The 71,228-nt window shown below is 44.3% G+C and overlaps 3 protein-coding genes across 5 annotated transcripts; all 3 read right to left on the bottom strand.

Moving 5' to 3' along the window:
• Positions 1–15,598: 15,598 nt before the first annotated feature.
• Positions 15,599–22,654, bottom strand: IL1F10 (interleukin 1 family member 10). The gene is made up of 5 exons (XM_082743440.1): positions 22,575–22,654; positions 19,142–19,201; positions 17,004–17,089; positions 16,585–16,712; positions 15,599–16,296 (listed from the first exon to the last, which is right to left on the bottom strand). Exons 1-5 carry the CDS (start codon positions 22,619–22,621, stop codon positions 16,084–16,086), a joined length of 534 nt encoding a protein of 177 aa, XP_082599566.1. The 5' UTR covers positions 22,622–22,654; the 3' UTR covers positions 15,599–16,083.
• Positions 22,655–27,033: 4,379 nt separating this feature from the next.
• On the bottom strand, positions 27,034–38,592 carry IL36RN (interleukin 36 receptor antagonist). Of its 2 annotated transcripts, XM_082743442.1 has the most exons (6): positions 38,513–38,580; positions 31,040–31,100; positions 29,376–29,461; positions 28,206–28,333; positions 27,944–28,029; positions 27,034–27,270 (listed from the first exon to the last, which is right to left on the bottom strand). In XM_082743442.1, exons 2-6 carry the CDS (start codon positions 31,066–31,068, stop codon positions 27,180–27,182), a joined length of 420 nt encoding a protein of 139 aa, XP_082599568.1. In that variant the 5' UTR covers positions 31,069–31,100; positions 38,513–38,580; the 3' UTR covers positions 27,034–27,179. The 2 variants fall into 2 exon arrangements, with proteins under 2 accessions (XP_082599568.1, XP_082599567.1); XM_082743441.1 differs by lacking the exon at positions 27,034–27,270 and having other exon boundaries at positions 27,719–28,029; positions 38,513–38,592.
• A 15,450-nt stretch (positions 38,593–54,042) lies between these two features.
• LOC309870866 (interleukin-36 beta-like) lies at positions 54,043–62,182 on the bottom strand. 2 transcript variants are annotated; one of them, XM_082743438.1, is made up of 5 exons: positions 61,965–62,182; positions 58,829–58,914; positions 58,157–58,264; positions 55,464–55,603; positions 54,043–54,665 (listed from the first exon to the last, which is right to left on the bottom strand). In XM_082743438.1, the coding sequence occupies exons 2-5, from the start codon at positions 58,842–58,844 to the stop codon at positions 54,453–54,455; spliced, it is 477 nt and encodes a 158-aa protein (XP_082599564.1). In that variant the 5' UTR covers positions 58,845–58,914; positions 61,965–62,182; the 3' UTR covers positions 54,043–54,452. The 2 variants fall into 2 exon arrangements, with proteins under 2 accessions (XP_082599564.1, XP_082599565.1); XM_082743439.1 differs by lacking the exon at positions 61,965–62,182 and adding an exon at positions 59,734–59,949.
• Positions 62,183–71,228: the final 9,046 nt, after the last annotated feature.

Here is a 71,228-nt window from a genome sequence, read left to right as displayed (position 1 = left end):
TTTCTGATGGAGACATAATACTCCATAGTGTATATGGACTACATCTTCCTTATCCATTCGTCTGTTGAAGGGCATCTTGATTCTTTCCACAGTTTGGCGACCATGGCCATTGCTGCTATAAACATTGGGGTACATATTCTTGACCATGTGTAGTGGTCCTCTTGCCCAGACTCTGGCTGCCTAACTCCTAACTTCTGCTTCAACATTGGTTCAAACCTCACCTCTTTCTTGAAGCCTTCACTGCTTATTTCCAGTATAGTTTAGTTCCTGTTCTTCTCCATCTCTCCATCTCTCTCTCTCTCTCTCCAGTTTTCCCTTATTCCTTCCTTTCATTCCTTTTCTCATTTCTTTCACTTACTCATGTATCACACATTTACTAAATACTTCCTATAAGACACTCACTGAGATACAAAAGTGTGCAGGGCACAGCTTCTGTCCAGAGGTTGTTTATAGATTAACCAGAGGCTCACAATTATAATGTAGTTTGGTAAGTGCTGTGACGGGTTTGATCCAGAGTCCCCTAGAAGCATAGAAAAGGGATGCTCAATCTGGCCACCGGGCAACACATTGTTCCCTTAGGGACCTAGGTCCTTAGCTGAGCTCCACAGTATGAGTAAACTTAGCCAGGGAAGCAAAAGGGGAATGATTTTCTGAAGAGAAAGAGCAGCATGTGCAAGGACAGACCTTGTGTGAGAGAGAGAGCATCCTGGGGGACCGGGGCGGGGGGTTGCTTCAGAGGGTCCTCGTGGCTACAATGTGCAGCATGTGTGCAGAGCTGTGAGAGTAACTGAGAGATGAGCTGGGGATTGGCAGGGCCCTGCATATGAGGCATCTTGTCTGTGATAAAATCCTATGTGAAACTTGGAAGAAAAAGCATTGGAGCACCCAGATACAGCAGTGTGGGCAAGAGTTGAGGACAAGGCAAAAACTGCGGGAACATGGCTGATGGGGAGGTCACCTCAGCACCCACGGATGAGTGGACAGGGCCTGAACCATGATGACGGCCATCGGGGTGGACAGATAGATTTACTAGGACTTGGTGACTGCTGAATGTGGATGCATACGTGAATGTGGAGGGACAACAAGGAGCAAGGATATTCTTATTTAGGGACTTTGGGAACTGGGAAGACAGTAGAATCGTGCTAAGAATAGAGATACATGAAGAAGGGGGAGCAAATCTTTTCTGAGGTAGTAGGGGGAAACTATTATAGTAGCTTGGTTGCACTGTGTTTGAGATGTTGTTGGGCTACCCAAGGGAAGTCCAGCTTGCAGGTAGACTCACAGGCTTAGAAGCTAGAAGAGGAGACTGCTCTAAAGATAAAAAATCTATAAGCAATTGATGGAGGTTAAGACAGGCCTGCAAGAGAGAGGGCAGCGTGCAGGGTAAACCAATGCTTCAGCACAGAGCAGTTTGTAATGTCTTTTTTAAAGACAATTTGTTCCCTCGGCTGCATTATGAAAGATCACATTTTTAACTTTGGGTCTCTGTTTTCTTCTACAGTTATCTTGAATATAGTGAGAGCTCAAATGGTAGTAACATGTGAGTCAACAATACATCGATTTCCTTGTTTTTAAAGGGAAGGGTTTTAACTGTAGCTAGACAAATATATCTTCGTGATCTCAGGTGAAGAGAGCATGAGGACATACAAGACTATAGGATTCTCAGTGAAGTAAAATCAGGCAAGGTGAGAGTGATCTGGCCCCAAGTGGCATTCCCAATGCCCTGGCCAACCAGGGCACCAGAGAGGAAGGCAAGAGCTCAAGGCTGCTCATGGGGCTGCCTGGAATGAGCAGGCTTCCTCTAAATCCCCATTCTCATTACCCATCAGTTACAGCTCTCCTCTCTAGGTATTGTTCCTGTTCTTCCTCTATCTTTATTTAGAGATCTGTTAAGAAAGTAAATTCCCTATATTTATTAACTCCAGTAAAAGAAAACTTCCTTTTCTTTGTCCTAAGAAAGTGTCCTCTAAGCCTCAATGAATGACATGTCTGATGGGCTAGCCACTTCCCTTTGCCCAACATCAAGAACACCATGGCTTCCGGAGCTGCATGCAAACTGTCTTGCCCTGGAGGCTGCCTCCAATTCCCACACAGTAAGCATCTGCTCTAGTTTCCAGTAGCTCAGTGACCTGTGGGAACTGTGGGGCCTGTGGGCAGGAATCCCAAGGGTCTGTCCTTGGCCTTGAGGTCAAGAAGATAGGAAAGGTCACGCCATGGCCATAGATTTCCCAAGGAGCCACAATGGGAAAGAACTGCCGTAAAAACCTTGGCAGTTATTTTGCAAAACCACACATCTCACAGTGATGGTTTGCAAACCCTAATGTGCTTTCCTCTGACTGCTATTCAACCAAACTCTTTATTCTAACAAGCACTCATTCTGTAAAATCTATCTAGGCTTACTGTTGACACAACTCCCACTGCACTCTCCATCCCCTTTGGAGGACATAATTTGTGACCGATAAGTCCCCACTTCTTCCACATACCCTCTGCTTTCCATCTAATAGCTCTATTTTTCTCCTTCATATCCTGTATCATTATCCAAAATTGTATGGAGTATGCATTTGATCAGGTGTTTATTTCTCTGAATGTAAATTCCTTTTTTAAAAATATTTATTTATTTATTTGAGGTAGGGAAGGGGCAGAGGGAGAAGGGAACAGGGAGACTCCCCACTGAACAGGGAGCCTCCGATCACGAGCTGAACCAAAATTAAGAATTGGATGCTTACCTGACTGAGCCACCCAGGTGCCCCATGTAAGTTCTTTAATATGTCTTATTCATGGATGTATCCCAGTGCCCAAAACATACCCATAGCAGCTGCTGGATTGCTATTTTTAAAATGAATCTTTAAAGTCTATCTTTCCATTCTGTTTTCTAAATGGTCCCCCAATTCTTGTGTTGGTTGAGCCCCAACTGTTCTTGGGGGACCCTGCTTTCCCTGCCACTTTCTCAAGGAGAAAGAATTCAAGCCCCTACCCTCAGATATTTCATGGTCAGGAAGTTGGGGCCAACATTGGGTCACTTCTCCACTGACATCATATTGTAACATCTGTCACCTTTGTTAAATGAACAACCAAAGAAAACAAACAAATGCAAACCCCATCCTTTGAAGTTTATACCATCCTGTAACTCTCGGAGTTACTTTTAGCTACTGACCACCTTATCATTCCCCTCCATTTAGTAAATATCTGGTACCGGAACCAAGTCCTTTTCTTTGCCCTAAACCCCATTTGTACCTTGAAACCCATTTGGATGACCTACACCATGACCTCTCAGTCTCTTAACTTTTTCACTTCCAGTGACTTCCATCTCTACTCTCTTTTATTACCAACACTCATGGCTATACCCTATGACTTATCATTTCCCATAACCTCTTCACTTCTGAAAAGTTCAAACATCCTGCTCTCTGACCACAAAAGACAGACTTTATGGTTTGTTTCTCCTTTCCTCCTTTCTCTTTCTCTCTCCCTCTGCTCCTCCCTCACTGTCCATTTTCCCCTGCTGCTTATATATTTCAACCACCAGAGACCTCCAGCCCTTTGACCTACTCAAGTTCATTCTATCATCTCCTCCTATCTTCACTTCCTTCCAGTCCCTACACTTGAACCATTCTTTTGTCGATATCCCCCCCCCTCCGCCCCGTGAGGCTCCTCTGTTCACCCACTGCGCTTCTTGGCAAAGCTCTAGATCTGTCCAATGTTTTCCTCCTTGGGTTCTACACCAAAGTCACCAAGAAGCTCGGGAAAACATGACAGATCTGTACAATGGCACCTTGACAATAACCAACCAGCTGGCTTTCACAGTAGCTTAGCACCCTTTTCTTGTTTCTATAATTTGCTAGCTGTCCCATCTTCACAGAAAATATTTCAAATCTTCCTTACTTTCTTCAATCTCCTATCCAGCCTTCTCTTCCTTTAGTTATAGCAAAACAACAGAAGCTGGTAGACTTTCTCAACTCCCCATCAGCCCACATTAAAACCCATTGAACCTTCATCCTTTCCTTCTTCCCTCTCATCCAACAGAAGCAGTAGCTCTGCTCTTACCCACGGTTAGTCCCACCACTTTAGCCTTACTGGCACATTCAGCCTCATCAAGGTTCTGACATCACCTATGATTCTCAATCATCAAGTGAGCACTCTGTGTGCCTGGCCCCATGCCAAGAGCTTAGCATGCACTAACTTACTCAGTCCTCCCCCCAAATGCTATGAGGCCATGATATGGTGGTCACCATTAGTGTACACGCACTTTATTTGCTCAAGTTTACATCAAATGGAAGAAAAACTCTCTATGTTCATTATTCCACTGTCATTAAATAAAATCCTATTTAGTTCTTTTTCCATTCTGCTGTTAAAATTAAATCCAAGGGTCTACTGTTTGCTTATCGTACAAATAATACTGCCTACAGTACTAGTCTTCATAACTAACAAACAAACAAAAATCCCAGCAATATGTGAGGTATCCCCTCTTCCTTTCAGCTTCAGTGAGAAAGATATTGTTCTGCAGCCTAAACTAGTTCAAAGAATCCATTTTAAGCAACATTAAATTAAGAACAACCATAAGACTATCACTCTTGTTCTGTGCATTATGAAGACCTGTATGAATATTCATTACTATCATAAACTTTTCTAGTCTTAGTTAAAACAAATATACTCTTGCAAGTATTATTTGACCAAAAGGGTCTTATAAAACACTGAAGGCTTCAGAAGTCATGCCCTATAAAAGAAACCCTGAAAAAGAAACCTATAGCTTTAATTTGTCTTAATTGCAATGCATTGCTGTTGTGGTTTTAAAACGTGCCCACACATTCTTTGACACTTTTCTCATTAGGAGGTGGAATTGAATTTTCCTCTTTTTTGGTGCAGGCTGACATTAGTGATGCACTTCTAACGAACAGAACAAGGCAAAAGTGATGCCGAATGATTTTTGAAACTAGGTCATCAGAAATTATATAGCTTCTGCCTGGCTCTCTCTCTCAAGACACTCACTCTTGAAACCCAGTCACCATGTTGAGGAGAAGCCCACACTGTGTGGAGAGGTCATGTGAAGGTGATTTGATCAACAGCCCACTACGGTCCCACCAGAGAACCAGTATTACCTCAGACCTGTTAGTGAAGGAACCATCAGATGACCCCAGCTCTTACCCTTTGAGCGCCCCCCACAGCTGATGCTGGGTGGATCAGAGATAAGACTGAGCCATGTTCAACTGCAGATTCACATGCAACATAAAACTGTCTTCTTTTTTTGTTGTTGTTTAAGTTACTAAGTTTCTGGATACTTTATTTCACCATAATAGATAAATGGAACAGTTGCCTTGGGAATAATGATGAAAAAAGCATTTCCATATCCTTAAATGGCATAAAGACTTAAGAGATTTCTTGTTAAATCTGAAGAAAATCCTTGGCACTTTTTTTTTTTTTTTTCTCACAGATGCATCATGGAAAGAAAAAAGCATATGACTCTGCTGCCTAATCTTAAAAATAACTTGAGTATGCCTATTTCATTCAGTTTACTCACAGGAGAAAGAGAAGAACAGGAATTTAAAGTTGCCTAGACTTACTCCAGAGCCCACACACTTACCCACAAACCCACCTCCCTCTGCTTCTTTCAACCCATCCTTCTCCATTAGGGTCTTCCTCTCAGCTTTTACACTTGTTTAAATCTGTCACATCTTGAAAAATTCTTTCCTTAGCCACATGTCTCCCTCTAACTATACCCCCCTTTCTCTCCCCTTCACAGACAAATCTATTAAAAAAATATCTCTACTCACTGACCCTCTGTTCTCACCCTCCACTCACTCCAGAAGACCCTTTATTTCAACTTTTGCTTTAGGGTCACCCAGCTCCTAGATCCAATGGACACGTCTCAAACTTTACCAGCCTTGATGTACTGCTAGTGTTTGACACTGTTGATTCTCACTCTGAAACCATTTCTTTTCTAGAATTCCATACTCCATGCCTCCCTGTCTTCCTTTTGCCTCTTCAGGCCTCTCCTTCCAAGCCTCCACTGAAGGCTCTGTGTCCTCTACCTACCAAACATGTCTCTGTCCTAGACTATTTTCTCTTTTAATCTTTCTGCCCATTTTATTCACCCCACAAGTTCAATTATCTCCTAAATATCTCTCTAAATACAAAATTTAAACTTCCATTTCTGATTCCTCTCTTGAGTACCAGATCCACATAGATAGATGCCCACTGAGCACCTCTATCTGGAGTTCATATATACCTCAAAATTCAACATAGTCAAAAACAAAGCTTATCATCTTTCTCCCAAAGCTGCCACTTTTCCCCCATCAGTCCTTATGTCAGTGAATGAAACTACCATTCATCAATAGATTCACTAATGGGGGCACCTGGGTGGCTCAGATGGTTGGGTGATCAACTCTTGGTTTGGGTCCCACATCATGATCTTGGGATTATGGGATCTAGCCCCACACCAGGCTCTGCACTCAGTGAGGAATCTGCTTAAAGATCCTCTCCCTCTGCCCCTCCCCCACACCTCTCTCTCTCTCCCTCTCAAATAAATAAATAAATCTTTTAAAAACCCAGATTCACTACCCATCAGTAGAAATGTACATCAATGGACCAAAAAAAAAAAAGAAATTTGTTGATCAATCTCAACAATTATACCTCCATTCTGCACATAATAAATCACTAAAATCTATCAACTCTGCCTTCTTACTATGCCTTAAATCCATTCACTTCCTTCAAAACCCCTGTGACAATTGTTAGATACTCATCTCTCAACTGGATTGGAGGCAAGAAACACTAGAGTAGGGAAACCACTTGAGAGCCTATGCCAATATCCATTCTTCAGCCACACACCAGAAGCAACTATATAAGGAGGCAAATTCAACCACATCATTCCCCTGTTTGAAATTGTCCACAGGGACTCCATGCTGTCCTGTTAAAGACCAGGGGTTAGCATGTATAGCCTTAATAAATTTCATGATCTGGTCCCTGTTTTCCTGTGAGCCACATCTCTTGCCTAAACCCCTTTCCTTGTACTCTGCTCAAACCACTCATCCTTGGAATGGATTGGTATAAAGCTTTATTTTTTTTTATTCTTATCAGCTAGAAAGGCATTAGAAATACTGTTGTTTAGAAATACTGTTGTTGTTTTTTTAGTACAGTCACTTTATTGTCAATGACCATAACATTGTCATAATAAATATTCAAGTCAATGATATCAAAATGTGAGTGGTGTCCTCTAGAATCAGTGTAAAACCTACATGCCCATATGAGGTGATGTTAGAAACTTTGTGCTCATTTATGAATGTATAGAAATAAAAATACCAAGTCTCTGCCCTTTAAGAAGCTCACAGTCTGGTGCTTTTTAATAATAATGTTGATAAAGGGTCAAGCATTCACCTGCCACCAGCAGTGTATGTGGTAGGGGCTCTGTTATTCCAATATTCTCTTGTCAGGACCTCTACAGAACAGGAGCTCTCACCCCTACAGTTAGGTGATTGGTCAGGCCTAGGAAGTGCCACCTACAAAGTAAAACAAAAATGTACCCAAGGATAACACAATTAGAAGAGACACCCAACTTCCAGAATGAGAAAGGTAGTAACATCAACCTTGACCCCTCACCTAAAAACCATGCTCCTACCCCCCATACTAGCCAATCCTAGGCAAAGCATCTCCTACCCTAATAGAGTCTATGCTAGTGAATTCTCAGAAGCCATGCTTCCCTGAACTTCCACGCTGGGCACCCACTTTGCCTCTCTCACAGGGTGTCTGGGGGAAGTAACAACTAACAAGCAGCCCCTCGTAATGAGGATGATTTTCCATGATCTTGTATGACTAATGAGCCTGAGTAGAGAATGACATTTTAGGTCACAATCATGGCACATGTTTTTTTTTATAGAGAGTTATGTTCTGATTCTCAACTTCCTGTTTCAGTTATTCCCTTTTTTGTCATGGAAATATACACAGACAGAGTGCCACGTGCCCTGATGGGATTTATTTCTATGGGGCTTGTTGTGGAGGAAGTGAAGTTTCGTTTACACTGGGGATCCTCAGAGACTTGCCAAAAATCACTCACAGGCTCCCTTGAAACTCAGGTTTCTGGACTTAGCCCCACAACTCTGTACCAGTTGGTTTGAGGGGGACTTAGGAATCTTCATTTTTAACTAGATGATCTGGTATAAGTGGTCAAGAGATTTGGGGAACCCCTCAAGCTCTGAGAACAAAGTAAACATGCAAATCTGTGCTACCTACAAGGTGATCTGTATTCTAGGAGCTATATGATGTGAGGGGGAGATAGTCTTGGATGAGGGTCACCTTTCTTAGAATATCTGTGAAGATATTCTTTGACCTTCCTCTCAGTTTACCTCTGCAACTTATAATCATCCCAAGCCATTGACTAAGTCCTCACCATGTGCTCAACACTGAACTCTGGGTTTGGGAGAGCAGGAGAAAAGTATGAGCTTGAGAAGGCTAGGAAGTAAAAACTTAACAGATATCCTCCTAACAGAATCTAAAGTAGGATTCAGTAAATACAAATGGAAGAGAGGAAAGGAAGAAAAAAAAAAAGGAAGAAAACATGGAAGAACAGCATGCGTAGCTTTATCATAATATTGCCAGGGCACCAGAGGTCAGTGACTTCAAAGCACATGGTATTTTCCTATTTCAGAACCCATTCCTGGGGCCACAGGCCCTTTGCTTTTGGATTTTCCTCTTCTCCCTTAGGTCTGTTTGGAGATATGCCTTAAATCCTACCCTCACTTCTACCATCTGCTCCTATAGACAAGGGCTCCAACTGGATCTCACTTTCCTCTGGACATCATCCCAAGGGCTAACACCCTTCCTTGGGTTCCCAGTTAGCCTTAAAGTCACTAAGCAAAATGAAGAACATCTGAGAGGGCTTGATCAAGGTGGCTTTCCCATTTTCTTTAGACGTACCAAGTGCTAGACACCACTCATTTCTATATCCCCGCCATGCCAGCACTACATCGTGGGTGCTCAGTAGTGGTCAATGAATGAATGAGTGAATGGATGAATGAATGAAGAATTTACTGCCCTACACAGCCCATTGAATTTGTTGTGAAGGCAGGGTAATGGGAAGGTCAAGAATGCTCGTTCAGTCAGATCTAACCCCTTATTTTCCTCTAGTGACTTTGGGGACAAATTTTTGCAGGGCTTCCCATTAAAAATTGGAGTTATTTCTCCACCCCCATTCCCTTAAATCCGGGCTGGCCTTGTGAGCTGTTTTGACCAGTAGAATATGGCAAGAGTGACAATGCGAGTTCTAGAGCCAAGGCTTCATAAGGTTTTATAGCTTCTACCTTTCCCCTTTTGAACAGCTTCCCTGAGATTGCCACATAAGGAAATCACTCTAGCCTGCTGGAGGACACACAGAGGAGAGCCAAGGCCCCCAATCAACAGTCCATATCGACTGCCAGACATAGGAGTGGGACCATCTTGGACCTTTTAGCCTAGCTAACCTTTAGCTGAATGTGTGTGAACCCAGGAAAAACCAGCAGAAGACCCACCAACCAATACACAGAATCTTGAAAAATAATAAATTGTTGTTGTTTTAAGTTCCTAAGTCTTGGTTCAGTGCCTGGGGGGCTCAGTTGGTTAAGCGACTGCCTTCAGCTCAGGTCATGCTCCCAGGGTCCTGGGATTGAGCCCTTCATTGTGCTCCCTGCTGAGTGAGAAGCCTGATTCTCCCTCTCCCACTCCCCCTGCTTGTATCCACTCTCTCACTGTCTCCCTGTCAAATAGATAAATAAAATCTTTAAAAAACGAAAAAAATTTCTAAGTGTCGGTTGGTTGTTACACAGAAATAGGTAACTGAGGTACCATGAGAAACACTTCAGACCCTGACTGGAAGCCCTGAGACCCCACGCACCCATACCAGCCCTCCTGGAAACTAGACCCTTTCTCTGCTACTCCCACCTACTGTCAGTCCTTCCTAACAAATCCGGACAGGTGTCCTGGCACTATACTTCCTAGGTTCTGACATCCAAATTGGACCATTTGGGGGAAATTCTACTTGAGTTTCTGGGGACTGAGCTCTACAGTGACCTAAATAATGAATATTCCCCCAACTTATTGTATTCATGCAGCAAATGTTGCTAAGTACCTGACACACTATAAACACTTTTGAATGCTCATGATATATAAACAAACAAAACAGACCAAAACTTCTGCTCTGTGTGACCTGCATTCTAGTGGAACAAGAAGGAAAAAAGTAAAACAAAAACTAAATCATAGAGTATGCTAGAATATGATAGTATTATAGAGGATTTGGGAGTGCTGGGATTTGGAGACGGGTACATGTTGCTATTTTAAATGAAGTGATCAGAGTAGCCCTCACTGAGGAAGTGAGACGTAAAGACAGAAGTCTAGTGCAAAGGCTCTGGGATGGCATCAAACCTGGAGTGTTTGTCTTTGGAGAGCAGTGAGGAACCTGGTGGGGCCAAACAGAGAGTGAATAGAGAAAGGAATGCAGGAGAGTACAACAGAGATAACTGTATTATGCTCTTCAGAGAAACAGAACCAAATGGACAGATTAAATGATAGATAGATAGATAGATAGAGAAATACAGAGATATAAATAGCTATTTTTATTTATAGAGAGAGAAAAAGAAAGAGGGAAAGATTTATTACAGGATTAAAGATTCATTACTCAACTCATACAGTTATGGAAGCCAGGAAGTTCCATAGTCTGCCATCCACAAGTTGGAGAACCAGGAAAGCCAGTGGCAGAACCCAGTCTGGAGTCCAAAGGCCCTACAGTCTGGAGCTCCAGTGTCCAAGGGCATGAGAAGATGGACATCCCGGCCCAAGAGAAGAAAGAGAATATTTTCACCTTTCCTCTGCCTCCTTATTCTATTGGGGCTCTCAGTGGATTGATGAAGCCCACCACACTGGTGAAGGCCATCTTCTTTACTCATCCTACCAATTCAAATGCTAATCTCTTCCAGAAACACTCCCCACAGACACTCCCAGAAATAATGCTTTACCAGCTATCTGGGCTTTCCTTAGCTCAGTTGATTTGGCACATGAAATTATAATAACCCATTTTCCTTATAAACCCATGAGCATTTGTTGGAGTAGTGCTCCCTGGAAGAAGTCTAGAAAATACTTAGCTAGGAGACACGTGAGTCTCTAATCCTCTGAGTAGACAGGGTCACAGGACCATGACTTTTTTCTTTTCTTTTACTTTACTTTTTTTTTTTTTTTTTTTTTTTTAGCTCAGGTCCTCTGGCTATGGGCCCTCAGAAAGTGTCAGTGGGAGAAGCCTCTGCCAGAACTCCAGGCTTCCACCTTTCTTTGTCACTCTACTTCTATGATCAGAACTTAGGGGGAGTCCCAAGTGGGATGGAGTGGATGAGTATGAGAGAGGCATTGGTGTCCCCGGGAGAAGGGATCAGGCATACATGTTTTGTTCCTTCCCATATATACACAGGGAGTAGAAATGAGTATGCATTTACTATCTGCCTTCCCTCCTAGGCTCCAAGCTCCTAGAGCACTAAGAAGGTGCCAGGAAACTCGTCAGAAGGAAGGAGCATTCGGAGCTCTATAACGTCTTCACGTGATTTGGATCTGCACTCACACATCATTTGAGAAGGAAGCATCTATTGGAAGGGAGGCAGAGATCTGGTGCACAGGGGCTCACACACAGGGGATACCAAGCACTGGAGGAATTAAATTGCATGGTTCAAAGCTTCAACAAGGCAGTGAGGAAGGCTGATCTTTGTTGCCACCTGCAGCCCAAAGGCCTTACTGCAGGCGGCAGGCCTCAGAAGATGGACTCTGGGGACCGGATCTAGGATTGCTTGGAGTTTGTGCCTTTTAGGGACAGAGCTTGGAATTTGCTTTAAGGATACACAGACTTTGTTTTGGCAGAATCGCTAGTGAACCTTCTTAGTTACACAAATGTAGAATCCAACCGGGCAATGTTGTCAAATAACTCAAATGCCAGTGCTTCTGAGATGTTCACTTCTCTGTCTACGCTCACTTTTGTTCATTTCTGTGGTGCTCATTGAAGAAGCGGTGGTACATGTTAGCAGAATGGTATCTGGGAAACCTTGGCTCCCATTCGAGACTTCTTCCTCGCTTTTATCTCCCTCCCTAATCCAGGTTTAGACGTGCCTAGAACTGCCTGCCATATGTTGTGTAGCCTGGGGTTTGTGTCCAACGTTTTAAGCCATAGTTTGTAGGGGCCGTGATAAAACGCAGGAGTAGGATGAGATGAAAACTGGGGTCCAAAGGTAAGTGTGACTAGATGCTGAATCCTGGTTGGAATGGCACATGGGTTACAGGAAACCCTGAACACATTATTCTCTTGTCTAAAACTGCTCCAAGCCTTCTTGGAATAAAGACAGGTCCTTTATCAACGGCTGCCTAGCTGTCTGGCCCCTCTTGTACATACACAGAGCACACACACCCAGACATTCATGCATACATACAATGCACATAGGTATACATGGAGACACCAGCCCATGCAGGCACACAGGCACACCATACATACGTGTGCACACGTACGTGCTCGCAGGCACACACATACACGTGGACACTAACACACACACACACACGCGCAGCCACACTCAGGACTTCCTGCAGCCATGTGGCTGCCTCTTCTACCTGAAATGTCTTGACCTGCTCCCAGAGCTCCCCGTGTCCCTCACTTGGCTGGCCCCCATGCATGCCTCACTGCCTCTAAACCCCCTTGAGTTGGGACCTGACCCCCTTGGATGGGACCGCTTGCCCTCCCCACCAGCCCGGCTCCCTGATGCTGCCTGAATAAGAGGTTATGACACTGTCTTCCAATCACTTGTTTACTGATCTCTGGCTCCCAACTACCGGTTGTACATAGTGAATGAGACCTAAAGAGTGCCTCTCCCAGAAATTTACACAGTCACAGTTCTGATTGGCTGGTTTCGGAATGAAACCTTTGATGCGGTCGCCAGGGAGGAGGAGGAATTTAAAAAACAAGTCTTGGGAGGTGGAGGAAGAACATTCCTGGCAGCTCTGAGCTGTATATGTTAGAAGTTACTTTCATTTCCCACTCTTAAATCCCAGCATCAGAACTTCCCATCATTACTTGGAACAGAAGCCTGCAGAATTTCAGTCCAAGCCTCCCTGAGTGCTGTTTGAAGTGTCTTCCAGTCATTCTGCAGACAGCAGTCAATATGGGTCAGCTATTATTCCTGACGCCCAGTTTCCCCACACTACACTATCTGTACCTTTAAAGGGTAGGTACTGTGTCTCCTAAATCTCCCATGTCCTCTTCATCTCACAAGCACTAACATAGGACTGGCACATATTAGATGTTCAAAAAGAATTTTTTTTTCTCTTGTGAACCGTGCTCATGACCACCCAGACAGACCCAGTCTTCCTCCCAGCCACAGGCCCTGCACCAAGCTGGATCAAGTTGAGTTCCCATGAGTGATGGAGATGAGGAGGCAAGAGGAGGGAACAGGGCTAAGTAAACCTTGGAACCAAAACACCAAACAAAGGGCAGGTGGGATGAGAGGAGGAGTGAAGAGGAAAATGGGTGAGGTCCTTGCAGCAGCTGGGTTGGTCCAATGTTGACCTCAGAGGCCCAGGCTTAAAATCCAGGTCCTGCTTGAAATACTTGGATGATTCCTCTAGGTCTCCTGGATAAAGGTAACCTCCCTCGCAGGGCATTCCTAGTCAGGCCCCACCTAACTTCCCATCTCCATTTTCAACAACTCCTCAACCACAAGCCCTGAGTCCCAGCACGTGATGCCTCCTCACATCCCCAACGTGCTAGGAGCTCTTCTCCATCATGCCCTCCCAAGTCATTCCCTCTGCCTAGAAATGTCCAGGCCCACACTCTCTGCCTGGGAGACTACTCTTTCCTTGAGGCCCAGACTAAGTGCCCTTTCGCTTTTGAAGCTCTGTCCAGCCCTCTCTGCCAGCTCCGCCTCTGTCCCACAATGGGGACCATCCACCTTGCTACCATGGCTCTCCTTACACTGCGTAATCCTGAATGATCGGCCAATTAGTGATCATCCCCTAATCCATTTGAGACTATTAATGATCGGCCAATTAGTGATCATCCCCTAATCCATTTGAGACTCTACCTCTTCAGCACCTTTTGTGTTCCAGCAGCTACTCTGGGTACTGGTGACCTGAAACTGAACAGAACATGCCCTCCAAAAGCACAGAGTCGCTTCAACACATAAACACACAGGTATGACCTGAAAGCCAGGTGACAAAGGAATCGGGGCATATGCAGGCCATGGGGAGGCAGGATAAGAATCTACACTTACTAAAAGAGTCAGGCCAGCATGTGCCTCCTCTGCTAAAACCCTTCCCGTAGCTTCTCTTCACACACATAAAGATAAACTGAAGCCCTCACTTTGCCTTTAAGGCCCCCATGGCCCTGCCCCTGCTGGTCTTGCTCACCTCCTAACCCCCTCCCTTATTCTCCAGGCTCCAATACCCCTGCCTCCCACTGCTGTTTGGACACACCAAGCCCCTTCGGTGTCAGAGCCTGCAGGCTTGATATTCCTCTGCCTCGTCACTCCCGGCCCACTCACTCCTGTCCTTCAGCCTCAGCTCAGACGTCAGCTCCCCCAAAAGAGTCACCTCCCCTGACCACCTTCTCCCAAGTCATTCCATACCTACCCCGCCCACCCTCTCTCATGTAAACTGCTCTTGTTTGTTTTCTTCTTTGATTGGTTGCCTGTTTAGTGTTTCTCCCGCTCCACGATCACCTCCACGGAAGCTTGTTCTTATTTGCCAGCCTGTCCCGAACTCCCAGAATAAGAGTGGAATAAAAATGTGTGGAATGATATTGCGGTCAGATGGGCCAGGATGACCTTGAGTTCCATCATGTACAGCTCATGCAACCTTCCCCAAGTTATTTCACCCCTTCTAGTTCAGTGTCCTCATCTGTCAAATGGGTACAAATGCTTCCCTTGCAGGCTGGTTCTGAGGGTGAAGACAATCTGTCCTTGAACGGCCTGGTCCCTGGTGCATGGTGAATGAACGCAGAGTAGTCCCACAAAGGAGGAAGAGGGCTGGCAGCCCACTGCTCTGAGCACCGACCTCATGGGCTCTCTGCCCTAGCCTGCTCCTGACCCCAGATTATCTGTGAAATGGAGAGGGATCCAGGCTCCCAGGACGAATGTCAGTCCTATTCACAAACTCTCAGCCGAGTTCCAGCCCTGTATCACTGGCTGGGACAAGTCACCTGACCTGAGCCCATCAGTTTCACCACAGCCTTAAACTCAACACACCCAGGACAAACTCGCCATCTCTCCCTCACTGCTCCTTACACGTCCACTAGCAGACAACCAGTGGCATGGGTCAGTCGGCTGAATGACATATTCACTGTGAAATATCTGATTGGCAAATCACAAGATTTGAACTAAAACTACAATCGTGAGCAGCCCGAGATGTTGTCCATGCATGATGGGTGGGGGAAAGCTGGGTTCTTCCTGCAGCTTCTGGCTATTTCTAGAAGCTCTGGAGCAGATGGGCTACAAGAGAAGCAGTGGGCAGCCTTCCAAGGACACACCGAGTGAACCATGCACCTTTCATTAAACACTGTTCACAGGAGCCTACTAAGGCCTCCTACTAATTTCCTACTGCTGTCGTAACAAATTACCACAAATTTGGTGGCTTAAAGCAACACACATTTATTATTTTACAGTTCTGGAGGTCCGATGTCTGAAATGGGTTTCACTGGACTAAAATTCAATTGTTTCTCTTAGAAGCTCTAGGGAAGCATCTTTTCCCTTGCCTTTTCCAGCTTCTAGAAACCACCAGCATTCACTGACTGGTAGCCTCCATTCACTACATTTGAAATTAGCAGCATAGCATTTTCTAGTCTCTGGCTCTCATCCTCCTGTCTCACTCTCATGAGGTCCCTTGTGGTTACACTGGGCCCACTGGGATAATCTAGGATGGTCTCCCCATCTCAAGACCCTTACCTTAATCCCGTTTGCCAAGTCCTTTTGCCTTGTGAGGTAAAGCATTCACAGATTCTGAGGGTTAGGATGTGGACGTCTTTGGGGGTGTTATCCTACCTACCACACAGATCCTGAGCAGGAGGAGGTTGCTTTGGGGGATCAGCCTGGAACTCAGCCTCCTGCCTCCCTACCGACTCTGTTCAAAGTAGAACTCAGTGCGGGCCAATGGCTCACTCTCCTTGACAAGTTGTACTGGCTGCTGGGGCTCAGCTGGGCCACAGAGAAACCAGCCAGGCCAGGCAGCGGCCTCAAGCCTGAAGGCTGAACCCAAGCTTCTCTGGAAGAAGGTGAAGCGTGTGGCCTCTTCACCACCCTTGTACAGGTCCTCGATGTTCACATCCTGTGGGGGCAAGGGGGCTGCTGCAGGATGAAGCCACTGGCTGAGCTATCAGCCCTAGAAGCCCGCTGGGGGGGGGGGGTCAATGAGGGACTTTAAAGGGAGGATCTGTACCCAGGGCAGTGCCTCCAGTAGGTTCTGGAGGGCAGGGGTCTTGGCATTAGGTGCAGAGGGAAGGGGAGGCAGGTGTGGATCTGGCTAGGAGTCCACAAATGGGTGCCAAGAGGCCAGAACACCCTGGAAGCCCGGCCATGTCCACAGGGCCCCCCAGAACACAGCGTGGTTTCTCACCTCCAGCTGCAGGGTAGGCCCCTCTCCTGTCTCCACACAGGCTAGGCAGCGACGGCCTCCCTGGATCCCCAGGAAGATGGGGACTTTGGTGCGGTCCAGGCCTCTGTTGGGAAGTATGCAGATCTTCTCTGGGAGGGAAGAGAGAGAAGAGAGCCAGGAGATAAAGGACCAAGATGGCAAGCTCTCAGTGAGCTAAGCCCGGGCAGACAAGAGCTACACCAGGGATACCTGGCCTGGCCCCTGCATAGAGGCTGCTGGGCAGACTGGGACCCTTGCAGTGTTCATGACACCCTCAGAAGGAGAGGTCCTCAGCTGCTCCCTGCCTCTTCTTACTGTCCCCAGAGGCAGGAGGGAAGGGGAGAGCTGACAGCAGGTGGAGCATGGGTGTGTCTGAGGGGAGGGGGACCCCACATGCTCACCTGCACAGCAATTGTCTGCACTGGGATCTCCCACCAGGAGCTGGTCGCCTCTTAAGTATAAAGCCTTCTGATCCGCATCCTTAATTCTGTAACAAGACAGTGGCGCTGATGGCCTGCTCCCTTCAGGCACCGCCAAGCCCCAAAGTCTTCCCCACCTCCATGCTCTGGCATACCACACAGAGCACTCAGGTGTTCATCTCCTACAAGTAGGTGCATGACCCCACCCAAGAGCGAGTGAAACCAGGTCAGCCTTAAGGCAAGGGAAGGTCTTCTGGAACTTGTGATTCTCAGAGGCTCCATTTTCCAGCGCTGGCTTTGGTCAGGGCCCCCAGGGTAGTGAGGAAATCTAGTACCTTCTCACTGATGGGCAGACAGAGTTTTCCTGATTATGCTACTCCCTTTACGTGCCCTTCCTGAGAAATCTCCCAGTGAGGCCCAGACGTCTCTAGGATAGAGTGAGCCTTATCCCAGTTTTTCTGGGCCTCACCCAGTTTCACAAAATGTTTCATTTTCTTCAGCAAAGAGGATTACTTGAATGTATAATAAAGTGTGGTTTGTGGGGCACCTGGGCGCCTCCGTCGGCAAAGCGTCCAACGCATGATTTCGGCTCTGGTCTTGATCTCAGACTCATGAGATCAAGCCCCACATCAGGCTCTGTGCTTAGCACGGAGTCTGCCTGAGCTCCTCTCTCCCTCTCCTTTTGCCCCTTCCTTTTGCGCTTACTTGCTCTAAAATAAATAAATAAATAAGTAAAACATAAATAAATGAATAAAATCTTGAAAAAAATAAAGTGTGGTATGCTTTTCAAATATTTTAAAGGCTTTTCTATAGAACAAAATCCACAAATCAGGAAAAAAAGTATATCCTATGTGACAGCAGGGGTGCCAACGTGCCCCCGCCCCATTCCATGTGAGGTGTGTTCTGGGGCGGCCCTGCATTATCGGTGCCAAGTTTAGGAGGCTGGTGAAGAGCCGGAGCAGGGCGTGATTACAGTCATTTGGGATTGGCGGTGGTTCCATCGATCAGCCTGGGAGGGTAAATACGTGCTGGGAGCAGGGAGGAAACCATGGAGAGTGTGTGCAACATCAAAGTCACGCAGGTTATTAGCTCAGTGGCTTGGCTGGTTTCAAAATGTCTGTCAGCTGCTCTCAGGACCTGGGGAGCCCTCCTGATCTCCCAAGGGCAGAAACTTGGGGCCAATGCCATCGCCTCCAGGAGATTTTTCTCTCTCAATAACAGCTAATTATACTACCCTGAGCTAAGGACTGTATGTATGTGAACCCTAGGTTCACTGGTATAATAAAAAGAAAGATCTGGAAAGACCTTGGGCTTGCTAGCCAGCCTTCCCTCTCCAACCTGGACAACCAGGGCTTGGAGGAAATTCATCTGCGGGCAACATTCTCTTTGGAGACCAGAACCCAAGTGAGATACCCCAAAAGGCTGACGTCTGTCTTGTTATGTGGGTGCTCCGTGCACACATGTTTTGTCCTCTCAGGCACGTTGTAATTTCTAGAGGCCCCGACCGGCCCTCTGGTGTCTAGGACAGGGCAGGCCCATGGAGGAGCTGAGGAAATGCGGCCTAGAAGTCAGTCCTGTTTTATTCGCCTTATGTCTCATCTCGTTCCTCAAAGGGCTGGAGGCAGTTTATAGTGAAAAATCACAGGCAATAAAGTGTAACCTGTAAGGAAAGTCTCAAATGTCAAATGAGGTGAAAGGGAGTTGGGAGTGCAGATAGGGAGGAAAGGCCACAGAGGCCAACCCATAAAGATGCCATCACAGATTCAAAATTGTCTCTGAGCCCTTAGGGAAAGGACAGAGCAGCACAGAGCGTGAGTCCTGCCTCTGTGTGACATGCGGTAATTTATTTAACCCCTTTGAGCTTCAGTTTCCAAATATGAATGGACTCAGTTATGCCCTCCTTGTAGGTTACTCAGGAGGGAGGCAAGGTAGCAGAAAGGCTGGCATCCGTGGTCAGGGAAGAGAGCTATTGTTATGATGGTGATGATTAAGCTTAATTATGGGGCACTTGAGATTTCTCGATGAGAAGGAGCTGCCTCTCTCCCCTCAGCCTTCTTTCTGTCTTCCCACATCATCCCCAGACCCCTGGTTCAGCAAGTGAGAACTCCAGGAAGACTTACAGGTAGTATCTTGCCATGGGGAGGGAGCACATTCCTGTGGTTGTGGGCGGCTTGTCCTTGCTGAGGGGGAAGGAGAGAAGGGCTATCAGAGAAGGGTGGGGAGAGCTGGGGGGCAGACCTCCTGGGGAACCCCCAAACCACCAAATCACAGGGTAGAAAAATCTCTCTAGACTGCTTATGGATAACTGGCTTGCCAGAATCTTCCATGGTCTCCCCAGCCCAGCAAGCTCCAGGCAGCTCTGCTTCACTCTCCTTTGGGGCCATCATAGTGCTAGCTTGGGAAAACTAGAGAACAGGTTCTCCAAAGAGTTTAGACAGGAGTACTTCCAGGGGCTGAGACTGAGGTTGGCTGTGCGCCAGCCTCCCAGTATGAGGATGAGCTGAGCTCAAACCCTGTCCCACTGCTCAGCCAGGCCCTAGAGTCACATGAAGGTTCTGATTCACCAGGGCTTGAAGTGACTCCACGACCAGCTAGGTTGGGGAACTAGTACACCATCTCGGTTTTTCTCACTCTCCAGGAAACATATAAATCACGATACTTACATGTAGTATCTTGCCATGGGGTTTTTCTCACTCTCCAGGAAACATATAAATCACCTGCCAGTTCTGGTTCCCAAGGTCTGGGCTGGAACCTGAGACTGCATTTCAAACATGCAGCCAAGTGATATGAACACTGCTGATCCCTCGCCACACTTTGAGCAGCAAAGTACTAGATAGATGATCCTCAGCCCAGCCAGGTCACCAGCTGTGTGGCCTCAGTGCAAGCACACTTTGTCGTGCTCTCTCTCAGCCAAACTACTGGTGCTCCTTTGGTTATAGCTGCAAAAATAATGGGCAGGCTAGCAACTATGCCAAGTTCTGGCATGGACAGATACAGTGGAGGGCTCTTAGTGGGGAGGATGATTCTTACTCCTGGTCAGTGTGAACGTAGGGGTGGGCAGGAATTTAGGGCAGGTCCAGTCCAGCTAAATCTCCAGGGGCCCCAGAAGCCTCCTGTCCTGGCCCAACCTCAAATCCCAGTATTTCTCCCAAAGACTGTCATATCAGGCACCCCCTTCCTGGGTTCTGGCTAGACTGCGATGAAGTGAATTGGAGTGAGCAGCCAGCTTTTAGTCCATCAGAGAGCCTGAGGTCCCGGGGCTGAGAATCTGTCATGGTCCCTCCCAATGCACCACACCCTCCTTCCCCTAAGCTTTCCCTTCCCTAGTGCCCCCAAGTGAACTTTCCCTGGACTCTGGCCTATTGTCCTCCCTGGATACCATCTCTGGCTGTCTCAGACTTCATCAGTCCACCTGTCCTGAGTCAAAAACCACCACCCAAGCAGCACTGGGCTTTCTCCATCACACCCCCACCTTGTTCTTCTACACATTTTCTATGTGGACAGTGCTCTCTCCAAGGCCAATATTAAATTCTCTGGAACTAAATCTAAAGACTGTTTTGATTCTTCTGGTATTTGGCTTCTGCCTCCTCAGAGATCTTGACATTGACTGACTCCCTTCACACTTCCATTTTCCCCTTCTCGGGTCCCTGTAGATTCTCCCTTCCATTTGGCAGTGTCCCTAAGGCTGGAAGTCACAAGTGTAAGTTCTAAGCACTTCTCAGTCATACTCCCATGGAGTTGCCATTTATCCACTGCCACAGCTGCAGTGATCACCTTGGTCTAAAGCCTCCCAAGCCCCGACTGAACATGCTTCTTTACCTCCAACAGTCCATAGGACACCTCCCTTTGGACTTCTTGCCATCCCACCCAACCAAATAGATCAGAAGTCAAATCAATCTTCTACTCCTCCCAGCCTATTCATCCGCCCCTTCTCCTTACTCTATGTCTGATTAACCAGCAAGTTCGATAAATTAGTCTTTAAAATATAATTTTGTCTTCTTTTTTTAAGATTTATTTATTTTTGAGAGAGAGAGAGCGAGCACGAGCATGAGTGAGAGGGGCAGAGGAAGAGAAACAGAGAATCGCAAGCAGACTCATGCTGAGCATGGAGCCTGAGGCAGGGTTCAATCCCACCACCATGAAATCATGACCCGAGCTGAAATCAAGAATTGCATGCTTAACCAACTGCACCACTCACATGCCCCTGAAATGTAACTTTGTCTTCTTAATAGGCATTGTACCTGTGCCTGTATTCCTGTATTCTACCTTCAATCCAGCCTGACCTCTGGGAGGTACTGGACCTGTGTTCTAGGTATGCTTTCACAACATCCCCACCCAAGCTCCATAGTCTACAGTGACTGCCCATTTCATCATCATCTGGCCCTGACACACTTGTATGAGTATATCTCGTGGACACCAAACCACCCCTCCAGGCACATGCCTTCTTTCTTATCTTCCCAGTGGGCATGCTTAGAGTTGTCTTTGATTTCCCTCCCTCAAAAGCCATCCCCTGTCCTTGCCAACAATTCAGGTCTTTTGGCATTAGAGCCACTGGATATGGTATCATTTATCAACAGGTTGAGTCTCTAGCTCTGCCAAATTAATTATCAGGTCAGAGTAAGCTCAGACATACAAGGTCATGTCACCTCAACTTCAATTCTCAAAATCAGCATCTATAAGATCATGGAATTAAAATCTGTGGTTACTAAGATTCTTTCCAGATCAAACGATCTATGATTCCATAACTCAGAGTTTAATGTATCTTCCCTGTATCCTTGCAACTCCTACTCTGAACTCCTATTAAATTTCTCTGTATGGTGTATTGTTCTATATATAAGCATTTGTTTCCCTTATAAAAGTTAACAATATCTTGATCCATGAAGTGTGGCGTGGAGCTCCAACCAACCTGACACAAATATATGCCTACAAGTGGGCCATAGAAATGCACACAGAAGAATTCAAAGGCAAGATTGGGTTCTAGACCTAGCTCTGCTACCAACTGGCCCTGCTGCCTTTGAAAGTCCTCTTTAGTCCCTGGACCTCCAAATAGTCATCACTAGGATGAGATGCTGGGTAAGATCAGTATTTTTCAAAACTAAGTTTCACAATGAAAATTTACATAGAAACCTAATGAAAGGAAAATGGATAAAAGGGACTTGTTTTTGCTGAATCAAAGAATGAGGGTGACACCAGACCCATGCTAACACTGTCGTTGACCCTAAAGCTGGCACCAGGGTATACATAATGAATGCCAAGCCTCATCACACACTATTGAATACCATTGGCCTGGCTGATTTCTTTTGAAATTACTTTCTAAAATCTATGGCTCTAAATGTTCAAAAGTCCTGACTTGGCTTAATCTATGCCTTCTCTCGCATTCTTTCTATGTGCTCCCAGACTTATTTAGCATCCCACAGTGTGCTGTGGAGGTGATACCTTGTTATCTAGAAAGCTTGCCAGGAGGAGTTAAGAGAGGGGGTGAACCAGAGATATTGATAGAAAGGAGAAGGAAAATGAGAAGGAGAGATTGAATACTGCCTATCAACCACTGACCTGAAATCCTGGGTCCCTGGGACGTCCGAGTGATTTCTCCAGGGCATCTGCCCTGAGTTTATACTGTCTGGTCAGGGTGGGTCAGGCCTGCAGCAATCGTTATAATTAGCTTCAGGATGGGAAAGAAGAGCCTAGGGATTTCACAATGTCTTTAGCACAGTATGGATAATAAGGAGGTGGGAGCATTAATGAGTGTTTGTTGAAGGGGGAGAGAGTCACCCATAAAGCCCTGGCAAAAGCCAGTCACTGGGCCCCTGCTCATAGCTACTGTCATTGACACTGTTATTGGTGGCTTCAATAGCCAGATAAACAGGCTTGGGGTCAGATGGCTTCATATCACCTTCCCGTTGGTGCTCCCATGAGGCTACATCCTAGGCTTAGAGAGGTAGAAGTGGCAAGAGGGGGATGTGTATAAGGGGCCCAAGGACAGAGCAACTTCGGTGTTTTAAGCCAGGCTGTGGCCAGCGAGACAACAAAAGAGAGGGAACTGATGGCACTGGGAATATGGCCTTGTTTGGAAAAAGGGTAGAGAATTCTCTGCTTCTCAACAAGTCCTATTAGCTGTTACCAGGTGGATGAGATAGAACATTTAAGGAAACCCACCTACAGAAGACATTGACCTTAGATCCATCCTGGGACTGAGCAGCCATCGTCTGCCCTGGAGGAGTAGGACACATGATACAGTGTGAGCAGGGCAGGAGTAAAGAGAATACTCAAGCCCCTAATCAACATCTCTTACCTCAGTGCATCCATCCACTCACCTGTCTGTCCAAACATCTGTCCATCTGTCCATCTGTCCATCTGTCTACTCATAAGGGGTGGAGAAGCTTGACACTGTGCCCTCTAGAGACTCTCTGCCTTACTGTACTTTTTACTCTTAGTTCCACAAAGGGCCTGGTAAGAAAGTAGGAGAGGTTGATGACATTACAGAGGCTGCAAGAGTGAAAGGTAAGAAAAGATAGGCAGGGAAGGGGACCCAATTTGTTTCCTAAGGCCAACAATCATTCTTCATCCCCTCCCAATCTCTTATCTCTCTATGGAAAGGACCAACGCATGGGGTATTTTGTCAGACAGTCAATGAGCATTTACTGAGCATTTTCACTGCTGGGTGACAAAGATGTGCATTGCATGGTCCCTGTTGTTAGGAAGCTTTACAGTCCAGCTGGGGAGCTACGTCATAAATACTTAAGAAGATAATTAAGAAGACCAGACTCCCTAATCTGCAGGACAATGGCACATTGGAAACAATAAAGGCAGAGAATCTCCTTGGGTAGAAAAAATTTCTAGAATTGAAAGGGCCTTAGACATGGCATATAGGCTCCCTCCAAAGGGAGAAATCTGTGCTATGGCACCAGTTAATCAGGCTCTCCTTCAATACCTCCACAGTCTCTTGAAGAAATCCTAACAGTGCGTATGGTCCTTGAGATTAAAATTTTGGGGTCACACATAACTTCTACTCTTCAGTCCTGCTTGTGCCTCCTGGAATTACACAGAACAAGTATATTTTTCTACTAGGAAGAGCTTTAAGTGTTTGAATGGGGATTTCTGTGTATTGTTTCTCCAGGATAAAGACTTTCAGCTTCCTAGCATCTGTCCTAATGACTTGGTCATGGGACATTCTCTACTATTCAGGACACACTCTGAGTCCTCAATGCCTATTCTTGGCACAAATGCAGTGTGATGTGGACACTACACCTCTGTAAATACAGGTTAAGCTGGGGGCTTATATTGAAATTGAAGAAATCTAAAACCACCATATCTTTGTTATGTGGTTCCCACGGTCTCAAATTTCCAGAGGGACATGGATTCCAACCAGCATGGGACTCTTTGGAGGCTAAAACTCACACCTTGAAATCTCAGGGGGCTGTGACAACTCTAGGTCCAGGATTGCTCATTCTATAAACACTCTCTCCAGGAGATTCTAGCCATGCTAACTCATTCCTAAAGGTAGCATATTACATTCCTTCTTTTTTTACTGACTCATGTCAGGTCATCCCTGCTAACACCATTTGTAACTCTATCATCCTACAAATGATGAATCAATCACTGTAGGCAGGAGAAAGCTTACAGACAGAGGTGATATTTCAGCTTCTCCTTGAAGGGTGGGCCCATTTAGATGGGTAGAGAAGAGAGAAAGAATAGTCCAGGGTAGAGGAATAGTTTCCACATTCTGTATTCACCAGTTTCCATGTATTTGTCAAATGTTATTTGAAGTGCTTGGAAAAAATCAATACAGCCTTGACATTAAGATCATTTCAGGGGTCACACACCGCAAACCAATTATTACAATGAGGGGAAGTTGGCATAGCAATGTATCACAGTCAGAGCAGATGACCAGAGATCTCAATTCAGCAAAGGCTTCTTGGAGGAGGTGATGATGAGACTATGGCTAGGCCCATGGACAAAGAAAATGTGAACTGGGTCTATAGAAACAAGCCTGGTGCCTGGAGCCTGTGTTGTCAGCAGTCCTGGGGAGCCTGTGGCAGGACCTGTGCTATCTGCTACCCAAGGGCTTTAGCTGCATCTGGACCTCAGCAGCTCCACAGAGACAGACCCTTCTGGTCCAGCCACCTCCTTGCTGTGCCTCAGCAGAATCTGAACCTGCCAGGCTGGTCTGACTGGTGAGTTGCAGGAAGGATACCTGGGGCTCAGATTTAGGACTCTCCTCTGGTTTTTGTTCTCATCGCCTAGAGTTTAGGCAGGGATGTTGGAGTCACAGTCCCAGATACATTGGACCAGAAGTGAAAGGGTAGTCAAGAGGAGCTAAAACTTGCAGGCACAGAGAATAGTCAAAAACTTTATTGTGATCAGCTGTTAAACAGAATGGTGGAATAAAAGAGTTGATGTTGATTTTGAGAAGAAAAATAAAAATATCAGAGAAAATTGCAATCATAATAAGTGCATTTATTTCTTTTTCCCTATGTATTAGTTATCTAAAAACTTAGTTATCCCAAAACTTAGTTGGGGCACCTGGGTGGCTCCGTTGGTTAAGTGTCTGACTCATGGTTTCAGCTCAGGTCATGATCTCTCAGGGTCATGAAATCAAGCCCTGCATGGGGCTCCACACTCATCAGGGAGTCTGCTTGAAATTCTCCCTCTCTCTCTCCTCATCTCCACCACATGCGCTCTCTCTCTCTCTCTCTTTCTTTCCCTGTCTTTCTATAAAAAGATAAATACATAAATCTTCTTTAAAAAAAAAAAAAAAACCTTAGCAACTGAAGGCAAAAAACATTTATTTCCTCGGTTTCTGAGGGTTGGGAATCTAGACCAGTTTAGCTAGGTGTTTCTGCTTCAGAGTCTCTCCTGAGGTGGGAATTGAGCTGTCAGTCAGAGGTGCATCATCTGAAGGCCCGACTGGGGCTGGGGAACTGCTTCCAAACATGCTCATGTGGCAGCTGGCAGGAGGCTTTCTTTTTCAACACATGGGTCTCTCTATAGGACTGCTTATGAGATGGAAGCTGGCTTCCCCCAGAGCAAGTAAACAAAGAAGCAGAGAGAGAAAACAAGATAGAAGACACAGACTCTTTCATAGTCTAATCTCAAAGTGATGTAATATTACTTCTGCTTCTGCTACGTTCCGTTGGTCACAGACACAACTCAGGTGCAGTGTGGGAGGGAACACACACATGATGAGAGATGGGGTCAGCAGCAGCTGTGTTGATGTCCTAGGACTGCCATAACCAATTGCCACCAAGTTGGTGGTTTAAAATGATGCAAACTCGTTCTCTCACAGTTCAGGAGACTAGAAGGCCATCCTCCCTCTGAAGCCTTTGGGGAAGAATTCTTCCTTGCCCCTTCCTAGCAAGAAGTTGCCTCAGTAATGGCATTTCTCACCTTGTTGCACATAAATGCAATCTCTGCCTCCAGGTCTGGGTCTCCTGTGTTTCTCTCTTTGTCCTCTCCTCTTCTTGCAGGTGTAGTCCTGTTGGATTTAAAACCCACCCAAGTACAGCATGGCCTCTTACCTAATTGCATCTGCAAAGAGGGCCATGGTCTCTGCAAATAAGGCCACGGTCTCAAGTTTCCAGAGGGACATGGATTCCAACCAGCATGGGACTCTTTGGAGGCTAAAACCCACACCTTGAAATCTCAGGGGGCTGTGACAACTCTAGGTCCAGGATTGCTCATTCTATAAACACTCTCTCCAGGAGATTCTAGCCATGCTAACTCATCATATTTTCTTTCTTCATGGCTTTGCTGAGGCCTGTGAGCTGCTTCTCATCACTGCTGAGCAGGGCAGCAGAGCTCCATTCAATTTGAACTTCACTCAGGGAAGTGGATGCTGAAGATGATCAGAAATAGTGTTTGCTCTCTTTTTCTCAAGATTAACTTAGTACACAAGAAGTCCATCTTCACTGTAGAATGATTTGAATATTGGAAATAAATAAAAGAACAAAAGAAAAATCACCTGTAATTGCTAAACTGACATTCCAAAAGTTGAAGTAAATTCTTCTAGACATTTTTCTGTGCAGAAATATATAGATAGGCATTTTTTAATAGAAATGAGGTTACAAGATATGCTACTTTGTAATTTTGCTCTTCTCAGTATATCACAAGCATCTTTCCATGTGAAGAGATACCAGCATCTTAGATTTTAGTGGTACCTCAGGTTTCAAATGTATGACATGTCTGGTTGTTTTTTGACCTTCTGAGCTGGAGTAAGTTCCTTGGACACCACCACCAACTTCTGCCATGGCTAGAGCATGAGTGTTGAGACAGAAAAGGTAGAATATGATGGCAGCTAAGTTACAGGCAAGAGGAAGGGGGCTGGGCCTTGGGTCCCAAACTCTATGACCTCCCCCTCCTGCATAGTGGTAGATGACAGAACCTCATGTGGGCATTTGGTGGCCCTAATAGGTTTAACTCAGGATGGGCTGGCTGGTGGGGCTCAGGGGTACTGGGTAAGTTATCATGAAGCATGAAGGATTTCCACTACTTCCCCTATCCTAACTCCTTGGGAACCTTTTTATGTGGCTTCCAGTTTATCTTGAGTGGTTTTTGCAAGGTTCTACATGAGTAGCATCACTCAGCAGGGAAGAAACTGTGAACTAAGCCCCCAAATCTCAAAGGATTTATCCAAACTGGGAATCAAAAGGGGGAGTGGCTGAGTGCCCAGCCAGAGGTGGGGCCCTGAGAGCAGATGGGGGGATGGTTGCCACCAGTGTCTTCTTCCACCTCCGCCCCTGCCTAAGCCAGTTCTGACCAGGTAGGTTCTGGGGGGTACATTGCCCTAATCACACTGTTGGAAGTAGAAGTCTGTGATGGGGTTTCCCCAGCTGGCATCCTCTGAAAGCTGGGTGAGTGTGAGAGGCTGGTCTGCTTCAGGCAACGTGCAGAGGAACCAGCCCGGGTAGGCAGCTGACTCGAACCTGGAGGTGAGCCCTGTGTCCCGCCGGTAGAAGGTGAAGCTCTTGGATTCGTTGGCACCAAGGTAGAGTTCCATGATGTTTACTGGCTGTGAGCAGAGGGGTATGACAGGTGAGGGGAAGGAGCAGAGGAGGCAAGAGTGCTGGGCCACAGGCATGAATAGGTAGGGCTATAATCCAGAGAACCCTGGGAGGGAGAGGAGCTCTGGCCCCAGGCTGCTGGTTTAGTGAAGTCAGATAGCAAGGATGCCCCAACAGGACTCACCTCTAGTTTCAGAGTTGGTTCCTGCCCTGTCCCACACGACAGGCACTGGCTCCCTCCCTGGACTCCCAGGATGACTGGAGACAGCTTGGCATCCAGAGACCGGTTGGGAACAACACTGATCTCCTCGCCTAGAGAAAGGAAGCCAGATTCAGGGGCCTTGACTGTCCTTCCCTCCCTTTTTCTACATCATGGACCTTGGAGCACAAGAAACTGCATGAGACATCCTGTCCCCAGACTGGGCAGAAGGAAAGCCTGTTAACAGCTGTCATCTAGGGAACGTGGTGTCTTGCCAGTTGGCCCAATGACAGCAAGGCATGTAAGCACATTATACCATCTCCCATCTGTATGCCCACCCCCTTGTCCAGGCTCAACCTTTCACATTTTCTCCAAGCCCCAGGGGATATCTGGCCACCTCCTTTAATGTCGCTTGACCCTCTGGCCTTATTTAGAAACTTGATAAGCCTCTCATCAGAGTTATTTGGACATGTTTGTACCACCTGTGATATTCCTGAGGACGGAAGAGGGTCTACTCCCGTCTATACCATCTCCCACCATGTATACGAACACATACACCCACACACTCACACATAGATATATTCAAGCTTATATACATGTACAAACACACACACACAGAAACACACGTGGTGACCCCAGAGCCCAGTAAAAGTGTCCCAAGTGGGCATGTATATGCTATTTTAGAGAGACACCTGTCACGGTGTCTGCGGCACAAAGAGTAAGATGGTGCCACCGCTATCCGGGTCCCATCACTCTGAGGGGCCAGGAATGCCCAGAAAGCAGAAGGGACCCAGGACAAAGGGGTAGAAAGTCACTCCCACATGGGAATAAAGTCCTGGAGCTTTTAGCACTGGCTCCCAGGAAAAGGAATGTTTGGCCTAAGTCCACCTATGAGAGAAGAACAAAGCATTCATTCTGGAAAAAATTCCCACCTTTGCATGAGGCTTGAGGTGGCCTGTGGTTCAGTGCCCTCACTTTGCTGGAAGGTGTAGTGTTTTTTGTCTGTGTTCAGAGCCTGCTTTTATGATGCCCCATCTACCGTGTCAGGCCTGGGGTCTGTCGGCCAGTTTACATCACTATTCTAAGTCCCCTCCAGGCCCCTCCCCTCAGAGTCTATAAGGACCTAGGGAAGTTGGGTCATGTTTTGCCACGAACCTTTGATGACCTCCCCTGCATGCAGCCCTCCAGCTAGAAGCTGGTTGTCATGCAGATAAAGCACCTTCAAGGCCGCATCCTTCATCCTGAAACATCAAGACAGGATGACAGTTAGGGGAGAGGTGGGTGCTCGGGCTTGCTGGGCTCTACAGAGTCCCCCACGGTCAAACATTGTCTCATTCTCCTCCTGCTGTGCCAGAAGTAACCACCCAACCCTCTCTGCCAGCCCTGCTGGGCTCCTGCCCTACCAATGGGATAACAACACAGCCCCCCACCTGAGTCTCAGATATGCTCCTTCACCCTATTCAATCTTCTCTATACCAGCCAATCTCCATGTGTGATGTTGGAAAAGAAACTGGACTGTGAGTCAGAGTGCTGGGTTCTTGTCCGGCTGTGCCACCATTGCTACTGAGTCACAACAGACAAGTTGCTTGCTCTCTCTGGGCTTGAGTCTCCCGGTGGCTAAATTAAGACAAGGGTTAGATCATGCCCATGCCTTTTCCAGATGAAAATCTGATTCTTCAATCATTACTGAAGACATCAAGGCACATTTACTTCCACCTAGTAAGTGACAAATATCTTTAAATTTAAAATTCTTGGGGCACCCGAGTGGCACAGTCAGTTGAATGGCATACTCCTGGTTTCCGCTCAGGTTGTGATCTGAGTGTGGTGAGATCAAGGCCTGTGTCAGGCTCGCACTCAGTCTAAGTCTGCTTAAGTTCCTCCCTCCCTCTTCCTCTGCCCCTCCCCACTGCACGTGCTTTCTCTTTCTCTCTCAAATAAAAGAAATCTTTAAAAAAAAAATTAAATAAATAATAAATTTAAAATTCTTTTGTTTTGTTTTCAAATTTATTTATCATCTCTGATCTCAATTGATTTTTTTACATCCTGGGAGGTGAAAAATATATCCTAAAATGGATTTCTTCAGGTGTTATACAGAAATAAGTATGCTGTATGCAAATTGGTTCAATGGTAGCTAAATACAAACAAATCTTGTTCAAAGTTACTCATATATCAAACTGCACCATGCTTCCCTTGGAAGAAGACACAGAAAGCAGTATTTCCTACATCTTTTAATCAAGGAGAGCCACTGTCTAAAGCCACTCATAGGATTGGGGCTCCACAGAACACACCTTGGGAAAAGGTATGGAAGTCTCTGAGTTCAGAGAGAACAAAGACCATTTTCACTCAGTAGCGCAAAGTCCAGAACACAGCAGACCACCTGGCTCAGTACATGTCAGCAGTCAGACAGACTGATTGACTAAATAGTTTTGTTGTTGTTTTGCCCCAAAGGGCAGTATGGGTGTAATAGAGCAGAGTGACATCATTTCACCCCAGAGGGTGGTAACACCTCTGGGCTGGGTATCCAGACTTCAATTCTCATTATGGATACGTGGGGCTGAAACTCAACGCAGAGTGATCCACTTGCTCCCCCTTCTTATCAGGAAACCCCATGAGGTGGCCAACCCCAGCCTGACAAAGGCTGGAAAAACTTCTCTTAGGACAATGAGGGGCTGTTTACAACTTCCCAGCTGCCCACCCACCAACAAGAGCCCCAGCTCTGGGCAGCCGCAGCCCCTCCCTTCCCACAGAGGATGGACAACGGGTCTACCCAGAACTTTCTTCCCCCAAAGGACACAGCCATCAGAGGTTCAGATACTCACCGGAAGCACAGCGCCCCACTCAGAACCATCTTGACCTCCACAGTGTGTAGACTCTCTTATTCTGAAATAACACAAAATCTTAGGTGGAGATAGAGGCTGGGCTGACAGGGGCTTGAGAAGCAAGCGGCCTTCTGACCCCACCCTACCCCTTCCCAGAATGTGACCATTCCCCATAGAGCAGGGGACTCTAGGGCTGGGGTCAGGAGAGAGTCCCAGTCCTGCCGGGGAGAATGAAACCCAGCTCCCCAAAGGACACCTCAGAATGTTCCTTTCTCCTGGCAGAGCCTGTGGTATCTGCCTGCTCCCCTAGGATGCCTCAGCCCTTTTAATAATGCATGAGGGAGGAGCCCCGGAAACCACCTTTCAGCGCTTCCCAGGCATTTCACACCACCCTAGGCCTCCAGGAACACCTGCTCTTCAGTACCTCTCCCAAGGAAGGAAGGTTCTGGAGATAATCTTCTTTCAACAATTCTGACGAACTTCCCAGTGGCCTTCAAGTTCGTCGTGAGCCCTCAGCTCCTGGACCTCAGGCACTTCCAGACCCAAAGGGTTCAGTGCAAACAGCCCCTCAAGGAAAGCCGATTTTAGAACAAGCCCCCTATTCTCCCCTTTCCTTTCTCTTTTCCTTCCTTCCTTCATTCCTCCTTTTTTTCCTCTCTCCTTCCCTTCTTTCCTTCCTTCCTTCTTCCATCCTTCCTTTCTTTGCCAGGCTTATGGGAAATGCTGAAGGTGGGGCGTTCCTGCTTAGGCTATGTTTAGTCTACATATTCATTGTAGAAAAACCTGAAAATCCAGATTGGCAAAATAAATACATAAATAAGAAAGAAAGAAAGAAAGAAAGAAAGAAAACAAACCAAACCCACACCACGAATACTTGTCTTCTGTGAGCGTACCATCAGAAAACCAATGTTGACACTTTTCCTCTGTGTATATCTATGCAGGTAACTGTCAACTGTGTCTCCCACAACTGTGTCATAGTGCCTATACTCTATTCAACTTGCTTTTTTCGTGTAGCAAAACAGAATATCTTTTCATACCAAACACGAATTATGACATAACATTGAATAGCTGCATACATTTCATTGCATAGATGCCTCATTTATTTATAGCAACCAATTATTATTAGTCTATTATTGTTTGCTATTGAAAATCATGTGGTGGCAAACATCTTCATATCAACCTTTTCTTCGCTCATGTGTCTGATGATTTCCTAACATTGAATAGCTGCATACATTTCATTGCATAGATGCCTCATTTATTTATAGCAACCAATTATTATTAGTCTATTACTGTTTGCTATTGAAAATCATGTGGTGGCAAACATCTTCATATCAACCTTTTCTTCGCTCATGTGTCTGATGATTTCCTCAGAAAGTAAAATCTAGCCCATGTCACCTGCGATTGATCTTTCTCCAATCCCTATTTGGCAAATTAATATGTAACAATTCATGCAGCTTCGGTACCTCCACACTCTCTCTGTGATGGAGCTGAGTTAAAGGCAGAGGGCTGTGCATAAAAACAAACAATTTAATGACATCTTGAGTACTGCTGATGGCCATATATTGCTAAGGTACAAATTTTAAAGAAATAGTGTTCCAATTTATAGGCTAAAAAGTCCTCAAAATGTTCAAGAATAAATAAAATATCAAGTTTTTCCAATGTGCCAAACACCTTTCAGAAAACTTTAAAATCTAAACACTACTTTAGGCAAAATCATTAAAGTGACCAAATGGAAAGGACACTGAAAATAAACATTAAAAAGAATAAAATGAAAAAGAAACTCCAAAAAGTGTTGGCCTGTAGGCAAAGTGAGGTGTTTTTTTTTTAAAGATTTTATTTTTTTATTTTAGAGAGAGAGAGTGGGGGGGGTGGTGCGGAGCAGAGGGAGAGAGAAACTTCAAACAGACTCCCTACTGAGCCCAGAGGCCCACTAACTGACTCCAGGCTCTATCAAATAACCCATGAGACCACGACCTGAGCCGAAACCAAGAGTCACACGTTCAAAGGACTACACCCAGGTACCCCAAAGTGGTTTTAAGCAGGCAGACTTTCATTTGTAAAGTGATTATAGGGAAGTACATATTGTTTCACTTTAAAAAGCTGCCTTCTGGGGCGCCTGCATGGCTCAGTGGGTTAAAGCCTCTGCTTTCGGCTCAGGTCATGATCCCAGCGTCCTGGGATTGAGCCCCCACATCGGGCTCTCTGCTCAGCAGGGAGCCTGCTTCCTCCTCTCTCTCTGCCAGCCTCTCTGCCTATTTGTGATCTCTGTCTATAAAATAAATAAATTAAATCTTTAAAAAAAAAAAAAAAGCTGCCTTCTCTGATCCCCTGACCATAGTGAATTGCACCCATGTGTCCACAAGACACATCTGCGGGGCTTCCTCATTCTGACTAATATGGAATGACACCAGTGCATGGCTGCCCCCCCTCCGGATGGGGCAACTTGCTGGGGGTACAGGAGAGATGTGTCTGCTCTGCAGTGTGCTTCATGGTGATGGGTACAGGATGAATGGAGGGAGAGGTGAATGAATGAGCTAAGACAGTGAAAGTGTCAAAAACAAGACAAACCCCCATTAAGAAATGTAAGTTCTTCAAACTTGAAAATAAGACAGGGTAGCTTGAAGTCTGCCATCATGATGCCACCAGCTTTGGTTTTCTTTTTCAACACTCCCCTGGCTATTCAGGGTCTTTTCTGGTTCCATAAAAGTTTTAGGATTATTTGTTCCATTTTTTCCAGTGAAAAATATCTATGGTATTTTGAAAGGGATTGCATTGAATGTGTAAATTGCTCTTGGTAGCATAGACATTTTAACAATATTTATTCTTCCAATCCATGAGCATGGAACATTTTTCCATTTCTTTGTGTCTTCCTCAATTCCTTTCGTAAATGCTCTGTGGCTTCTAGAGTACAGATCCTTTTACCTCTTTGGTTAGGTTTATTCCCAGGTGTCTTATGGTTTTTGGAGTAATTGTAAATGGGATTGAGTTCTTAATTTCTCTTTCTTCTATCTCATTGTTAGTATATAGAAATGCAACTGATTTCTGTGCATTGATTGTATATCCTGCTGCTTTGCTGAATTCCTGTATGAGTTCTAGCAATTTGGGGGTGGAATCTTTTGGATTTTTTCCACATAAAGTATCATGTCATCTGCAAAGAGTGAGAGTTTGACTTCTTTGCCAATCTGGATGCCTTTTATTTCTTTTCGTTGTCTGATTGCTGAGGCTAGGACTTCTAGTACTATGTCGAGCAACAGTGGTGGGAGTGGGGATCCCTGTCGTGTTCCTGACCTTAGGGAAAAGGTCTCAATTTTTCCCCATTGAGAATGATATTCACTGTAGGCTTTTTGTATATGGCTTTTCTGATATTGAGGTTTGTTCCCTCTATCCTTACACTGTGGAGTTTTTTTTTTTTTAACTTTTTATTTTTTATAAACATATATTTTTATCCCCAGGGGTACAGGTCTGTGAATCACCAGGTTTACACACTTCACAGCACTCACCAAAGCACATACCCTCCCCAATGTCCATAATCCCACCCCCTTCTCCCAAACCCCCTCCCCCCAGCAACCCTCAGTTTGTTTTGTGAGATTAAGAGTCACTTATGGTTTGTCTCCCTCCCAATCCCAGATTCTTTCATTTAGGAGTTTTAATCAAGAAAGGTTATTTATAGCAGTAATGTTCATAATAGCCAAACTATTGAAAGAGCCAGGATGCCCATCGACAGATGAATGGATAAAGAAGATGTGGAGTGTGTGCGTGTGTGTGTGTGTGTGTGTGTGTGTGTATTATATATATATATGACGGAATACTACTCAGCCATCAGAAAGGATGAATACTTACCACTTACATTTGGCATGGATGGACCTGAGGGTATTACATTGAGCAAAATAAGTCAATCAGAGAAAGACAATTATCATATATCAAATATAGAATATAAGAAACAGCACAGAGGATCATAGGAGGAGGGAGAGAAAATGGAATGGAAAGAAGTCAGAGAAGGAGACAAACCATGAAAGACTCTTGACTCTGGGAAACAAACTGAGGTTTGCTTAAGGGAAGTTGCTGGGGGGGGGTAATGAGGCAATCGGGTGATGGGCATTAAGGAGGGCATGTGATGTGATGAGCACTGGGTGTTCTATCCAGCTGTCGAATTACTGGGCTCTACATCTGAAACGAATGATGGACTATATGTTGGCCAATCAAATGTAAATTTAAAAAAAAGAAGAAGAAAACAAAACAAAATGGTGACCATATGTGCTCTCAATGTCATACTAAAACTTGGTCAAAGAGGCCCCACCAGGAATTACTCAATTCTTTAGGAAACAGATGCCTTTGGCTTATTGATGACTGAGGATTAAACACCAGACTTTGTGAACTTAGATGTTAACAAAGAGGAGACGGATTGATAAACTGCAAATCATTTCTGCCCGAAAGAAAAGATAGGCCAAGAAGGTGCAGTTTTACTGCTTTGCAATTCATTAAGCAGGTCTTTTTTTAAATTCTAAGTCAGCCAACCCATTCCACTATTTCTTTCCTGACTGATCATATCTTTTGAATAAGCTTTATCATCCTGCTGTTCCCTTCATTTATTAATAATGATAAATCTTTGGCACATTGTTCACTCTGTGTTTGTGTGAGAGTTGTGTTTCAGATCTTTTTGAAAATTAAACTGACACTACTAAGATAATATTATTTAGCCCCAAGTCACACATCATGTGTGGTGGTTTTATTTTTTTTTTTTTAAGATTTATTTATTTATTTATTTGACAGACAGAAATCACAAGCTGGCAGAGAGGCAGGCAGAGACAGAGAGAGAGGGAAGCAGGCCCCCTGCTGAGCAGAGAGCCCTATGCAGGGCTCTATCCCAGGACCCTGAGACCATGACCCAAGCCGAAGGCAGAGGCCTAACCCACTGAGCCACCCAGGCTCCCTATGTGTGGTGGTTTTAAAAATCTGTCCACAAATTCTTTGATATTCTACCATTTAAGAGGTGGATCTTAATTCTCCTTTGAGTGTGGGCTGGACTTAGTAGCTGGCTTCTAAAGAATTTACTACTTAGTGGAAGTGGCAGGGTGCCCCATCTGCGGCTAGATCACAAATGGTTTTGTAGCTCCCTCCCAATCTCTCTTGGTTCCCTCCCCTGGGGGAAGCCAGGGGCCATGTCAGGAGGACACTAGAGCAGCCTGTGGAGAGGCCTGTGTGGTGGGACCTGACAAGCTATGTGTGAGTAATCTTAGAAATGAGCCCTTCAGACGAGGAGACCCTGCTGACATCTTGATGGCGACTTCACAAGACGTCCTGAGCCAGACCACCCAGTCCATCCCACTTTTCTGGTTCCTCATTCTGAGAAGCTCTGTAAAATTATAGTGCTTGCTGTTGTAAGCTGCTGCTAAGTTTTGGGATAATCTGTTACACAGCAACAGGTAACCAACACATTGTGTCATCACCATGGGCAGTTTCCACTCCTGATCATTCTCCTTAGTCCTCAGTGGGTATCCTCCCTTCTTAGGAAACATCTCAATTCTCCGTGGACTTCATCTGACCATAGAGGTTGTCCCCGAAGCTGTGCCAGTCTGCAGAGGGTTAATGCTCCCCGTGGTGCTTCTCACAAGTGCCCTGCAGTGGGGGTGCCTCCTGCTCTTGCCAAAGAGATGAAGTAGCAAAAGGCACAAGGTTACAACAGTATGTAAGCACACAGTAGGAGTGGTTTATTATAGCAAAATAGTATTTTTTTAATTAGGAAGATAACAAACATAATGGAAATAACCAGTATTCATGTGGTGTCCACTATGTCTCTAGAACTATGTTTAGTGGGTTTTTTTCTTTTTCATGAGAATGTTCTCATTTTATGCTCACAACTGCCCTATGTGATAAATGCTCTTATGATCTCTGTATCATGGATGTGGAAACCAAGCAGAGAAAGGTTAATCATGTTGTCTGATATGGAACCAATAATCAGAATCAAATCCAGGAAATCTGAATCTAAACTATTGACCCCAAGACACAACACAACAGTTAGACGGAACCATTTACAGTCTGCCCCAGATCATGTCACTATTCTGCTCCCTGAGTTTTTGAGCACAAAAGGCAAGTCTCTGCCATGCTCCCAGGCCCCCACAAAACCAGGTTCTCACTAACACTTGATCTTATTCTTTTACCACACCATGCAGGGCACTCAAGCCCCAGGACCTCTTGCTCTTTCTTGAACAGGCCAGAGCATTCCTGCCTCAGGGCCTTTGCACTGACTATTCTCCTTGCCTAGGAACCTCTTCTCCAAGATATAAGCATGGCTCACTCTCTCACCTCCTTAAAGTCTTTGCTAAAATATCACCTTTTCCATGAGACCTATACTCACCATCCCATGCCTTCCTCTGCTGCTGCCACATTCTGCTTACCATGCTCTATTTCTTTCCAAAGTACTCACCATCTATTAACACACTGTATAATTCAACTGTGTTATGTGTATTATTCATCAGCCCCCACCCTATTCTGCTAGAAGATAAGCTCATACAAGGGAGGTGTTTCCTATTTTGTTCATTAGTGTATTCCAAGCACTTATGGTGGTACCTGGTATACAGTATGTCTTTAATAAATAATATGGCACTAAAACTGAAGGAGTTGTATACTGTATCACATTGAAAAGGCCAGAGAGGGGCACCTGGGTGGCTGAGTTGGTTAAGCAACTGCCTTCAGCTCCAGTCATGATCTCAGGGTCCTGGGATGGAGTCCTCCGTTGGGCTCTCTGCTCAGTGGAGAGTCTGCTTTTCCTTCTGCCTCTCCCCCTGTTTATGATTTCTCTCTCTCTCTCTCTCTCTCTCAAATAAATACATAAAATCTTCTTATAACAGGCCAGAGAATTGTCTACATTTTGTTCACAGCTATGATTTTTATTTCTCAGAGAGCTTTGATGCTTCTGGGGCATCATTCTCTTAATAGAGCAGGTAAGACCATGGTGGACAGTCTCAGCCCATGGGCTAACATGGGCCCACTATTTCCCAAACAACACTTGGTCGCAATACAACCATGTTCACTAGTTTACACAGTTTAAACAACACTTGGTCACAACACAACCATGTTCACTAGTTTACACAGTTTAAACAACACTTGGTCGCAACACAACCATGTTCACTAGTTTACACAGTTTAAAACAACACTTGGTTGCAACACAACCATGTTCACTAGTTTACACAGTTTAAACAACACTTGGTTGCAACACAACCATGTTCACTAGTTTACACAGTCTGTGGATCCTTCTGCACTGCAACGGCCCAGCTCAGTGTCTGTGCCAGAAATTGCGCAGATAGGGTATTTAGGGCATGGTCCCTTGTAGAAAGGGCTTGCCAAACTCTGGTTACACCGTCTCAATTCAGGTCTAAATCTGTCACTTATTAGCATACATCTTTGGCCAAGTTGTTTGACCTTTCTGCCTTCTGGAGTTCTCATCTGTAAAATGGGGATAAAAATAGTACTTACTCAGCAATGGCCGTTAAGATGATAGGAGTCAATGCATGTGAAGTGTTTGGAGCGTGCCTAGCACAGGCAGGTGCTTCAGTGTCAGCTGTAATCACCATCGTCATCATCGGTCACGTGGCCTGGGGAAATTTGCCTCATCTCTCCGATCTGATGACTCATCTCACCTCATTTGCGTCTCTCTGTAAAGAAAAGAGGAACCATCACCTCACTGGGTTGTCATGAGGATGGACGAGAAAGACGCAGTGAAGAGCAGGGTCAGCTCTTAGCACAAATCCACCGACACCTGCTTCCCATGTCCTGTTTCTCACCTCTCTGCCCCACCCCCCAGGTGTATAGAGAGGACCCTGAGAACATGTCTATGCTGACCTAAATCTGAGTCTAGTTCCAGGTCAAACAGGTCCTTACCGTTGTGCTAACATATCTTTCCTGACCCAGAGAGGGAGAAGGCCCCAACCCAGCCTGGCTGAATGACCACAGCACATGCTGTGGATTTGCTGCACGTTCACTGCGTCAAGCATCATCTCGAAAGCAGTACAGGCATTGTACTGCGAAGTGAGTGCAATTTCTATTCCCATGGGCCTGAGAAGACAAAGTCAGGCCTAGAGAGATGAAGTAACTAAGCCAAGGTCACTAACTAGTAAGACTTGAACCTGGTATTAGTACTCTGGCAGCTCGATTTCATACTAGCTCCTATTCCCCACTGTGCACAAATAAGCCACATAATGCTTACAGACTTGGATAGAGGGTAGAGCTGGAGGCCCGGGGGGCTCCCTGACAGAAGTCTTTTATAGGAAGGACCAAGGAGCTTCTTCAGAAAAACAGAGACTTCAATAAAGACAGCAGAAACCAATAGAGTTGGTCCAGAGACAAAAGGTTCCAGCATGACAGAGTGTGGGACACAATAGGACACAGGGGATTCCTCACTCCCTGGAGTGACTTGTGGTGGCCTAGAACACCCATGGAGGCCCTGCCTGGCCTAGGAGAGCCGGTGGGGATGCGCAGACACACAGCCTCAGGGAGCTGTGAACAGAAGGGTCCCTCCGGCTACAGCCCAGGACCCCCACCCCGACGACAGCCACATCCTACAGTCACTGTGCAGAGCGACAGAAGGCAAGGTGCCACTTGGCTCATAGTACATTTGGGTAACACTGGAGTCCCTGTGAAATTACAGGGAAGTCTGTGGGTCAGAGCACCGCAGCCGAAGGCTGAGCCAGAAACTTGTGGCTTTGTTGTCCTTGCTCAATCCCATGGCATCTTCCAGGGTGGAGGGTCTGGGGAAGGGCCAGTTCTACAGGCTGGGACCGGGGAGTGTGTGGGCAACGACAGGGTGAGACTATGGTGCGTGTCACACCCACAGGCGGTTTCTCCTGACTGAGTCACCCAGGGCAGGACCAGAGTCACTAGCCACTTCCTTACCTCAGATCCAGGAGAGACCCTCCAGAGCAGGTCCAGTCGCTTTGCTCATCTGTACTTCAGAGGCCTCCAGAGTCTGAGGACTCACCTCCCACAGATGACCTGGTTTGGCCATTCTGGACCTCTGGCCACACAACAGCTAGGACTTAAACCAGACTCTGCAGCTGAAAATTGGAAATAAACCAAATGTGGAAGGAAAAAGTCAATAGGAAAGGAAGAGCACTGGTCTGATTCCATCTTCCCTGGTCCCTGGGCCTTGCGCTCCTTCTTCCCAGGCAGAGTACGGGCTCTGTGTGCATGGCTATGTGCTCACAGAGAGGGTATTCTCAGCCAGGCTGGACTGGGCAGGCCACACTTGGATGATTTCTTCCAAACACCCACCTGACCGATCCATGCAGTCTTTCCTCCTGTTTTTTGTTTTGTTTTGTTTTGTTTTTGTCTCTTTCCACAGAGGACTTGGAGCAGTGAGCACCCATAGCAGAATTAAAAAAGGCAAAGGGAACTGCATTGGAAATCCCCCAGAGGAGGTCCCAAGACTTCCATGGCTCTGTCTGTGACACTTGGCACTGATGGAGTAGAATCATCTCCTGTTGCAAACTCAAGAACCAGGGACTACTTCTTTATATAAAATATATATATATATTTGTTTATATATAATATACAATTTATATATAATATATAGTTATTGTATATTTTTATATATTATAAATACAATTGTATATTTATATATAATGATTATTAGATAAGTGTTTGCACATCTGTCCTAATTTTTTGTCATATTTAATTGTAATAAAATGCACATATATTTACCATCTTAAACATTTTAAGTGTACGGCTACGTATGTTTTTTACATCCTTTGTTAAATCTATTCCTGAGTATTTTATTGTAAATGGAATTGATTTTTTATTTCATTTTCTAACAGCTTGCTACCCATATATTTTAAAAAAACACAATTAGTTCAAGGATAATAAAAATAAACAATAATATTTTTGCAATCATCATAGGTGTGACCAATTCAGGTAAAAATCATCCACAGAGGTTAAAGCCTTCATGCGAATGATGAAGAGTAAGATATGCATTGTCTTAAGGAATCTCCTCACTGATCGCTTACCAATTACAAAAGGAAAATTGGTAATTTTGCAGTGGAGAAACCTGGCCCACTTCACCTTAACCAAGTAGCCAAAATGTTGCTCTCCGGGACTGGCGGGAGACAACACAAGGCGTGTCCATCAGGAGATGGCACGCGGAGAAGGACACGTTACATCTTCTGCAGCTTTCCTGCCAAAGTCTGGAGGCTGAATCTAATCATGAGGAAAACCAGACAAAGCCAGCTTGAGGGATGGTCACAAAGCAACAGCCCCTTCTTCTTCAACAATGAATGAACAACAACAATGCGGATGGAGTGAAAGTAGGCTGACGTGGAAAATATTTAGAAAATGTATCTCTTCAAGAGTTCTCTTCTCTATGTGGTGTGTGCTACCATTTGTGTGGGGAAAGTACACATTCAGAGGCCTGCTGGTGCCCCAGATTCCTCTCTAAAGATAGCCTGCAGACGGGTAGCATTCGTTATCACTATGGGCCAGGATGGGGAGAAAGAACTGATTTCCACTTTTGTTCATTTCGATGTGTTATTCATTTAAAGTTTGCTTTTTCACTTAACTCTAAAAGGTGGTTCTCAAACATAGTCCTAAGTGAAAGAAACCAGGCACAAAAAAGAACACAAGCTGTATTATTTCATATACATAATTCAAAACTAAGCAAAACTAATGGTATTTGCCATCCGACCAGGGGTTAACCTCACCCTGAGGTTGGAAGAGGGACTGGAAGGGGCACGGGGCTCTTTTTTCTTTCTTTTTTTTTTTTAATAAACATATAATGTATTTTTATCCCCAGGGGTACAGGTCTGTGAATCTCCAGGTTTACACACTTCACAGCACTCACCATAGCACATACCCTCCCCAGTGTCCATAACCCCCCCACCCTCTCCCAAATTCCCTCCTCCCAGCAACCCTCAGTTTGTTTTGTGAGATTAAGAGTCACTTATGGTTTGTCTCCCTCCCAATCCCATCTTGTTTCATTTATTCTTCTCCTACCCACTTAAGCCCCCATGTTGCATCTCCACTTCTTCATATCAGGGAGATCATATGATAGTTGTCTTTCTCCGATTGACTTATTTCGCTAAGCTTGATACCCTCTAGTTCCATCCATGTCGTCGCAAATGGCAAGATTTCATTTCTTTTGATGGCTGCATAGTATTCCATTGTGTATATATACAACACATCTTCTTTATCCATTCACCTGTTGATGGACATCTAGGTTCTTTCTATAGTTTGGCTATTGTAGACATTGCTGCTATAAACATTCAGGTGCACGGGGGTACAGGGCTCTTTTGGGGCACTTTATGCATATCATCAGAGAATTCAGCAAACTATATCCTCATGAGCTGTGCAGTGTCCTCTATATGTGTTAGACTCTAATTTTTTTTAAGGTTTAAGTTTTGTTTTTAAAAACACAATTAACTTTTCTATATTAACAGTATATCCCACCACCTTACACTTATTCTTACTTCTGGTAGTTATTCTCTAGATTGCTTAGGATTTTCTACATGAACGATCATATCATCTGCAAAGAGGGACAGTTTTCCTTATATTCTGGTCTTCATTCTTTGGATATATTTTTTTAAAGATTTATTTATTTATTTGACAGAGAGGGAACACAAGCAAGGGAAGTGGGAGAGAGAGAAGCAGACTTCCTGTGGAGCAGGCAGCCCGATGTGGGGCTCGATCCCAGGACCCTGAAATCATGACATGAGCCAGGCAGATGCTTAATGACTGAGCCACTCAGGTGCCCCCATTCTTTGGATATTTTTAATTGACTTTTGCAATGGCGATGACTTCCAGTAAAATAGAGAGAACAACCATCCTTAACAGGTTACCATTCTTAGGGGGAAAAAATCCCATCTTTCACCATTGGGAGCTGTAGATATATCTATTTTTGGTAGATGCCCTTTCAAAATACTGAAAATATCTTTTCTATTTGTAGTTGGCTGGGACTGTATATCGTGAGTAGAGCTTAACTTCAACCTAATGCTTTCTCTGTATCCACTGAAATAATTGTCTGGTATTTCTCCTTTATTTTGTTAATACAGTTCCCTTTTCTAGTTCTTATCTCTTAATTCTGACATCTAGGGAATTTCAGGATTGGTCTTCATTGCCCTAATTCCTGACACAGGGCCACACATTCCTTCTTCCTCATGTGTTTGAATTACTCCCTAGATATTGTTAAATATTATATTACAGAGGCTATTTCATTCCTCTGAAGAAGTTTATGTTTCTGTTTTACCACACAACTAACCTCATTGGACACAAAATGCAAATCCTATCTCTCAGGTGGTGGCAAATATCTCAGATCAGTTCCTTTACCTTCACGGGGGCTTCTGAATCTGGCCAGAGATTTGGGCAGTTTTTACACTGAATTTTGTGGCTCTCCCTCACTGCCTCTCCCCTTCTAAGATTAACCCCCTCACATTGCAGTGGCAGTAGTTATCCCAAATCTGTCCCACTGCTTCTTCAAGGAGGACTATAGGGTTTTCGATCAGTTTTAGTTGTCATGCTGTGCAGCTTAAGCCTGCTCTCAGTGCAAAAACAGGACATATGGGAAACTGACCCATTCACATGATTTTTTCCCAACTAGCTACTGTCCTGCAGAATCAGCCTGCATGTGTTTGCTTATGCTCGTTCACTGATGCATTCAGTTTCGCTCCCCATTTCCCACCAGATCTTATAGCTCTTTTTGTGCAACCTTGGTCCAATCGGAGCCAACTGGGCACCAAAGGAAACTCATTTCTTTCAGTTCCAAGTATGTCTCTTGTGATGAGCACATTGCCTTATTTCTCTACTAATCTGTTAATCTTCTTTTAACTGGAAAATTGAGTTAATTTAAATTGACTGCTGAAATATATCCATTTATTTCTATTATCCTCTTATTTTTTTCATTCCTTTCTTTTTTTTATTCCTTTCTTTGATGCACTTTTTTTGTTTCTTTCTCTCCTTCCTTTAGTGCCTTCAGTGGGATTGAGTGAGATGGTTTTCCCTTTGTTCCCTCTTCCCTCAAATTTGGAAGTTACATGCCCTCTATTAACTTGATATTTACTCTAACTATTTTAATAATCTTTCATGATCCAACTAAATACAAGGTTAACCAGTATTTTCAGCTGAAGAACTATGCTGTAGTGAGGATGGCCACAGGGGTAAGATGGTGACCAACTTTTCGGGTATCTGGTTTTCCCTCCTTGGGTGTTCACTGAGTCTGTGATGAGGGCACAGTGGCACTCTGCCATTTGGCTGGTAATGATGAAGGCTTTAGTTTGACGTTGGTGCCTGCCTTATCCTACAAAGCATATACTGATTACATTCTTGGACACCCAAGATGCCTGGGGTGAGTTTGGCACCCAGGGTCCGATCTGCACTAGTTGACATCCAAACTAGAAACAAGAGGCCAGATTCAGAAGTCCAAGACCACGCTAGCCTTCCATTCTCCTCAACCCTTAGACCAATGACTATTTGCTTTCAGTCTGGTGGTAAGGGGAGAAGATCCCAAGAGGACATGGTTTGTCCAGTCCTCAATGGGCAGTTTCCCCCTGACACACTCTTTGCTCCTTTCTCACCTGAAACACAAGAATAGATGGAGATTCAGCAGTTGAGAGCATGGGTTCTCTCCATCCTGTCCCTGAATCCATGGATTCCCTGAGGCTTAATCTTTTGTCTTCATTTCTGTCCCTCTGTCTCCCTCTCCTATCACTGGTCCTCAAAGTCATGATGCTTATCTCTTCTCCTCACATTCTGGTATCATGCCTTCCTAAAATAACCAAACCCACAGCCTCTCATTTGAGCCTTAGTCTTCACTATCCAGTATCTTCCCCCATATCAACCAGGCTCCTCAGACTGGACTGATACACAAGGATATCACCCACTGTCATACATCTCACTCTGTATGAACTACCACAGGGATGCAACCAGAGGTCACAGCTGGGTTTGATATCTCCCATCAGGAAATTATCTTTCTTACAGGAACTGGACCTTCTAGAGAAGACACATGGAGCAGAGATTGCTGGGGGAAAAAAATGGGCATGCCCAGAATCATTTGACTTCCCAGTAAGAAAGCTCCTTTTTCTGCAAGGAAATAAAAGTACCTCAAAACAGGGTCTGGTCCAGGGGCACCTGGGGAGCTCAGTCATTAAGTGTCTGCCTTCAGCTCAGGTCATGATCCCAGGGTCCTGGGATCGAGCCCCACATCGGACTTCCTGCTCAATGGAGAGCCTGCTTGTCCCTCTGCCCCTGCTTGTGTTCCCTCTTGTGCTGTGTCTCTCTCTGTCAAATAAATAAAATCTTAAAAAAGAAAAAAAACGGGTTCAGAATGAAAACAATTTTTTTTTTTTGTTTTTATTTTTGGGTTTCTTGCAAGTGTCCATATATACTTTATTCACACAAAGTATTGTCACTTCTTGAGTCTCTGTGTTTAAGCAAAAGTGTGTGGCCAGGCCACCCGCACCACACCTCAAGACCACCCAACTGAGGACATTCTTCCAAGGGACACTCAGGCTTTGGCAGAGCTGGGCCCCTGCCAATAATTTTTAAATAAACTTAATAATAAGTTTAAATTGTAAAATGGGTAAATAAGTAATATTTAATAAGTAAATACTCAGTAATAATAAGTAAAAACTCAATTCTAATAATAAGTTAGTAATAAGTAAAAATAAGTATAAGTAATAACTCAATTCTAATAAGTAAATAATAAGTAAAAACTCAATTCTAGGGGCACCTGGGTGGCTCAGTGAGTTAAGCCTCTGCCTTCGGCTCAGGTCATGATCTCAGGGTCCTGGAATCGAGCTCCGGGTCAGGCTCTCTTCTCAGTAGGGAGCCCGCTTCCTTCTCTCTCTGCCTGCCTCTCTGCCTACTTGTGATCGCTGCCTGTCAAATGAATAAATAAAATCTTTTTGAAAAAACCTTAATTCTAAAAATACATATACACTAACTGGGGAGAAACTAAGTTTTCCAGCAATGGAACTCAAAATTCCAAAATGGAAAATGTGCAAAGTGAGAGCCGAGATACACTGTCCCCCCTAGCTATACCCCAACTCCAAGCTTTGGCATCAGAGAAGGGCTGTCCTGAGCACCTAGATTTCTCATCCCCTAGCTCTGGGCCCCTTCCCTCTCATCTGCTGCTGGTCCCACATGGGGATAGGGCAGAGTTTGGTTTTTGGTCAGAAGCCAAGAGCAGTTGAAGAAAAAGAATGAAGGAATGATATCAACTTGCTCTGCACAGAGGACGGGCAAGGACAGCTCAGAGATGAATAGCCTTTGGGTTAAAACTACGTTATTTACCAATTTAGTTCTCATATCTTTCACTCTCTTGGGCAGATCCCTGAGCCCAGCCAGCTATGAGAAGCCCTTTGGGGCTGGGATTATCTGGTCTGGATACTCTGTTCTCCAAAGCCTCCTCTCCATCCTCTTGTAGCAAGAAGAAAAGCATCTTTACTGTTTGGGAAGTGCAAAGCTCAGATCACAAGCTGTTTCCTGGCGCAAGTTATCAATACAATCTGTCCTCTGGGGATATCTCAGCCACACGTAGTGCTTTGTAGTAGAGGGGAGAGAGGTGCCTATCAAGCTGTCATTTACTCTGAGGAGGAACAATACCAATGGACTACAAATATCTGTAACAAAGGCACACCAAAAGTCCTATTATTCATTCTCTCAAAGAGGGAAATGCCCAGGGAAGTTCTCTCATTGCAGAACTGCCCTAATTATGGTGCAGAAATCAAACTGGACTAAGAAACACAAAATTATCCATGCAAATTTAATAGTTCCAAACATCCACTCCTTTAATAAAGCTGACCTACAGTCAAATCAGCACATAAAATTTAGCATACAATTTTGATGAAAATCTGCCTCTAAAGCATAATATCTGGTAGTTAATAAGGCCAGCTGCCTAAACAGTCCTTAAATATGTTCAAAACTAGATAAAATAAAAAGACAACTGTAAGGATCTAGAAGAATCCTGTCATTCACATAATGATTTGAAGAATGTACAAAAACAGATAGTATGGACCTATCGGATCTTCTACAGGAGCTGGGTAGGGATATTGAGAGAATCCACAAATGAGTCTCAAGAGAACTCCAAAACAACCCAGGGTCTTGACGGTGGCATATCCACAGAGGCCCATGACATGACAGAAAGAACCTGGATATGGTGAATACATAGCCTCGTGGAGGTTGAGGACCACATCTCTATCTGTGGTCCCAGATGCCTATAGACACCCATACTTATCATGGGGAGGGACACAGAGAGATGCCACTTGGTTCTCAAGCACTTATAAACATATCTAAGCATCAGAAGGAGGCATCTAGAGCCAGGGCTCCTCCAACTCTATAGATTCAGGTTTAGTTTCAGCAATTATTTCGCTATAGTTATGGGGACTCAATTACATTCTCCACACTGGAGAAACTTAGGGAAGGGCAAATTGCCTGCAGGTGGAATGCAGGCAGGGCAGTACAGCCCTAGATTTTGTCTTGCCCAGACACAGTCTCCTCTGATTGACTGAATCATCAATGCTGGGCCTCCAACAGCATCCACCTTAATCTAAACCAGGAGAGGGACATCTCTGAGTTCCTGCCTTTGAGAAATCGGGATGAGGCACTCTGGGTAGGATCAAGTGCTTACTCATTTCATAGCTCATGGGCCACTGAAGGTCTGAGAATGACCTATCCAGGAATTGATAGGTCCTTTGGGCACCCACGGAAATGCACTCTTCCAAAGGGTCAGGAGATGGAAATTCTAGTTCAACATTGACTTTATCACTAAGAAGGACAGGGATTGAGGCCAGAACTCTGGTACCTAGGTGAATGTGATTATGAAAAATGAGCGTGGTGCTCTCTCAAGTATATTCATCAGAGGTTTGGTTTTCCTCTCCAGAAAAAAGAGGAAAGATACCATGTGTCATGATTTTGGATGAATCCTCCTGGATTTCCTATATTTATCTCCTTGAAAGGATCTTAGTCTTCACCCCAGTGAAAAAAGATAAAGATATTTTCAGATGAGTAAAACAAGGGTACAGAATCATACTATTTGCACTCATTTTAATTTTTATCATAGTAATACATACATATTGCTTTTAAAAGCCAGATAGAGTTTTTAGAATACATAACTATAAATGACAGATTCCTACCCATACCATCTTCTTTCTCTTAGTCCAATCTTCAGATCCATTCAGGAAAGATATTCTCTATTTGCAGGAATCCCCATACCTCTCTCCTGGGCTAAGCCTTATCCTGTGACTCCTGGGTCTTTTCTTCCTCTTGGTCTATTTCCTTTTCTAATCCACTTCTAAGGGGCCATCTAATCATCTAGGTATAAATGTCAAAATACTTCATGGTTTTCTTTTCCTTTGGTGCAATCACTTCTTTTAGAATTTGCAATATTCACTCCACTTTCCCACTTGGTATTGGGCCCCCTAAGAACATCTTAGTCAAGGAAACTCAAGTCACTTTCTTGTCATTTTTTGCAGAATGTTTGGTGGGGGAGGGTGGGGGCGGGGAAGTGATATTTTGGTTTTCAAAGTTGTTTCCTCTTTTTTACCAGACCTGGTGCCAAAATGTTGCAAGCAAAGAGCAAGAATAGGAAAGGCAGAGCCCCTCTCAGGACACCCACTTTGGGTCTGCAGGGAAGGTGTTCCCACACTCCTAGGTGTAGTCTCATTTCACCAGATTTCAGTAGGTGGTGTGTGCGTGACTGTTGGGGAGGGTATAACGATCAGCATCACCTTGCCTCTACCTATTGTTAAGCACCCTCAGAGAGACCTGAGTAGTTCCCAGACTCAAACTCTTTCCAGACCATATCTCTTTTCAGACCATATCATCACTTGACCCATTGCTCCCTTGGAGAAAAGTTCCATGGTTCTAAGCCTTCTGCCAACCCCAGGCTTCTTTACATGTGTCCTGAGAGCTTCTGGAATTACCTTCTACCCTCCTACGTATCTCAAAATTCTGAGTGGGAGTGGGAGTTTCCACCAACTGCTTCTGAAGAATATTATCCCACAGTCCCTTCAAGCTCTGCTGGTGTAGGGAATGCTAGAAGAGTCTTCTGTCTTTGTATAACTCTAGAAAAGCCCACACTTTCTAGGCACTAGGAATTGGGAAGAGGTTATTGGGAAAAGCTATAAGCAGAGCCATAACCTTGGAGAAGATATCTCTGTATTCTGAATTCCTAATGGGATTTTGAGCCTATTTTAGGGACCAGGATGCTTACTTACTATGGTAAGGTCTGAGAAGGGAAGGAGGTCAGTTCCTCAATCATTCATTTATTAATTTATTAATATGTATTTATTCAATACAGACACTGCACCAGGGACTGGGAATATAGTGGTAAACTAGACAAATACCTCTTCCCTGGAACTGGACTTTATAATATAAGGAGGGAAGTAGAGATAAAAACAAACCAGTTCATTACAACTGTGTGAAGGAAACAGTAACAAATGGGAGAGAGAAAATTCAGGAGGTAGAAGAGGCTTACTATGGACATGGGGCTTAAGGGAGGCTTCTTTGAGGAGGTGACATATAAGAAAAGCAGAGAATGAGAGTGAACTAATATATGTATAAGGATTTGCACAAGCACAGCATATGCAAAAGTCCTGAGGCTATAAAGAATTTGGCATATTCAAGGAACTGAAAATTGGCATGACTGAGAAGAGTGATGGGGAAAAGAACTACCTTGGAAGGTAAAGGAGTTGGAGGCAGGGGTCAGGACATCCGGGAAATCCTTAAAACTGTGGAAGGGAATTTATATTTTCTTCTAAGTGCAAATGGAAGCACTGAAGGAGTGAACATAGAAATGATATAGTTTAAATTCAAAGCAAAACCATAGTGAGATACCACATCATACCAGTCAGAATGGCTAAAATTAACTGGTCAGGAAACGACAGGTGTTGGTGAGGATGTGGAGAAAGGGGAACCCTCCTATGCTGTTTTTGGAAATGTGAGCTGGTGCAGCCACTCTGGAAAACAGTATGGAGGTTCCCCAAAAAGTTGAAAATAGGGCTACACCATGACCCAGCAATCCCCTGGGTATTCACCCTAAAGACACAAATGTAGGGATATGAAGGGGCACATGCACCTGAATGTTTATAGCAGCAATGTTCACAATAGCCAAACTATGGAAAGAACCTAAATGTCCATCAACAGATGAATGGATAAAGAAAATGTGGTGTATATATACAATGGAATACTATGCAGCCATCAAAAAACAAAATCTTGGGCATCTGGTGGCTCAGTGGGTTAAATTCTCTGCCTTCAGCTCAGGTCGAGTCCCACATGGGGATCTATGCTCAGTGGGGAGCTTGCTTCCCCCCTGCCACCACGTGCCTCTCTGCCTACTTGTGATCTCTGTCTGTCAAATAAATAAATAAAATCTTAAAAACAACAACAACAAAATCTTACCATTTGCAACAATGTGGATGGAACTAGAGGGTATTATGTTTAGTGAAATAAGTCAATCAGAGAAAGACAACTATCATATGATCTCTGATATGAGGAATTTGAGAGACAGGGCGGGGGATTGTGGGGTGTAGGGAGGGGAAAAATGAGACAAAAAGTGACCAGGGAGGGAGAAAACCATAAGAGACTCTTGATGTCAGGAAACAAACTGAGGGTCACTGCGGGGTGGGGAGGAGGGATAGGGTAGCTGGGTGATGGATGCTGGGGAGGGTATGTGCTATGGTGAGTGCTGTGAATTGTGTAAGCCTGATGATTCACAGACCTGTACCCCTGAAGCAAAAAATACATTTTATGTTATTTTTTTAAAAAAAGAGAAATGACATAGTTTAGATTTACATTTATCCAGATTATCCTGACTGACTCGTGGAGACCGGATTGAATGGGCAGACGGTGGAATAGATGGAACTCACCAGTCTGGAGTCTGATTTACAGCACCAGCCAGCTATGGTGGTTGCCTGGTTTGGATTGGAGAGTGACAGAGAAGCTGAAGAGAGATGGGTGGATTGGAGATCTTTGAAGGTAGACTTCTTAGGAGATAGACTTCATGGATTAGAGGTAGGGCTTGAAGGAAAAGAAGAATCAAGGGTGACTCCTAAGTTTCTATCTTGAGTAACTGAGATGGAAATGATGGGGTGTGGGAATGGGTATGTCTGATTCCTTCAAAATTCATATGGTGAAATCCTCACATCCAATGGGATCAGATTAGGGTGTGGAGACTTTGGGAAGTAATTAGATCCTGAAGGCAGGGCCCTCATCAACAAAACCAACAGCCAAATGAGAGAGGCCTAGGAGACTTTCTCCCCTTCCACCATGTGAGGACACAATGAGACGTCTGCAACCCTCTTAGGGCCCTCACCTGACCATGTTGGCACCCTTATATCACACTCCCAGTCTTCAGAGCTGCAAGACCTAATGTTTGTTCTTATTATGCCTACCAGTCTATGGAATTTTGTTGCAGTAGCCCAAACAGACTAAAACCTCCCCCAAACTAGGAGAGCCAATAAAATATCTGAGAATACCTCGTGGGTCCTTCTATGGTTTCTCATCCTCCTCCACTACCACTTCTTCACTTCCTCTGTTGGAGGGTGCAGTATTGGATGGGCCAGCCATCTACTTCTTGCTCACCTCCAGTGCTCGTGGGATTTCTGAGAAGTTAATATTTATAAGAGCAGCCTAGTGTTATGTTGTGGTTTTTATTTTATCACTGTCTACTATTTTTTCTACACATTCAGCTATTTATAGAACTCACATTCTTTGCAGCTTTTCTGAGAAAAACGTGCTTACTCTGTGTCCATTTCATTGCCACTACAAGCCTCTCAAAGCCATCCTTGGGCTTATTTATGCTTAGTCCTGACCTTGTCAGAGAAAAAAACTGAAATACTAGATTCCCCTGTTATCCTTCTCCTGTGCCCCTAAGTGCTTTATGAGTATGCATGAATGTATGTTGGTGCAGGCTTGGACAAAATCCAAGAGGGAGGTGCCGTCAATTCAGTGGACATTGGCTGGAGGTCTTCTGAGAAGCTCTGGGTTGTGCTTTGTTTCTGCAGTCATCCCCTCCTGGAAGGATATGCTAACATCATTGCAGTCTCCTAAGGTCAGATATTGGCATACGGGGAGGAGGAAGAAGAGTTGAGACAGGGAAATTCCTAGAGAACTTTTCTGTGCTTTCCTTCCCCACCTTCTCTGAGGAATTTGATGTTCCTTGCACCCTTCTTGCAATTAGGGCTGGCTCTGTCACAATAAAGCAAACTCCACTCTGACACATTTCAGTATCACCAGGAGATGCTAATACATGCAACGTGAGTTCATTTGTTTCAACAATATATTTTGAGCAGCTGTTATGTAGGAGGCAAGATTTGGCACCTAAGGAGTATAGATATATCAAAGTCACAATCTCTGCAGTCTGTGTACTTAGGAATTGGTTGAGGAAAAAAGGAACAAAGAGACTAAGACAAGGAGAAATAACTGTAGCACAAGTCTAACAAAAGAAATTTCTGTCATATGAAAAGGCAAAGTGCCATTGACATCAAAGAAGATAAGATGGATTTACTTGGGAGGATAAGGAACAGCCTCTAAACACTTTGGACAGATGCAGAGTGCTAGGAAGACATAGGCAGGGGTCATCACACAGTGATGAAAGTGGTTGAAATGTTTGCAAATGCATGTGCAGAGGCACAGAGGGAAGAAACCCAATGGGTTGGGTGTAGTTGGTAGAGAAAAGAAGCTCATTTTGACTGAATCTGTCTTATCCTGGGTTTATACTGGAAAGCAGAACCTGAGACAAGCGTTTTCATTCAGATGGTGAGAAATAACTCCAGGAAACAGGAATGGGGCATGGAGAAATGAAGCAGGGAAATGAGATAAGCCAGTGCAAGGGTATGTTCTTGAGCTCAGGGCTGCCATGGGTGGCTATGACTCCATTTTACTGGGACCCTCTGAGGAACCGTGTAGGTAGAATGCATCTCAGAATTGTGCACCTGAAGGACCCAAGAGAGTAGTAGGTACCCACCCACTCCCACCCCCTACTGGTCAAGGGTTCTTCATGGGCAGGCCCATCTCATTTCCAGGTATGTACATGTGAGTGCCAAGCAAGTTTCTGCAAGTGTCTTTCCCCAAGATGTTCTAGGAGGCTCTGAGCAGAGAGAGACAGCTGCTTGGTGCAGCTGAGATGACATGATGTTAGGTTAACCTCAGAGCTGGTCACACAGCAATGACTAGAGTAAGAGGCAGGCGAACAGGAGGTAAGGGGAGATTCTGGGATTATCTCAGAACCATGGTCAGTGAGGCACCAGAAAGTAATGCCACAAGGGTAAGTTCTGGAAAAATTATGCCTGGCTAAGAAATTTGAACTTAGTTAACAATGGGTATCCCTTGCAAAACCTGATACCCCTGCTTGTCATGTGCAGAAAAGGGCAAGATCTCCTGTGGGGAGAGAGCCCATCATGCTCACATTCATGTGCATGATATTATGGTAAATTGTAGCTCCTTGTGATTGGCTAAGTGAATTTGGAGATTTTATGATAGGCTTTAAATAAAATAACCCTCACCAAATGGACAACTAGCCTAAAAGCATCCTAATAAAGGAACTGTTGATTAGAGATTTGACTAAAATCCCAGAAAACGTGAATAATAACAGGAAAATATCAAAGCTGGCACTTCTACTTTGTGCTAATTTATAAGTAAAAACAAAGGCAATACAAGAAGTTCTGAGAAGTCACCTGAAAAAAATTTAAACCCATACAAGTGATTCTCCAAAATATGGATTGATTTAAATTCACTAGCGTTAATAATTAATCTTAACCAAAGTACATATTATTGTCAAATTGTTCACTAATGATATTATGAATCCATTATGATGACCAAAAAATGTAAAATTTTTATTTCACATTTATAATATCCTTTAGATTCATCTTTGGTGGGGCACCTGGCTGGTTTAGTCGGAAGGGCCATGTGACTCTCCATCTCAGGGTCATGAGTTTGAGCCCCATGTGGGGTGTAGAGATTAAATAGATAAAAACTTTAGATTCATATTGGAACACACATCATAATATTTGTAATAAGCATGCAGAATTAACAAATAATACTCTTTTATTGACAGAATTGTTTGAACAAAAATGTTTGGAACTCACATCTCTAGGCCATAGGTTGTCAGAAAGAAAAAGAAGAGAGAGGTGTGTACAGGAGGCATTTTGGATGTTGACTTAACTGGATGTGGCAGCTAAGTGGATGGCGGGACAAGATCTGGAAAGAATTAAAAAGTGACCTGGATTTTATACTAGAATAATGTTCAGAGGGGAGACATGGTGCAGAAAATGATGTCTAAAGGAAGAGGTGGTTTTGGGTGTTGAGAGTGAGGTGGGCTATGGATGGGCATTAGTGCATGCTGGTCTCTCAAGATGACCTATGGTGTTTTAGAATGGAAGGTTCTCTGACTGCTTGATCCTCTGTTCTGGAATCAGCCTCTCACAGCCCAGGCTGATTAGTCCTCAGGCTCTAAATAGAAGTTAGTGGTGTAATTTTTGCCCCTCTCCTTGGTGAGAATAACAGGCTGCCCTGCCATTGTGGAAGTGGCTATGTACCAGTCCGGGTAAGAAACAGACTGAAAGGTAGATGTGGAGCCCTCCCTACTATGGAAAAAGAGAAAGGGCTTCTGTGCTTTCTTCTCCTTGGACATATCCATGATCTTTTTCTCCTAGGATCAGGAAAAAAGCTTATTAGAGAGGATTACTTAGAGAAAGGTCTAAATCAACAAAACCCTGAGAGTGACTGCTTTCCCCAAAGGGAGAAACAGAGGCCAGGGACACAGGCAGGTGAAGGGACACCAGGTGTCAAAACAGACAACCTGATGGCTCCAATAGCTTGTCTCTACCTCAGCATCCCACAACACCAAGTGCTTCTGATTCTCTGAGAAGCACTATCTTCCATGAGAACAGAAACAGGCTTAAGCCCCTTTTGTGGGAGCTTCTAGTGGGCACCCATGTCCACACCATGCAGGTGTGGACATTTCACAAGATTCTCAGCCTCCAAGTGGGTTGACATTTTAGGGCATTCATCATAACCAGAAGGATTCACTTCATGACTACAAATGCTACCTTCAGTGCAGAAACCACAGGCATATAATCCACACAATTCAGACTAATAACTTCCCCTTGTCTCCTATGCCACTCGGTGGCCTTTGCTTAAGTGGGAGCAGCCCAGCATCTTGGAGGAGTTTTGGGAGGCAGTTAAAAAAAACTGAGGATGAAGAAACCATAATTCCTTGCCTTTTGAAACATTCTCATGGGTGTACCCTCTGGCTTTCAGAGAATGCTCTGATGTTCAAATTAATGTTACAACCATGCCCATTGACTTGGGGGTCAGTCAAGTCACATCTCCTTCCTTAAACTGAACAATCTGGATTGAAAAACTGTCATTTTTATTCAGTGATATGTTAAATGAAATAAAAAGTGTATCTCCCAGTGCTTCTCTCATGAGCTATACCACCACTCACCTTAAGCTGCAGAGTAGGCTGGCCCTGAATTTCTGCACAGAAGAGACAAAGATGGTTGCCCTTGATTCCCAAGTAAACCGGATTGCCTTTCCCCGCATCATGAAATTCTTTGTCTGTACATGTTATTAAATCAAGACTGACTGGAAACACAGGAAAAATGGAAAAAGGTATCAAGCCCCAAGAAGCAGAAAGTCCAGTCCATCTGGCCTGACATTACTCCTCCCAGCCAGGGGAGGGGATGCTGAGCCATCAGGACATTCCCAGAAGGCTCCTCCCATTCACCATGCAGCTGAGACCCTTCATCATTATCTGAAGCCCACTTTCATTCTCTTACTTAATATCAGAACCCCAGTTGTTACCAAGGCATATTGCAACCCAAAAATAAAAATAAAACTCCCCACAATATTTGCAGCTAAATTTGATCACATGCTGAAGTTGTAACCCATTAGATAAATGTGGATGTGTTGTGTGGGATTTCTAAGAACGTTTTTTAAAAGGAGTTGACTCAGCTAAGAGAAGCTCCTTTCTTATACCCTGTGTCTTCTTACTGCTGGCCTCAAATACTTGGATAATGGTTGAGGAGAACTTGGGCTTGGTAAGCAGAAAGCTAGAATTTTTGGACTATGGGGGTATCATAGAGCCACCACACTGGCCTCAGCCTGCCTGCTCAGGCTTCTTTTTCATGAGAAAGAAATAAACTTCTTATTTAAGCCCCAGTTATATGGGTTTTCTGTCACTATTAGCGAAATTTAATTCCCAACTAATTTAGCCCAGGGGCCTGGATGTTCTGCATCTATCCTTCTAGGCAGGGGCCAAGAAATCTCCCATCAACTCTCTTTACTGAATTCCCACTCAGGACAAGGCTGCATGTGTGCCCCAGAGATTTAGCTGAGGATAAGAGGGACATTGTCATTGCCCCCACAGAAAATAAGACCAAAGATGTAAGTAGAGAAATGACCAGAATAAATTGCAATGCCTGTTTTGGGGGAAGAGACCAAAGCCTGGGACAGTAGGAGTCCAAATTTAGAAGAACCAAGAAAGATCTCTCTGAAGACGTGAAGTTCAAGCCAAGAACTTAAAGTTAAGAGGAAACTAGTATAGGAAAACATGGGGGCTAAAGGAGGTCTAAAAGGAGAGCATCACAGGGAAAGGATGGACAAAGGCCCCTATGTGGGTCTTTACTGGTGCCCCTGAGATCTCCATACTAGCTCCCACCTCCCACCCCCAAAATACAAACACATGGGAATGTTACTCTTCAATTAACATAGTTCAGAAGGTCACTCTTAATGCTTTGCAGACAATGGATGAGACACTCCACAAATGAAGGAGGAGCGAGGACAGTGAGGAGGCAATGGCAGTGGCCCAGGTAAGAGATGATATTATCTCATAAATAAAACATATTTTGCACATAGACTCCTCCATCTTTGCTGATGGATTGGATAGAGATCAAATCAAGGATGTGTCCTGGACTTCTGGCTCGAGGAAACAAGTGTGGTAATGCCACTAATAGAGATGGAGAAGACTGGGCTCATCAGCAGTTTTGAGAAGTCAGACCCCTAGTTCTGCTTGGGAGAGATGAAGCTGGAGATGTCTGAGGGGACATGGAGAGGACGCGGGTAAATCGTTCAGAGTGGACTTCTGGGTTGGAAGCACAAATGCCAGAGTGATAAATGTGATCCATTAATCTAAGAGACCAGATCCCAATCCTTTCAGAGGGGTTACATAATGATTGCAGACTGAGATCTGAGGATCTGCAACATTTGGAGATTTTATAGAGAAAGTGGAGCTGGAAAGGAGAATGCCAAAGAGAAGTCAGGGAACCACAAGAGAATATTTCTACAGAAGAAGATGGGAAGTGTTCAAGAAGGAAAGAGCTACTGATTATGCTGACTGTAGCTGAGGAACCAAACACTGTGAGGATAGGGAAGCATATCTGGTGACCTTGGGAAGAGGAGCGTGAGAGAACAGTTCAGAAGTCAGGTTGTTTGATGCAAGCATGAGCAGCAGAAGAAGTAGAAACAGGTTGTGTAGCCAGCTCTTCCATGAAGACTAGTATATAGCACTGTGTAGAGATTGGTATACAGGGGGAAAGCGTGGTTAGCAAGAATGGAATGTGGGAATCAAGAGAAGGAATTTAGCATTAAGCTTAGAAATATTATATTAGAGCATGTCTGTCAGTGATAGAAAGGATCCACCAGACAGACGAAGATAGAATATATAGGGAAGAGAAAAATTAAATCAAACATTGAAGTCCTAACAAAAGGGAAAGAAGGTGAGGCAGACGGACTTTTGCTGGGAGGAAGGAATATCCCCCATTATTAGAAGAGAGGACACTGAATTAGGAAAGTGTACAGGTTTGGTGGTGAAAAGATGATTAAGTTTGATTCTGGGGACATAAGTGGCGATGGTTGAAATTTAAAGAAGAGAAACTCCAAGGGGAAGCTCAACTGCTGCCTAAGTGGGCAACCTCTTCTTATCTGAAGACATTATCTCTTGATAAAGAACTGTCAACCCCTCACACCCTCATCTCTAGGTATAGGGATTCTTCCGTGGAAGAGAACCTTCTTGTCCTTCCTGTGAATATTGGGCTGCCACCCAGAAGTAGAAAAGGCCAGACTCAAGCAAGCTCGGTCCCATTCCCAGTCGAGCTGGTGTCCCTTTTACAGGCAACAGTGGCTTTGATTGTCACTCACCAGGTTTGACATTGCTGCTAAAAGGAGTTGCTATTAGTGAATTTTCTCTCAGGATCCACACCATTTGTTGAGAATCATGAACACCAAAGATTCTGGGAAACTCTGCCACTGAGAGAAGACAGAAAAGCACAAAACACATATGAGGTTATTCTACACTTCAGGACTCTATCTGCATCATGGTAATAATGGTTTTTGAATCCTTGAGGGTAGGATTACTGCTCTGAAAAAAGAGTAGCTATAAGGAAAAAGGAAGAAGAAATATGGCAGGAACTGGTTTGTGGATCAAAGCATCTGTAAGATTCTACCTGCATTTATAGTTCCCAACAGATTTTCAAAATTTGTCTTTTTTTCTAGGGATGTCAATGACTTATTGTTTTCTGATTGATAGTCTCTGGGTAGTGAGAGAACCAAAAATATTCAAATTGTCATCAGTAGGTTTCTTGTTTTTTTTCCTTTGCTCTCTTTACCAAAATAAATAATAATTCTGAACATACGTAATAAGAAAAGAGCTAAATGCTCTGAGATTTTCAAATGCAGGTTTTGTAATCTGCATGGTTTAGTAAGAAATAAATGCATCTATAGCTGATTAAATGATAGGGGCCCTTGTACTCTATTGTCTTTGGGGAGGCAGGATGGAGAAATTTCCAAGCTGGCTTTAAATTCACCACTCACCTTGTGGGGTAGCCATGACGGCTTCCGATGTTCCTGGGATAGAGGAGGTAGATTAGATAATAGAGAAGAGGTTGTCAGCAGCTGGTCTTGTGGGGGAAAGAAAGAAGAAAAACATGTCATCCATTTCTCACCACCCCTCTTCCACCCTAGAATTTTGTGTAAAAAATTTTTTGAGAAACCTGCCCCAAGATCCTGTCCCAGATGCACATTTGAGACTAAGGATGGGGTTTTCTAATGGAAACTCTCATCTCGTCATGACTAGGTAGTCCTCGTTCTCCAGACTCTGATGGCCTTGAGATGCCCTCCATCCATCACATCTGTGGTTGTGAGGAGGTTCCAGAGCATCACCTCAGGCACTGCTTAGAACAACAAGTCTCTGGATTTAAAGGAAGGAATGGAGGTGAGGGGAGTGTGCACCTATCTCCAGTCTGGCCTCCCATATGGCTGCTGAGGCACCAATCATCTTGACTTCAGGCTTGAAAACCTCTGAATAACGGGCAGCAAATCTACCTCTCTGACCTGCATCTTCCCCCATTCTTCACCCAAAGAGGCATTGCTAGGATATTGCACATGGACATCCACAAGCTCTATTAGGTATTTTGACTGTCAGGGGCCATCTGTCCCTGGGCTCCTAATTAGAGAACCAGGACAGTTCCCCAAGAAGGCCACAAACTCCGCATATTGAAAGCCAGCTGTTCACATCCCTCCCCATCCCAGGATCCTCACAGCCTGATTAAACAGTTATAACTGGACAGGGAGTAAGCAAATCACCACCTGCACTCTTAGAAGAAATCCTCACTCCTCCAGCACCCTGTGCTTCCGCCAAGGTTCCCCAAAGCCCCCCAAGGCTACACATAGAGTAGTGAAACAAGACTTCCCACAAATGGCTTCTGAGCTGAAATTACCTTTGTCCAAGAGATCCTCTTATTCCTGGATCCAAAGTTAAGGTTCTATCTGCATCCAAGGGCGCTGGAAAGCTATCTGAGACTCTTAACTTTTACTGAAGGAGAGACCAGACACCCAGATGCAAGAGAAGATCACAGGTCACCAGGCTTCATGACTAAAGGCTGCACCTGTAATCTCTATTATGGACTATGGCTTTCTCAGGACTCAAGTGCTGTGACTGAATCGAACAGGTCCCGAGCATTTTATCCACACTGGGAAGGAAGGAGGTTTTGCCTCACTTGGGCTGGGACTGCCTAACACTCAATATTTACTGGTTCCTGGTGCCAGAGGATTCATTGAGTATGTAAATGTCAACCAAGCATTATTATGACTTGTCTATTCACCCTGTAAAAGTAGGGCATGTCAAGCCCTTAAGAGCAACAACCAGGAAATATAGTCATCAACACTGAGCTTGAGGAAAAGAAACATTATGGGACTGCCCCAGGGCTGATGACTGGATTCTTTTGCCACAAAATGACATACTGAGATGTTATTCCCAGGAGTGGAAGCCCCTAGTAGGTTTAAGAAAGACTAAAGAAGAGGTGGGTCCTCGAAGACCTATGAAGCTTACTCCTGGACCACAGTCACCATACTCTCTGTCAATCCCAGACCAGTTAAAAATGCCCCAGTATATGCTTCTCCAGCTTTTCAGAGTCTGTGTACATGCTGCTTCTCCATTCAAGGGAGCCTCCCACGGACAAAGCCTGCTCCTGGGCACCTGCCTATCACTGACTCTGGATCACTGCCCTGGATTAATGGGAAAGGGAGCCTGGCTCCCAGTACTCCACAGCTCTGAGCTAGCAGACACACATTAGGCCTTACATAAAGGAAAACTAAGGCTGTTGAACTCTGTGCCAGTCCCTTCAGGCCCATGGAGTTCACTGTCCCTGGGACATTTCCTTGCACCTATCAGCTTCACACTTCAAGGGTATTCATCTCAAGGGAAACCTCAACCAATGCGGGAAAGGGCTTGTGGATAAATGTCAGTTTCCCCAGATTCTGGTGGGACAATGGTAGGGTTTCTCAGGGAGAATCCACACTAAGAGAGTAGTTAAGTGTTCAGAAGCCATAGATTTGAACTCGAAAGAAGTATGTTCACAATTAGGCTTTGCTACTTTCAGACTTGTGTCCTTGGCAGAGTCCTTTCACTTCTCTGATCCTCAAATAACTATTCTATGAAATGCATTGTACCTTGCTGGATTATCATGTGGGTTAAAGAGTAATCAAAGCACTCAGCACATGACAGCTTCCTGTAGTAACTGATCTACTAAGTCTCCTATGTCTCTCACAAGACCACAGATCAGCCTACTTGTCTCTATCAGCCTTTTTGCTTTGACCACTAAATACATCATCCCAGCTCTTGACATTTGTGCTACCTCATTAACCTAACATCCTCATGTCTACACTGTATACACTTCCAAGAGATTTCCACTGAACAATGGGAAACAAAAGGTCATTAGGGTCTTCTCCTGGATAGCCCTATCACCATTCCCTCGGGAGCATGGAATCATGAAGCACTCACACCTAAATGTGCAGTAGGTGCCTCTGAGTCAAAACTATGATTCAGAATCAATCTGTGGCTATGATGAGGAGTTGCCCTCGGTATCCATTAACATGAGTTGATTTCTATGCTTTAAGAAGAAAGTTCAAAGCCTATGACATCACCCCTATGCTCCCTGTATAGGACCAGACCCACTTGGATATTTTGAGGAGAGAGATTCAATGTCCTGCCATAGGGTACAAAGAAGCAAATATTCAGGATACACTGGTATGGATGATGCATGCAAACACATTCAGAGCCACAACCAATAAGACACAGATCCTTTCAGAGTCATTATTTCATCCTATAAATATATGGAGCTCCATGTGGCTGGTGCCATTAGTTGAGGTGATTGGAGTTTTGGTGATACCAAATAACCCAAGACCTCTACTTATATCTCCCTAGTATGGAGGTGCATTCTTTACTACTAAGGTAGTGAATGACCCTGAGAAGGGACACTGTGTCAAATATGTGAAGGAAATTTCTCTCTCTGTAAGAAAAGCACTCCATAGGAATAAAATCTAGAGATATAGCCTTCCTTCTCTCTTCAGGTAGCCAGAACTGGATCCAGCTTGGGATTTCATTCCTTTGTCCACCCATATCTATCCTTCACTGCTTCACATCAATATAGAATATATATAATATAGTCACCTTAGTTCCATAAATCCTTCCCAATTTCTATAGCACAATTCCCATCATTCAGCTTGACCACTGTTCACATTTCACCAAGTTATTAGATGGAACCATCCTTGTTCTATATATCTTCAATATTCAAAGCATGATCTGTGGACCAGTAGCATTCGCATCACCTGGTAGCTTCTCAGAAATGCAGAATCTTAGGGTTTATCCCAGACTTCTGGAATAAGGATCTGAAATAAAGGAACATTAAAACTACCATATTTTCTGTACTGATATAACACACACACACACACACACACACACACACACACACACACGCCATACTCTAGTCACAGCACACACACACACACACACACACACACACACACAAAGATGTCAAGACTCAGCGGCCATCTAGGACTGGAGAGGGGACAAGAGACCTACCCTTACCTTCCTGAAATCCCTGAGACCCATGAAGTGGGCTGTCTTGGCACAAAGAGGGGAAGGGAAAGATATAAAGAAAAGAAGTAATTCCAGGAAGGCTGTGGCCATGGACAAGCCCTCTGGAGGACTTCTACTTTGAGTACTCACATCTTGTTTGAGCCAAGAACTCAAACTGTATTTGGTTTAATATAGATGAAACACTTTCCACCAGAAGCAAAGAGAAAGCCTCTCTAGAGAAGGGCAAAGCCACTTAAATAATTTTACAAAGGCAACAAGCCACAAGTAGTTGGAGATTACCAGGCATACAAGTAAACAAGATCACAAGAACAAGAACCAAAAAAAAATTAACAAAGCAAGATAGCAGAAATGTACACAAATAAGAGACTCTGTAATTATCATACACAGAGCTTAAAACAACTACCTTAACCATATTAAAAAAGCAAATAACAAACATGGGTATATTTTTCTAAAACAGCGAACTATGAAATGTGGTAGATTTGAAAGAGTTAAATAGCATCTCTACAATTACATAACACAACAAATAAAATTATATAAACCAAAATTTGTATTTGGCAACAGACAACACACAGCAGAAAAATTAGAGAGTACTATTAGCTTATGGTATAGGAAATTCTAGCACTCACTGCCTTCCAGAAATGTCAATTTGAACAATTATCCATATATAAAAATACCTCTACAAGAGCTAAGAATTCCAGGTAAGGGATAACAGCACCTGGGTAGAATACAGAAATAAGAAAAGATGCACTGAAAAGGGAGTAGGAAACATAGTTTCACATTACTCCCATTACCCAGCCCCCCTCAACAAAGCCAAGGTAGCCCAACATGGAAAGAGATATCCAACTCATGGGAAGAGAGTGAATTAAGGAACTGACTTCATGTGGTCTCTACCACCAGTCCACACCAGCACTGGCAGCAGCACCATGCTGACTCCTGTGGCCTGAGGCTCTGGGCCTAGCCCAGCATCAGGCTGGTCTTCTGGTAGACTCCAACACCCAGACTTTTAGTCCATCCCAGCACAGGGTACACCTCCCAAAACCCAGGCTCCAGGCAGCCTCCTGCTAATCCAGACTCCCCCAGGCCTCCCTAGCATCAGGCTGACTCTCATGGCCCTAGGCTACCAGCCTCCCCCAGCACCCAAGCCCAGCCTTCACAAACCTAGACTCCAGATAAGCTCCCATGGAATGAGGCTCCTTGCCTTCCCCAGTTCCAAGCTGGTACCATTGTCCCCAAGATTCAGGCAGTCTCCCATGGATTCAGGCCCCCAGGATGCCCTAGCACCAGGCCAGACCCCATGTCCTCAAGGATATAGACAGGTTACACCCATAAACCTAGGCTCCAGTTGGGCTCCCATGGATGTCAGCTACCAGCCCACTACAGACCATGATGGTCCCTAAAGCCCCAGTTTCCAGACCAACTCCCATGGCCCCAGACTCCAGGCTAGCCCCTATGGATCCAAACTCCAGAGTGTCCCTCATGGCCCTTGCAGCTACAGGCTAACTCTCATGGACCTAGGCTTCAGGCTTGCCTAAGTGCTAGGGTGGCCTTCACCGTCCCAGCTTCTAGGTTCCCATGAAACCAGATTCCAGGGGTATCCCACCACCAGGCCAGCCCCTGTGGACCCAAACACGAGGCTCATCTTATACAGACCCCAGTCCCAGGCCTACCACCATAGACAGGCACTGAGCCTGTGAACCCAGTGAACCCAGATTATCAGACTGGCCTCTGTGGACCCAAGCAGAGGCCTGCCCACCTGCTGACCCAGGCACCAGACCTGCCTACCTGCCAACCCAGGCACCAGACCTGTCTGAGAATTTCAATACCATGCCCACCCAGAATCTCTGGACCAAGCTGACTAGTAAAGGGCTTTCCCTTCCATAGCCAACCTACAAAAAAATGAAAAGAAATTCCTACCTCCTTAAATGCACAGACACGATTAAAGTTCACAAGGATCACAAATAATCCAGGAAACATGACACCACTAAAGAAAACTAATAAGGGGCACCTGGGTGGCTCAGTGGGTTAAGCCGCTGCCTTCAGCTCAGGTCATGATCTCAGGGTCCTGGGATCGAGTCCCGCATTGGGCTCTCTGCTCAGCAGGGAGCCTGCTTCCTTCTCTCTCTCTCTCTGCCTGCCTCTCAGTGTACTTGTAATTTCTCTCTGTCAAATAAATAAATAAAATCTTTTAAAAAAAAAAGAAAAGAAAACTAATAAAACTCCAATGACTGACCCTAAAGAAATGGAGATAAATGAATGATCTATGAACCCTAAATAATCCTCTTAAAGAAATTCAGTGAACCACAAGAACACACAAGTAGACAACAAAAAAATATGTATATCAAATAACCACCTTACTTTGTATACCTTAAACTTACACAATACTATATGTCAATTATATCTCAACATATCTGGAAACAATAAAAGAAAAAGAATTAATAAATTGAAGATAAATGAGAAGAAATACAAATTATAGCACAGACACAGGAATGTTGGAAAATACAGAAAAGGGTGGAAAAGATGTGGGTAATAAATTGAGAAAGCTATGCCATTTATTGGAGTCAAAAAAGGAAAGATAAAGTAGGGCAGAGGAACTATTTGAAGAAAAAATTGCTGGCATTCCTCAAACTGATGAAGACACCAATTCACAGTTTTAAGAAATACAATAAATCCCAAGTAAGGTAAATAAAAAGAAATCAGTATCAGACTGAAATTGCATAGAATCCAAGACAAAGATAAGCAAGTAAGAGAAACCGATAATAAAAAGGCACCATCTTCAAGGAAGCAGAAGACTGACAACTAACTTCTCACTAACAACAATGGAAGTTAGAAGACAGTAGAATGATATCTCAGACATGGAAAGAAAAAACTTGTAATGGAATTCCACACTCTGGAGAATTTCTTTCCAGATTAAAGGCAAATCAAAAACAGTCTCAGATAACTTAAAGCTCATGATGTGGAAAGGCTCACTTTAGGGAATAATAAAAAAGGGGCATCAAGCCAAGAATTCTCTATAGCAGAGAATTTTTTTAAGATTTTATTTGAGGGGCGCCTGGGTGGCTAAGTGGGTTAAAACCTCTGCCTTCGGCTTGAGGGGTACTGGGATTGAGTCCCACATCAGGCTTTTTGCTCCTCAGGGAGCCTGCTTCCTCCTCACTCTCTGCCTGCCTCTCTGCCTACTTGTGATCTGTCTGTCGAATGGATAAATAAAATTTTTTAAACGAGAAACTGAGTGAGAGAGAGAGCACGAGCAGGGAGAGGAGCAGAAGCAGACTTCCTGCTGAGCAGGGAGCTTGATTTGGGACTCAATCCCAGGACCCCAGGATCATGACGTGAGCCAAAGGCAGATACTTAACCAAATGAGCCACACCGGTGCCCTCGATAGTAGAGAATTCTATGTTTTTTTTTGTTTTGTTTTGTTTTGTTTTGTTTTGTTTTGTTTTCAGAAATAGCTCTTTGTGTGTTACTGAGCCCTCAGGGAGAAACAAACACATATATGAGGCACCTAGTAAACATTCATCCCAAACTGTCCATTTTGATTTTAATTATGTCAGACTATCAAGCAATAAAGTTAGACACATGCCCAGAAGCTCTTCACTCTCAATCCAGAATTGACCCCAAGCAGAACTAGAGGGTTCATGTAAGCAATATGCGCATGTAATGAAGATCCCCATGTCACCAGCATAGTTGCCACAGTGCCCTTCCCCTAGCTTGCCTTTCCAGTCATATGGAGGGTCCCCCTATTATCAGTTCAAAGAGGAGAAAAAAGCCCAAGTATCGTTTACACTTTGGTCAGCTCAATATGAGCTATCAGGCAAAGGTGGATGAGAGCTGTTTTACAAACACACTTGGCAGTGTCCTTAAGGAACAGTAAAGAGAGGAAATAGTCAATGGGAATAGCTGGGAATAAGGCAACAGGTCATTCACTTACTATGAAAATAACAGTGTCCCAAAGGGACAATACACACAGATTCCTTCCTAGACAGTAGTCAATGAGTGGCTTGCTGATCAGAAGACTGAAAGATAAGGAGATATGGAGTAAAGGCATGTGGATGGGTATACGGGAGTGGACACAAAATGTGAAGATGTTTGTATTATATGTTAATGCCCACCAGTGACCACAGAAGAGTCACTAGATACACAAGCAAATAAAACCACTCTGCTAGTTGACATTACCTACTACCCTAGAACAGACATGATGGGCATATGAACAGTGGGAGTGCATTCTATTTCATAAGTTCCTTAGTAAAACATTGATTCTTAGGCTGTGCTGTAAACCTGCTAATTTGGAATTTTGAGAGAAATGGTTTTTTTTACACTAATTTTTTTTTATTTCTTTTCAGTGTAACAGTATCCATTGTTTTTGCACCACACCCAGTGCTCCATGCAATACGTACCCTCCCTAATACCTACCACCTTGTTCCCCCAACCTCCCACCCCCTGCCCCTTCAAGATCCTCAGGTTGTTTTTCAGAGTCCATAGTCTCTCATGGTTCACCTCCCCTTCCAATTTCCCTCAAGTCCCTTCTCTTCATCTCCCCTTGTCCTCCATGTTATTTGTTATGCTCCACAAATAAGTGAAGCCATATGATAATTGACTCTCTCTGCTTGACTTATTTCACTCAGCATAATCTCTTCTAGTCCCATTCATGTTGCTACAAAAGTTGGGTATTCATCCTTTCTGATGGAGGCATAATACTCCATAGTGTATATGGACCACACCTTTCTTATCCATTTGTCCATTGAAGGGCATCTTGGTTCTTTCCACAGTTTGGCGACCATGGCCATTGCTGCTATAAACACTGTTGCTGGGAATGCAAGTTGGTGCAGCCACTTTGGAGAAGTGTGGAGATTCCTCAAGAAATTAAAAATAGAGCTTCCCTATGACCCTGCAATTGCACTCCTGGGTATTTGCCCCAAAAATACAGATGTAGTGAAAAGAAGGGCCATCTGTACCCCAATGTTTATAGCAGCAATGAGAGAAAAGGGTTTTGATTCACTAGATCCAGAGTGAGCCCAAACATCTGAGCTTTTATTTCAGACCCGAGATGATTCTGATATTACTTCAAGTTTGAGAAATACAGATACACAATATATTTCAGTACTGACGCCATTTATTTTATTTTTTTTCAGTGTTCCAAAATCCATTGTTTATGCATCACACCCAGTGCTCCATGCAATACGTGCCCTCCATAATACCCACCATCAGGCTCACCCAATCCCCTCACCCCTCCCTTCCAAAACCTCAGATTGTTTCTCAGAATACACAGTCTCTCATGGTTTCTCTCCCCCTCCAATTTCCCCCAATTCACTTCTCTCCATCTCCCAATGTTTTCTGTGTTATTCCTTATGCTCCACAAGTAAAACTATATGATAATTGACTCCCTGCTTGATTTATTTCACACAGCATAATCTCTTCCAGTCCTGTCCATGTTGACACAAAAGTTGGGTATTCATCCTTTCTGATGGAGACATAATACTCCATTGTATATATGAACCATATCTTCTTTATTCATTCATCTGTTAAAGAGCACCTTGATTCTTTCCACAGTTTGGCGACTGTGGCCATTGCTGCTATGAACACTGGGGTACAGATGGCCCTTCTTTTCACTACATCTGTATCTTTGGGGTAAATACCCAGTAGTGCAATTCCAGGGTCATAGGGTAGCTCTATTTTTAATTTCTTAAGGAATCCCCATACTGTTCTTCAAAGTGGCTGCCCAACTTGTAGTTCCACCAACAGTGTAAGAGGGTTTCCCTTTCTCCACATCCTTTCCAACACTTGTTGCTTACTGTCTTGTTAATTTTGGCCATTCTAACTGGTGTAAGGTAGTATCTCAATGTGGCTTTGATTTTAATCTCCCTGATGGCTAATGATGATGATGAACATTTTTTCATGTGTCTGTTAGCCATTTGTATATCTTTTTTAGAGAAGTGTCTGGTCATGTCTTCTGCCCATTTTTTAAAATTTTTTTTAATTTTATTTTTTTATTAAATTAATTTATTTATTTTCAAAAAAACAGTATTCATTATTTTTTCACCACACCCAGTGCTCCATGCAATCCGTGCCCTCTATAATACCCACCACCTGGTACCCCAACCACCCACCCCCCGCCACTTCAAACCCCTCAGGTTGTTTTTCAGAGTCCATAGTCTCTCATGATTCACCTCCCCTTCCAATTTACCCCAACTCCCTTCTCCTCTCTAACACACCTTGTCCTCCATGATATTTGTTATGCTCCACAAATAAGTGAAGCCATATGATAATTGACTCTCTCTGCTTGACTTATTTCACTCAGTATAATCTCTTCCAGTCCCATCCATGTTGCTACAAAAGTTGGGTATTCATCCTTTCTGATGGAGGCATAATACTCCATAGTGTATATGGACCACATCTTCCTTATCCATTTGTCCGTTGAAGGGCATCTTGGTTCTTTCCATAGTTTGGTGACCATGGCCATTGCTGCTATAAACATTGGGGTACAGATGGCCATCTGTACCACCCATTTTTTGACGTAATTATCTGTTTCGTGTGTGTTGAGTTTGAGGAGTTCTTTATAGATCTTACATATCAGCCATAGCAACTTCTTTCAAAATATGTCTCCAAAGGCAAAAGAAACAAAAGCAAAAAATGAACTTTTGGGACTTCATCAAGATCAAAAGCTTCTGCACAGCAAAGGAAACAGTCAACAAAACAAAGAAGCAACCCACAGAATGGGAGAAGATACTCAAATGACACTACAGACAAAGCAATGATGCCATTACATTAAAATAATTAGGTGGCCAGAAGTGTTCCACCCTAGGTGGGTCATCTGCTGACACCCCGCTAGATAAGGACAGACCCAATGATGGCAACGAGATGGCTCATACTTTGCTCTAGCTGTCTTGCTCTGTGTGATTGTTGCTGATTTCTCACACAGTGCTTCATAACATACCAAAACAAGGAGACAGAAATTGAAACACCAAAAATCAAGACTATCATATTTCCAGTCCTTCTACTAAATGTCAGTGTAGTCCTCAGCAAGTCATACCCACTTCCAGGTATCCCCCTTTCCTTACCCATAAAAAGAAAAAGCTGGAGGAAAATTATGTCATTCAGAAAAGTTATCCAAATCTTGAAAAAGTAAGGAGATTATGGTGTGCCTTTTCAATAGTAGAGCATTGTCTAACAGGCCTACCCAAAGGTCATCTGACTCTCTATAAAAATGATTTTTCTTGACTTAATAATTAATACTTCTATTAAACAGATAAAGAGCATATGATTTTTGTACAGTAGAGATCCAAATGACATCTCTCTGGTAGAAAAGATAATGTCTAAAGTTGGTAGTTCAAGAAGTAGAAGTAAAATATATCCCTAGACACATAGAGGAAAACTGAGAAAAGAGCCTCATAGAAAGAGGCTCAGGACAGAAGAATGTCACTTTTAATCATAGACATGTATGGTTCTGGAAGAATTTTCTTTTAAACATCTTTTTAAAGCCTGGGAAAGAAAACCTCATGTTTTATTAAGATGAATAATTGTTTATTACAGCCACTGTTCAAGGGTCCCAAAGCAGCACCTTCAGTCCCTTATGCCCGATCGTTCATGAGTTCAGGGATGGTATCATCAGGTCCAGCTTCAGGAAACCTCCTTTGCCTTTCAGGAGTCCTGATGTCAGAAGATATGATCCCCAAAGGAAAAAACATCCCACTCAACTGTTTTCACTGCAGTTGCAATTTTGGTGGCAAGGTTCTTTTATTTATTTATTTATTTATTTTAATTTTTTATTTTTTATAAACATATATTTTTATCCCCAGGGGTACAGGTCTGTGAATCACCAGGTTTACACACTTCACAGCACTCACCAAAGCACATACCCTCCCCAATGTCCATAACCCCACCCCCTTCTCCCAAACCCCCTCCCCCCAGAAACCCTCAGTTTGTTTTGTGAAATTAAGAGTCACTTATGGTTTGTCTCCCTCCCAATCCCATCTTGTTTCATTGATTCTTCTCCTACCCACTTAAGCCCCCATGTTGCATCACCACTTCCTCATATCAGGGAGATCATATGATAGTTGTCTTTCTCTGCTTGACTTATTTCGCTAAGCATGATACGCTCTAGTTCCATCCATGTTGTTGCAAATGGCAAGATTTCATTTCTTTTGATGGCTGCATAGTATTCCATTGTGTATATATACCACATCTTCTTGATCCATTCATCTGTTGATGGACATCTAGGTTCTTTCCATAGTTTGGCTATTGTGGACATTGCTGCTATAAACATTCGGGTGCACGTGCCCCTTTGGATCACTACGTTTGTATCTTTAGGGTAAATACCCAATAGTGCAATTGCTGGGTCATAGGGCAGTTCTATTTTCAACACTTTGAGGAACCTCCATGCTGTTTTCCAGAGTGGCTGCACCAGCTTGCATTCCCACCAACAGTGTAGGAGGGTTCCCCTTTCTCCGCATCCTCGCCAGCATCTGTCATTTCCTGACTTGTTTACTTTAGCCATTCTGACTGGTGTGAGGTGATATCTCATTGTGGTTTTGATTTGTATTTCCCTGATGCCAAGTGATATGGAGCACTTTTTCATGTGTCTGTTGGCCATCTGGATGTCTTCTTTGCAGAAATGTCTGTTCATGTCCTCTGCCCATTGGATTATTTGTTCTTTGGGTGGTGGCAAGGTTCTTAATTCCTTCCCTGAATCCCAAACCCCATCTCTCAGTATAACCTGTCAGATTACACTTCATCAGGAGCTTCCTGGCTATAATATGAAACTGCTCGTCATATGTGGGGGTCAGAATTGAGACCAAAAGGAAAGAGACGATTTGCCCCAGATTGGTAGGTGACAAATTT

Source organism: Mustela nivalis, assembly GCF_964662115.1.
Source record: "Mustela nivalis genome assembly, chromosome: 8".
NCBI classification, from domain to species: domain Eukaryota; kingdom Metazoa; phylum Chordata; class Mammalia; order Carnivora; family Mustelidae; genus Mustela; species Mustela nivalis.
Note: the sequence above shows the minus strand (reverse complement) of the source record. Positions and strands in the feature narration are given on the sequence as shown.

Bases quoted from the DNA above. Each gene is read 5' to 3' on its own strand.
- LOC309870866 (XM_082743438.1), bottom strand. The intron at 55,604-58,156 runs GTGAGTGACAAT...CTGTGTTTCCAG, and splicing joins TAGCAGCAATGTCAAACCTG to TCAGTCTTGATTTAATAACA. The intron at 54,666-55,463 runs GTGAGTGGTGGT...TCCTGATCCTAG, and splicing joins AGCCTACTCTGCAGCTTAAG to GAGAAAAAGATCATGGATAT.
- IL1F10 (XM_082743440.1), bottom strand. From the start codon at position 22,621: ATGCCCTGGAGAAATCACTCGGACGTCCCAGGGACCCAGGATTTCAG. The intron at 16,713-17,003 runs GTGAGCATGTGG...CTTCCCTCCCAG, and splicing joins TGCAGACAATTGCTGTGCAG to AGAAGATCTGCATACTTCCC. The intron at 16,297-16,584 runs GTGAGAAACCAC...TTGCCCCCACAG, and splicing joins GGCCTACCCTGCAGCTGGAG to GATGTGAACATCGAGGACCT.
- IL36RN (XM_082743441.1), bottom strand. From the start codon at position 31,068: ATGGTTCTGAGTGGGGCGCTGTGCTTCCG. The intron at 29,462-31,039 runs GTGAGTATCTGA...TTGATGTTTCAG, and splicing joins AGTGGGGCGCTGTGCTTCCG to GATGAAGGATGCGGCCTTGA. The intron at 28,030-28,205 runs GTGAGTCCTGTT...CTCTGCTCACAG, and splicing joins AACCAACTCTGAAACTAGAG to CCAGTAAACATCATGGAACT.